This window comes from Eucalyptus grandis, chromosome 3 (assembly GCF_016545825.1).
Source record: "Eucalyptus grandis isolate ANBG69807.140 chromosome 3, ASM1654582v1, whole genome shotgun sequence".
NCBI lineage: Eukaryota > Viridiplantae > Streptophyta > Magnoliopsida > Myrtales > Myrtaceae > Eucalyptus > Eucalyptus grandis.
The window spans coordinates 66,688,611-66,758,760 of NC_052614.1; the positions used below are offsets into that span (position 1 = coordinate 66,688,611).

The 70,150-nt window shown below is 40.9% G+C and overlaps 6 protein-coding genes and 2 pseudogenes across 11 annotated transcripts in view; 2 read left to right on the plus strand and 6 right to left on the minus strand.

The window, feature by feature from the left end:
• Nucleotides 1-7,890: 7,890 nt before the first annotated feature.
• On the plus strand, nucleotides 7,891-9,214 carry LOC104444262 (GTP-binding nuclear protein Ran1A-like). The gene is made up of 6 exons (XM_039309940.1): nucleotides 7,891-7,900; nucleotides 8,004-8,121; nucleotides 8,322-8,411; nucleotides 8,513-8,692; nucleotides 8,780-8,857; nucleotides 9,151-9,214. Exons 1-6 carry the CDS (start codon nucleotides 7,891-7,893, stop codon nucleotides 9,212-9,214), a joined length of 540 nt encoding a protein of 179 aa, XP_039165874.1.
• Nucleotides 9,215-16,875: 7,661 nt separating this feature from the next.
• LOC120292132 lies at nucleotides 16,876-20,821 on the minus strand (annotated as a pseudogene).
• Nucleotides 20,822-27,029: 6,208 nt separating this feature from the next.
• LOC104430782 lies at nucleotides 27,030-29,519 on the plus strand (annotated as a pseudogene).
• A 6,318-nt stretch (nucleotides 29,520-35,837) lies between these two features.
• Nucleotides 35,838-39,956, minus strand: LOC104438500 (signal recognition particle 54 kDa protein 2). The gene is made up of 9 exons (XM_010051660.3): nucleotides 39,691-39,956; nucleotides 38,655-38,754; nucleotides 38,321-38,474; nucleotides 37,902-38,052; nucleotides 37,673-37,821; nucleotides 37,002-37,102; nucleotides 36,731-36,888; nucleotides 36,471-36,585; nucleotides 35,838-36,351 (listed from the first exon to the last, which is right to left on the minus strand). Exons 1-9 carry the CDS (start codon nucleotides 39,919-39,921, stop codon nucleotides 36,071-36,073), a joined length of 1,440 nt encoding a protein of 479 aa, XP_010049962.2. The 5' UTR covers nucleotides 39,922-39,956; the 3' UTR covers nucleotides 35,838-36,070.
• Nucleotides 39,957-45,639: 5,683 nt separating this feature from the next.
• LOC104438501 lies at nucleotides 45,640-49,714 on the minus strand. 6 transcript variants are annotated; one of them, XM_039307926.1, is made up of 5 exons: nucleotides 49,490-49,714; nucleotides 47,976-48,414; nucleotides 46,920-47,516; nucleotides 46,717-46,783; nucleotides 45,640-46,134 (listed from the first exon to the last, which is right to left on the minus strand). In XM_039307926.1, exons 1-5 carry the CDS (start codon nucleotides 49,687-49,689, stop codon nucleotides 46,055-46,057), a joined length of 1,383 nt encoding a protein of 460 aa, XP_039163860.1. In that variant the 5' UTR covers nucleotides 49,690-49,714; the 3' UTR covers nucleotides 45,640-46,054. The 6 variants fall into 6 exon arrangements, with proteins under 6 accessions (XP_039163860.1, XP_010049963.3, XP_010049964.3 ...); XM_010051661.3 differs by having other exon boundaries at nucleotides 46,717-47,516; nucleotides 49,520-49,714; XM_010051662.3 differs by having other exon boundaries at nucleotides 46,717-47,516; nucleotides 47,976-48,429; nucleotides 49,520-49,714.
• A 3,393-nt stretch (nucleotides 49,715-53,107) lies between these two features.
• On the minus strand, nucleotides 53,108-55,932 carry LOC104438502 (deSI-like protein At4g17486). Its single transcript, XM_010051665.3, has 4 exons — nucleotides 55,579-55,932; nucleotides 54,255-54,542; nucleotides 53,904-53,978; nucleotides 53,108-53,548 (listed from the first exon to the last, which is right to left on the minus strand). Exons 1-4 carry the CDS (start codon nucleotides 55,709-55,711, stop codon nucleotides 53,418-53,420), a joined length of 627 nt encoding a protein of 208 aa, XP_010049967.2. The 5' UTR covers nucleotides 55,712-55,932; the 3' UTR covers nucleotides 53,108-53,417.
• Nucleotides 55,933-61,866: 5,934 nt separating this feature from the next.
• LOC104438503 lies at nucleotides 61,867-64,949 on the minus strand. The gene is made up of 3 exons (XM_039310038.1): nucleotides 64,698-64,949; nucleotides 62,275-63,458; nucleotides 61,867-62,163 (listed from the first exon to the last, which is right to left on the minus strand). The coding sequence occupies exon 2, from the start codon at nucleotides 63,377-63,379 to the stop codon at nucleotides 62,327-62,329; it is 1,053 nt and encodes a 350-aa protein (XP_039165972.1). The 5' UTR covers nucleotides 63,380-63,458; nucleotides 64,698-64,949; the 3' UTR covers nucleotides 61,867-62,163; nucleotides 62,275-62,326.
• Nucleotides 64,950-69,271: 4,322 nt separating this feature from the next.
• The window catches only part of LOC104438505, a 973-nt gene continuing 94 nt past the window's right edge, over nucleotides 69,272-70,150 (minus strand). The window contains exons 1-3 of the mRNA XM_039308541.1: nucleotides 70,010-70,150; nucleotides 69,772-69,920; nucleotides 69,272-69,645 (exon numbers count right to left, since the gene is read on the minus strand). The exon at nucleotides 70,010-70,150 is cut by the window's right edge and continues 94 nt beyond it. Coding sequence (XP_039164475.1) covers nucleotides 69,603-69,645; nucleotides 69,772-69,920; nucleotides 70,010-70,135 — 318 coding nt within the window. The 5' untranslated portion in view covers nucleotides 70,136-70,150 and the 3' untranslated portion in view covers nucleotides 69,272-69,602. The remainder of the gene's footprint in view (nucleotides 69,646-69,771; nucleotides 69,921-70,009) is intronic.

Below are 70,150 nucleotides of genomic sequence, written 5' to 3' on the forward strand. Positions count from 1 at the left end.
TTATTTTTTGTGTTTTTCTTTGGATTTTCCTTATATTTGAATATTTTAATATAATAATATTTATTAAATATATTTCAAATTTTTTCTTAATCACATAAGATGAAAGCTATACTTAACAACAAATGGAGGTGGCAAAATGGTTCTAGAATATGGTGCGTTTGTTTAAAAATTGTTTTAGGAAACAGAAATAGAAAAAAGTGTTTCCGTTTCGGGGAACAATTTTTGAACAAAAAACGCATTTGGTAAACTTGTTCCAGAATAAAAAAATGAACAGAAACACGTTTGATAAATTTGTATAATTTTTATTTCTTTTATTTTTAAATATTTTTATTTTATTTTATCTATTTTCTTTCTTATTTTTCTTATTTATTATTTATTATTTATTATTTATTTTTCCTTCTTTTGGCCGGTCGCCGGCCTCGGCCATGGCCGGCGATCGTCGACGAGGGCCGCGGCCCGCCCAGCCACGGCGAGGCTCGCCGCCCGGTGAGGCCGAACTCGCCTAGCGGCGGCGAGGCTCGGTGTCGCCGGCCGCTAGGCGAGCTCGGCCTTGCCGGATCTAGGCGAGATCAAGCTCGCCCAGCCCGCGCGAGGTTAGCCTCGCCAGGCTAGGCGAGCTCGAGCTCGCCCAGATCCGGCGAGGCCGACCTCGCTCAACGGCGGGCGAGGCTCGCGTCGCCGGCTGCCGGGCAAGCTCGGCCTCGCCTTGGTTGGGCGAGCTCGAGCTCGCCCGCATTTGGCGAGGCCGAGCTTCACCGGGGTCGGCGACGCTCGGCTCGCCCGGGGCCGATGACGCTCCTGCGAGGTCGCTGGCCAAAGAAAAAAGAAAGAAAAAAGAAGAAGAAAAAGAAAAGTGTTTCTAAATTTTGTTTAAGAAACAAGAAACAACTTTTCTTTGTTTCTTGTTTCTGTTCCAAATGTGTTTTCGGGAACAAAAACGCACACAAACGCATTTCTAATCCTTTTTTGTTCCCAGGAACAAAAAAACAAAAAAGTTGTTTAAAAACAGAAAAAAGAAACGAAAATAAACGCAGCCATTCTAACCCATATTAGGATGCCTCATGCCCAACCCCTCCCAAAATATTTTGGATATTCGTCAAGTCGTCTCAAACCCTATATGATTTTGTAAAATGGTATTTCGAACCTATCTCACTTGAATTATTGGGTACCCATCGAATGCCACACATTACAAAGGTTATTATTTTCTCTAGACATTGTTTTCTAATAAAAAGAACTATCTAAGACGAAGTAAGTAGTAAACTATCTTGAGTACACATCCACGATCATGGAAACCTAAATAATATGGATCCCTGAATTTGAAATCTCATATAAATGTTTTCCCTTAGTTGAGATTTATTTTCCCTCTTGACTTGACTTATCATGATTGTATTTCTCAGGTTGAAGAACATGACTACAAAGAAAACTCTCTTTTGGCTGTGGCTAGCATTTGTTTCTAGGTTATACTGCAATGAGGGTCCTGTGCATCCATAATACTCCTCTATCAAAGACGTTCTCGATAGGGCTGGATGTTTGCATTTGCTGTGTGGCATGGCCTCTGGAATTATCGAGGCCCCGGTGTTGATAGAGGCCATGTTTCATCAATAAAATTTTTAACTGAAGCTTCAGCTGCATCGTGCATGCGTTTGGATGATAGAAAAATCGATTTTAATGGACATATACTGCAGTTTTTCTTATCAAACTGTTTTTGTTCCACATTAAAATTAAGGCTTCACAAAAAGAAACTTTGCAAAAGAGGAAGCAACCAGGTTCAGCTTCATTCCCTCAAAGCACTTGGGGAATGTGGATGCTTTTTGGACTCTTCCCTCATGTATCCTCAGCCATGTATCCTTAGCACCTTCTATCATCACACCAAACGAAAAGATCTTTGTACCTTCTTTGTCGCGAACTGGTCACTAGCGATTTAGAAGTAGAATTAGATTAGGCTTATGGGAGATGATTAGGTCATTAGCGCATACCGGATTATCGCTTGGAAATTCCACGAAAGAGGAAAAAAAGAAGAAAAATAAATAAGAGTGGCATTTGCCAAGATACAAGAAGTGAACTTTGAAAGGCAAAATCTTTATTTCACAAGAATATTAAACCATGAAAAGACAAAATCTTCTCCATAGACCTCGCGAAGCACTAAAACAAGGTGAAACAAATGAGAAAAGGACTCTTCTGGCGATATGATCCACCCTGACCCCCTATTCTCAACCACGGTTTTATCTTGCTTCAACAATTCTCTGAACTCCGATGACCATTGCTCCTCATCACTGCTTTCATCATCATTACTTTTCATGCCAAGGATCAGCCATACAGCTGCGTAAATGAGGATCGCAGGAAAATTGTGGCTGGTGATAAGATGATGATGAAGAAAACACTCTAGAGGATTCTTCTTCATTTGAAAGTAAATAGACCTTTATCGATTAGTTGAGGAGGCACATCTTCTTTATGGCGGAAAAGATAAAAAATACTAATTTAATATGGGAAGAGCCTTTTACTGAGCAATACAGAATTTACACTTATATTTTTCTTATCTACATAATGCAAATACCCATTCTCGGAAACTCTCTAGAGAAGCTTTGAACTTGTATTTCACTTATGAATGAGATGATATAAAGAGGAGAGGAGACCTCTCTATATATAAGTACATGACAAAATCGTATCCGTAGATCTCTCCTCGATCTAACGGTGGAGATCGTATCTTTCTAACTACCATCTACCCTCATTTATTACATAAGTGTACAATTACCATATCGTCCGCCCCAGGAGTATTCTAGAAGATTCGAGAAAATCCTAGGGCTTCGGAGATACAAGCCAAGGATCGCTTGTTCCACGGATGGGTCACGGCTGTCATATAGAACCTCTTGGATCAGCCTTTAGACCGTGACACATGCACAAAATTTATAATTAAAATTTAATGAAATGAAAACTATACTAAATGAAGATTATAACAGTACTAAAGCAATACATGTTTTCCAAGCTGGACCCCTGAGAAAATAATCTGAGCACCACAAGATCGAGCAAAAAATACCACCACTTCTGCACACACCACAAAATTTTGATCATAAATACAAGAATTACTCCTTGGCATGCAACTTGGGAAAAAGATTGCGTTATCTGTTTTCAACAATAACTCCTTTATTACTCTGACAAATTGTCTCTTAGTCGCAACCTTGATTATCGAATTTGCTTGTAAGAAAATACCTTGTTGATATTCAGAGGAAGACCGTACTGAATCTAATATCGACTGTGACTACCGAGATAGCCGACACCAATCAAGAGAGTGTCGCCTTGGGAAGTAGCTGGAGAAGTGGCCTTTGTTAAAGAGCGAGGGAAAAATTGAGCTTTGGTAGAAAATGCATTTTCCCCTAGCTCCAAGTCCATGCTTGATCTCCACAATTCAAACAATGTGACTGTTCTTTGAGAACCCTCATCATTCGTTCCCTGTATCGTGGTGCTTTTGGATGTAATATCTTTGAACTCCGTATTATACGCGGGATGAACGAGTCCACTGTAAATGAGAATTCATTCGAAATGAGAATTCATTCGACCCTTTTGCACTTTACGTCTTCTCCGTCTCATTTTCACTGAGACTTGAAAGTACCAGATTCACTAACTGAACTTCTGCGGTTGCTGAGTTTGGAATTCGCAAGTTGTCTCACCTTGACGTTCCTATCTGAACAATCAAAATATCCAATTGGTATGAGAACTTTTTATGTTTCTAGAGATGCATTCCCGGGTTGCCAGGTGAGAGTCCCTGAGAGATGGATTTTGAGGTGAAAGAAATCAAAGAAAATGAAGGAAAACAAATGGATCGTGACTGAAGACGAGGAACTTTTGAAGATTTTTGTATTCTGTCTTCAATGCTTTCTATTGCCCAGTCTCCTATAGATATAATACAAGATGTACGTAATGAATGGAAGTAAGAGATTCTATGAATCAGTCTAAATCAAAATCTAATCCTTAATTGATTTGTGCACAATCGTAATTGGATCAAATCCTCTGTCAAATATCACGAGCTATCGCGGCATATCTTCCAACTTGATGTCTAAACTGCAGTTGAAGTTGAAGGAAATGATGGTAGTGTTAATAGCATTGCTCTTCTTCATATCCCTCTCTGCTTTTAATATTTAACAAATTGGATACAACTCGACAGCATGTGGTTTTGCTTCACGGGTTGTTCTGCATAAACGTTGGATTTGCTTTCAAGCAATGGACAGATTACCAAAAGGATGATGGCACCCGACAATAGCGATTGAGCTTTGTCTAGGTTGGAGGGCACAGAGAAATTTCCAGAGAGAAATTTTCACAATCAACATGCCAGCTTCACCCAAAACAAAAATGCGGACATAACAACCCGGGAAATAAAATTGAACCTGACTTGCGGTCGCAGATTTAGGGCTTCTTGAGGGACTGCTTCAAGCAGGGCGGAGCGAGTTGGGGGACGGAGAGAGGCGAAAGGAATCGGCCGTCGGGAGAGAGCACGATTTAGGAAGAAACGCACCGAGAGAATGCAGCCCTAAGATGAGGCTGTCGAGTGGAGAGAGCACGGCCGTCGCCGTCGTTAGAGAGCGACGGTCGTCGTCAAAGGAACCACTAGACCGGAAGGTTCAGTGCGTTGGATAGAGTCCAGAGGAGCGTCGAGCATCGGAGGAGGAGGAAGAGAGAGAAGGTAAAGAGGAGAGAGAATGCCAAGCTTTTTCCGCCCGCGCGTTGGTTTGAATTGGAACGACGTGGGAGAGCAGAGAGAGCAGACGTGGCGGGCCCGGACGATAGGTGTCATTTGCTGCCTAAATTTCCCTTTTTTAATTAATAGGGTTTTTATTTTATTTTATTTTTCCTTTTTTTGGATAAATAGATAATAAAAAGAAAAAACAACAAGAAAAGCGAAAAGAGAAAAGAAGCAAAGAAGCAGCCCCCCGCATGGGCCTTCGGCCCATCATCGTCTCAAGCCCGGCCCCTCTGCGTCGTCTTCTTCCTCGCTCCACTGAAGAGCACGCGCGGGCAGGCGTGACACCGGAGAAGCATGAGCGGACGGCGGTCGCATGCGGAGCAGAGGAGCAGGTGGCGTCGACGGGACATGACCAGAGGAAGCGATGATGGCGGATGGGACGGCGGTCCAACCGGCGGGTCGAAGCCTCGCCGACCGGCCGCTCCCGCGCCTATAAATAGAGGGGGGCCACCGTCGACGAAGGGGCAGGCCGAGAAGGATCGAAAGCTGCAGATCCTCGAAATCTCCCACTGAGAGACTTCAGAAGGGGGGCCGAGGACGAGCACGCCGAGATCCAAGGTCGGCCGGAGAAACGAGCACAGAGACGCACGGAGGAAGGAGAAAGGGAGAGGGATCAAGGTCGCGACCCTTGGACACCCCACTAAGAGACTTCAGGGGGGCCAAGGGCTCGCGGCTTCAGATCTGGACTTCGCCGGAGTAGGGAGAGAGAGAGGCCAGCCGAGGCTTGGGGTCCCCTGAGAGACTTCGGGGAGCTCAAGTTCAGGTTGGCCGTGGTGTGGTGAGCTCGGAGGGGTCCCCGAGAGACTTCGGGGAGCTCGAAAGGCGAGCCCGAGGCAGAGAGAGAGAGCCCCAGCGAGATCCGACCAAGACCAGGCCTTGCCGTCACCGTCGTCGCTCGCCGTTTCTCCCACCATCGCGAACCGCCCTCCCCGCCGTCGCCGTCCCCGTTCGAGAAGGTAAAAAGGGGGCGTCGCCGTTACCGTTGCCGTCGCCGTTGTCGCCTTCGTCGTTGCCGCCGTAGTCACCGTCACCAACAAGCACCTCGGTTTCCCCCCTCGGCGCCGCAGATTCGCAAACCCTAGGGTTTGCGACTTTCCGGGTCACCGAGTCAGATCCAGGTCTTAGAGCCGGGTAGGGTTTCGCGAGATTCAGGGGCGGCGGGAGTCGGGTCGCGATTCGGGTCAGATCCGGGTAGGGTTCGCGGGGAGTCGGGTCGCGGAGCGGGCTGTCGGGCCGGGTTGTCGGGTCGGGCCGGGCGCCCCAAACGCCCGGCCACGACGCCGTTTCAAAATAAAAAATAAAAATAAAAAAAAGCCGAAAAATTCGAGTCGAGCCCGCGTTTGGGTCGCCGACCGGGTCGGACCCAACCCACGGATCCGACCCGGTCGGTTTTATTTCGTTTTATTATTTTAATATAAAATAATATTCTAATAAATAATAAATAAATAATTTATTTTCAAAAAAGTCCAAAATGTTTTAATTCCCAGAAAATCGAAAAAATATTTTTAAAAAATGTTGAAAATTGTTTTATTTTCTAAAAAATCGAGAAAAATGAAGAATAATTTATTTTCCAAAAAAAAAAAAAAAATCAAAAATATCCAAAAAATATTTTATTTTCCAAAAAATCAAAAAAATCAAAAAAATCCCAAAAAGGCCAAAAATGTCAAAAAAGGCCAAAATGATTTATATTTTTAGAAAAAGCCAAAAAGACTTGTATTTTTCCAAAAAAATCCAAAAATCCCTTTTATGTCCAAAAATGAGAAAAAGACTCAAAAATATTTTCCTCCCGAAAATGCATGGAAAATCCCTCGAATATCCAAAAGGCCTTGGGGTTTAAACAAGATTAGGTATCGAAAGGGCATTAGTGATTAACTAGTGTAATCAAGTCTCCGATCCTAATTTCTCTGGTTGCGCAGGAGTGAGTATTTCTCCCGATACTTCGCTTGGGTTTCTAATCAACCCACCCCAAATTGATTAGTGGCGACTCCATTTTAAAAATTAATTTACAGGTTAAAAACTTGAACCATTAAGTTGTGAATTGGTGGACTTGGGAGAGTCCGGGCTTAATAATTTCAGCCGAGCCATTAACCTCCTTAGGTGCTCATACCTGATTGTGGACGCCGCAAGAAAAAAGAGGTCGCGAGAGTGTCGAAGCGTGAATGAATCAGAGCAAAAACGACATGGAGCTTTTAGGGTATATAATATATTCTCCTGCCGCCACCCATCTCCCGCCCTCCCCCGTATCTCGCTCGCCTGCCTTTGTTCTGCTGCTTGCGTCTGTTGGAAAGCGTCTCATGGTGCGCGCGACTTCTCCTCCGCCGTTAGTCCATTTCCGAGGACCGATCACGGTGAATGGGCCACTTCCTTCGCCATTCGTCGCTGTCGATGGACCGATCACGGTGAAAGGGTCACTTACTTCGCCATTCGTCGCTGTCAAGGGACCGATCACGATTAATGGGCATTCGATCACGGTGAGTGGGGTTTATCCTTCGTCGCTTGTCTATTTCGGCCGATCGTCGCCGATGGATCACCGTTCGCGAGCTCTTTGGAGGCGGGGACGATCGATGTCGTTTCGGCCTGGGGCTCCAATGCTCTTTTTTCTTTTTCCTGATTCCTTCTTTGTTCTATTTTTTTGGTAGGCTTTGCCGAATCAACAACCCGACCTTCAGGCTCGTCATCGTCGCCGACGGAGGCACTGGTGAGTTCTTCCTCATTTTCCTAGTTTCAATTTGATGGAACGACTCGATTGCTCACTTGTGTTTTTCTTTGTCTTGGTTTTCTCGAGTGCTTTTCGTGTGATCTGTGTGTGTGGATCGTTGCTTTTGGTAGTGATTTCCTAATTTTTTCGGTGTAGATGCTTATTATCTGGAATTAATGGGCAAGTGTTTCTGCCTTGGGTATGCCTTGATCGAGTATTTACCGCGGAAATGTATATTTTGCCTTTTAAAACTTGGTTGCTGGAATGGAGGTGGAAATCGATCTTTTTATGGGTTAGGGCTCCGAATCTTATGTTCTTGATCTTTGGGAGTGTTGTTTTAAAGTTTAGTTCGCCCCATATTTACTCGCTGTTACCGCCCGAGCTGAATTATTTATGCATTTCGTAGGCAAGACGACTTTCGTGAAGAGGCATCTAACTGGGGAGTTTGAGAAGAAATATGAACGTACGTGTACGTGTCTGGATTGTATTGTGGCTTATTGTTTTGGGCCTGCTCAATTGTGTCCCTCTTGTTGTATGGGAATTGATTGGATTTTGATTGGAATTGAACAGCGATCGTCGGTGTTGACGTGTATCCGTTGGATTTCTTCACAAACTGCGGCAAGATTAGATTTTCCTGCTGGGATACTGCCGGCCACGAGGAGTTTTGTGGTCAAAGAAATGGCTACTGGTAAATAAATGGGGGACTACGCATTTCTTTGTTAGAACTTATTTTCGTATAGTATCGATTGGTTTTGTGTGCCAAATTTTTTGGTATATGCCTTCATTATTATGTTGTTTCAGATTCTTTTGATCACGTTTGTTCTGGATTTGTAAGTTTTAAGTGGCATGTATAATTGCTCATATGGGTTTGGCTGTTTTCTTCTGCAGCAATGGTGGCCAATGCGCCATCATCATGTTTGATGTTACTGCCAGGTTGACCTATGTGAACGTCCCTACATGGCATCGCATGCTCTACAGGTTTACCTACAATGCATTTTCTAACCACCTTAACTTCTCTATTTGATAGCTTGTCCTTTGTATAGAAGCGGCTTTAACTTTTAATGTCCTTTTGATATTAGGGTCCATGAGAACATACTCATTGTTCTGTGTGGAAACAAGGTGGATGTGAAGAACAGGCAAGTTAAGGCGAAGCAGGTTACATTCCACAGGAAGAAGAATCTCCAATACTATGAGATTTCTGCCCAAAGCTACTACAATTTTGAGAAGCCTTTTCTCTATCTCGCCAGAAAATTTGCTGGGTAATGCACATTATTGCTGTACTCCCCAGATCATCTTTTGTCTATGTCGTGGATGATGTAACATGTTGGTTCTTTTTGGAACTTTAGGGACCCTAACCTTCACTTTGTGGAGTGTCCTGCTCTTGCTCCTCCAGAAGTACGCGTTGACTTGGCTGCCCACCAACAGTACGGAACTTATCTCTCTGTTTTCTCCCATTCGTTGGAATTTTATGTGATGATTTAAGATATCATCAAACCTGCTTGCCATGGCATCCTGATTCCTCGAGTGCTCATGACATTAAAGATTTGAATAAAAATATCATTTTCTGACTTTCTTATGCTACATCTGTTATTCGTATATTCACATGTTGGCACACGTTGAAACTTCGAATGCAACTAGAATGTTTATTTGGTGCATTACTGCCCAACTTCCTGTTGGTTAATTATTTGCATCTGACAGCCAGCTACTGTGCTTGCAGGCATGAGGCGGAGCTTGCTCAAGCTGCTAGTCAGCCTCTTCCCGACGATGATGATGCATTATAATGAAGGCTCTGCTGTCATGAGGCTACCTCTTGAAGGTCATGTTGTGCACCCTTTTTTGTGCATTGTCAGTTATTGAAAAATGATGATTTGGTGACATGCGGAATGATGTGATTGAATTGAGTATCTAGGATTTGTAATAGCTTCTTAGCAGCTCCTTTTCCTTAAGAGTTGCTGCACTTGGTGTGCTTTTTTGTTGTTGGAGAGGATTTAATATTTTACATGTTTGAGCTTCAATGCAACTGTTCCAGAGTCGCTTTGAATTGAAGTATATGATGCTGCGTCCCATTTGGATGTTCTATGTTCCACCACCAGTGTGTTGAAGTGATCTTATCTGGTCGACCGGAGCCTGGTGACCTGCTTTACACGGCGACGGGTGACGGACTGGAGCTGTGACTCATCACCCAACAACTGTCAGGCCTCGACAATTATTCCAGCTGGTCGGTGAAGTTTCGGCGAGCGTTGGTCACAAAGGACAAAGAGGTTTTTATCGACGGCACGTCGGCGTCGCGTTTCGCTGGAAGAGAGGCATGACTTCGCGGAGGGAGGAGAGAGAGAGAGAGAGCAAAGCGGATGTCGCGAGAGGGAGGAGGAGGAGCGTCAGCGGCATCGGCGTCAAGGTGGGGGGCGATGGAAGCAACTAGTGGAGGCGGAGGGGAGAGAGACAGAGAGGAGAGAGAGGAGAACGGGGAGAGAGAAGGAACGGAGAACGGGGTTGAGACCCGACTGTAACTGGTGAGGCTCCGACATGCTAGAGGCAGATGACTGGTGAGGCTTTTGGGGAGCGGAGCCGGAGCCGAAGGCGAAAGCGGAAGCAGAGAAGGAAACGCAGGTCTCGATCGTTCTCTGTTTCTTCTCCTTTGAGAAGAGAGAAAGTAAGAGAGAGAAAAAAAAATTGCAAAAAATTCAATTGAGGAGAGAGAAATCTTTTGGGCTGGAGCGTGACCTATCTTTTCTTCTGCCAACGAGGCAAGCCAAGCCGAGCCCGCCCCTCCGTTGTCCAGCGGGTCCCACATGACACGTGTCGATACCTGAGTGGTATGTGCGCACCATGTCAGCGGATGACGTGGCGCGTACATACCACTGAATATTTTCTCATATTTATATATTTCTTTGGACTTTATCATTTTAAACTCATTTATAACAAATTTATTGAATACAAGTAACCCATTTAATAACTCAACCTATTAAATATGGGTTATATAAGTTAAGAAATGGGTCTTCGACCCATTTTGACAAGTCTAGCGGTGAGTTGACATTTTTGTTTCACACAAGTAAGGCCTTCTCATGTCTTATTTGACTCATAATCGACTTAGAAAAGTTAGTGACAACTCTCTTGTCATAATAATTAAACCAAAAGAATGCAAGAAATCAAATTGTGATCGATAAAGTCCGTGCAACGCGTAAGTGCTTCCTTCCTTATTTGCGCTCACGAATACAAGATCTTCTAAATTTTTAAATATATATTATTTATATATTTTTAAAATTTAATTTAGTATGTTATTTTTTGTGTTTTTTCTTTGATTTTCCTTATTTCTGAATTTTTTTAATATAATAATATTTAAATATATTTCAAAAAATTTTCTTAAACACATTAGATGAAAGCTATACTTAACAGCAAATGGAGGTGGCAAAATGGTTCTAGAACCCATATTCTAACCCATATTTGGATGCCTCATGCTGAACCCCTCCAATAACTTTTGGATATTCGTCAAATTGTCCCGAACCCTATATGATTTTGTAAAATGGTATTTCGAACCTATCTCACTTGAATTATTGGGTACCCATCGGATACCACACATTACAAAGGTTATTATTTTCCCTAGACATAGTTTTCTAATAAAAAGAACTATCTAAGATGAAGTAAGTAGTAAACTATCTCGAATAATATGGATCCCTGAATTTGAAATCTCATATAAATTTTTTCCCTTAGTTGAGATTTCTTTTCCCTCTTGACTTGACTTATCATGATTGTATTTCTCAGGTTGAAGAACATGACTGCAAAGAAAACTCTCTTTTGGCTGTGGCTACCATTTGTGTCCAAGTTATACTGCAATGAGGGTCTTGTGCATCCATAATATTCCTCTTATCAAAGACGTTCTCGATATGGCTGGATGTTTGCATTTGCTGTGTGGCATGGCCTCTGCAATTATCGAGGCCCTGTGTTGACAGAGGCCGTGTTTCATCAATAAAAATTTTAACTGAAGCTTCAGCTGCATCGTGCACTTGGATGATAGAAAAATCGATCTAAATGGACATATATTGCAGTTTTTCTCATCAAACTGTTTTGTTCCACATTAAAATTAAGGCTTCACAAAAAGAAACTTTGCAAAAGAGGAATTCAGTTTCATCTCCCCAAAGCACTTGGGGAATGTGGATGTTTTTTGGACTCTTCCCTCATGTATCCTCAACACCTTCTATCATCACGCTAGACGAAAAGATTTTTGTACCTTCTTTGCCGCGAATTGGCCACTAGCGATTTAGAAGTAGAATTAGATTAGGCAGATGATTAGGTCATTAGCGCATACTGGATTATTGCTTGGAAATTCCACGAAAGAGGAAAAAAAGAAAAAGAAATAAGAGGGGCATTTGCCAATATACAATCTACCTCGCGAAGCACTAAAACAAGTTGAAACAAATGAGAAAAGTGAAAAGCATCCTCCTCCTAATTGGTTGCCTCCTCCTCTTCCTCCTCCTGCTCCGGTGGGTCAAACACAACTGAGGACTCTCCTGGATATATGATCCGCCCTGACCCCCTATTCTCAACCAAGGATCAGTCATATAGCTGAGTAAATGAGGATCGCAGGAAACTCCTCGGGATGGTGAAAAATATACATTAATATGAACGTCCGCAATATGTCCTCTGGGCCAAGAATCTCTCCATTACGTCTCCATATCAATTCTTGATATTATGTAATAATTTCATTTATCAATGATTCGCAAAATAGATAATGAAAAGAAAAAGAAAAAACAGATGCACTCTTTATTTTTATTTTTAAAAATTAAAAATTAGAGGGCACTAAGCAACGGCCAGCTTCATTTAGGACACTCCAAGAATGACCGACGGTTAGGTAACACTCAACTCACTGAGATCTTTTAGAGAGAGAAATTATAGAGAGAGAAGCTCTGAACTAATATTTCACTTCTAAATGAGAGGGGGAGGAGACCCCTATATATACAAGTACAGGACAAACCGTATCTGTAGATCTCTCTTCGATTTAATGGTGGAGATCGTATCTCCCCAACTACCATCTACCCGTATTCATTACATAAGTGTACAATTACCGTATCGCCCGCCCCTATGAGTCTTCTAGAACACTCGAGAAAACCCTAGCACTTGTATCCGAGGGTCGCTTGTTCCATAGATGAGTTATGGCCATCGTTTAGAACCCTCTTGGATTTGGCTTTCATTCGGGCTGTGACATATGCACAAAATTTGTAATTAAAATTTAATGAAATGAAAACTATACTAAATGAAGATTATAACAGTACTAAAGCAATACATGTTTTCCAAGCTGGACCCCTGAGAAAATAATCTGAGCACCACAAGATTAAGCAAAAAATACCACCACTTCTGCACACACCACAAAATTTTGATCATAAATACAAGAAAGAAGCTACTCCTTGGCATGCAGATTGGGAAAAAGATTGCCTCTTGACTTGATTTATCATGATTGTATTTCTTAGGTTGAAGAACATGACTACAAAAGAAAACTCTCTTTTGGCTGTGGCAACCATTTGTTTCTAAGTTATACTGCGAGATGAGGGTCTTGTGCGTCCATAATACTCCTCTTATCAAGGACGTTCCCAATATGGCTGGATGTTTGCATTTGCTGTGTGGCATGGCCTATGGAATTATCGAGGCCCTGGTGTTGACAGAGGCCAAGTTTCATAATAACATTTTTAACTGAAGCTTCAGCTGCAGCTGCATTGTGCACGCGTTTGGATGATAGAAAAATCGATCTAAATGGACATATATTGCAGTTTTTCTCATCAAACTGTTTCTGTTCCACATTAAAATTAAGGCTTCACAAAAAGAAACTTTGCAAAAGAGGAAGCAGCCATTCATTCCCCCAAAGCACTTGGGGGATGTGGATGCTTTTTGGACTCTTCCCTCATGTATCCTCAGCACCTTCTATCATCACGTCAGACGAAAAAAACTTTGTACTTCTTTACCGCGAACTGGTCACTAGCGATTTAGAAGTAAAATTAGATTAGGCCTATGGGAATGATTAGGTCATTAGCGCATACCGGATTATCGCTTGGAAATTCCATGAAAAAGGAAAAAAAGAAGGAAAAGAAATAAGAGAGGTATTTGCCAAGATACAATCTAGAGGTGAACCTTGAAAGAAAAAATCTTTATTTCACAAGAATATTGAACCATGAAAAGACAAAATCTTCTCCACAGACGTATACATCGGTATGAACGTCCGCAATATGTCCTCTGGGCAAAATCTTTCTTCATATCCCTCTCTGCTTTTAATATTTAACAAATTGAATACAACTCGACAGCATATGGTTTTGCTTCACGGGTTGTTCTGCATAAACGTTGGATTTGCTTTCAAGCAATGGACAGATTACCAAAAGGATGGCACCCAACAATAGCGATTGAGAAAGTTATTGGACCTCCGTGGTCACTTCCAACAATATTTTAAATGGATCATTGGCAATGGGCAGTCGGTTTCATTCTGGTTTGATCTTTGGCATCATGTTGGAAATTGGTGATCCATTTTCAACAAAAATCTAGAAACTACTAGCTTAATGGAGAAGGAATGAGTCGTGCATGCAAGAAAGATGAAGATTCCAAGTTGAACTTGAAGACTCTGTGAAGAAGCATAAAAGAAAAACCTAGAACAAGCTGGGAAAATCTACGTGCATGGGAAACACGTGAAGAAGCCACAAGAAGATCAAGAGAAGGGGCACATAATAAAATAATATTATAGTAGTTGCTGGAGTCTTCAAGAGAGCACGAAGGAACGTGAAACTTGCTAAACTTGGACGTGAAGGAAAAGAAGACAGCCCACAATTATTGACTCCTTAGCCAAGAAGACATGTTGAAGTCAATGGCGGTGGAATTCAGGCGGTGAAGTCCCGGCGGTGGGAGATGTCTATAAATAGGCTTGAATGTTGATCATTTGTGTGTGTGAGGGGAAACCCTCCACCGTGTGTGAGGTCCACCTTGTGTGGGAAAATCCTCCACTGAGAGGTCTTAGACCTCCACTGTATCACTATCAAACTACTTTGTTCTACTAATGAAAATATTTTTCCTAAATATATCATGTCATTTATCCTTCAAATTATCCTACCTTGTCCCTTGTTCATCCTCTACAAAATATACCATACACTTGCACACATCACTAATAAAAAACTATAATTAATACCAAAACTATGCTTCCGCACGAACACATCCAAAATTTTTAACACATCAAAAGGGACCGTTGTACAAGATCTTTTCGTACCAGCAAATTTACCGGACCGGTATCTCTCGCCTAGCCTCGGTGGCGGATGGCTTCACCACCCCTATGGGTTGGTACGTTATAAATATCATGGCCAATTGGGATGATCCCCTCCCGGTGATAAATCAAGAAGATGATCGGATTCAATGGCTTGGCCACCCGACAGGACAGTTCTCTATAGCCTCAGCTTGGGAGTTGATTCGCCCAAAGAGTAACTCGGTCCCTTGGTACTCCTTTATTTGGAGTCCTTCTCTTCCTCCACGGTATTAGACACTTCTGTGGCTCATTACTCGCAACCGGCTGCCTACTCAGGTCTTACTTATCTCCTACGCTAGAATTGCAAATGCTAATTGCCCCTTCTGTTTATGTAGACCAGATTCTGTGGACCACTTATTTTTTTGCCTGTCGAGTTTCAAGTAATCTCGTTTCCTTTTGGGCGGCCAAATTCAACCTATCTTGGCGAAACAAGCCTTGGATGGATAATCTTGCATGGGCAACTAGGATGTTTGTAGATGATAGCTTCTTCCAATCTATGGCTCGCTTCAGCTTTGGCACTCTTTGTTACATTATTTGGAAAGAGCGCAATAATATGTTATTTCGCAATTAGGCCCTCTTTATCCTGGCGATGAAGATACACCTTCAAAAGGCTATTAAAGATAAGGCGTTGACCTTTAAGCGTGTTCCGGACAACCACAATAATAGAAGGCTACTACGGAGCTGGATCTACATCCTTCTAGGTTCTTTCTAGTGTTTGTTTGTTAGTCTTTTCTTTCTTGTCTTGTTCTTTTAGTAGTTCTTTCTTTCCTTGGGATCCCATGGCACCCTTACACTCTCTTTGATGACTGTCTTCCTGAGTGTTTGTCTCATGTTTGGTGCCGGTTATCCTTCCTTGTATTCTTTTGGCAAAATCAATATGATTCGTACTTTTACCCCAAAAAAAAAAAAAAAAAAAAAAACAATAGTGATTGAACTTTGTCTAGGTTGGAGGGCAGACGAGCAATGCGACGATCATAGACCAGAAGGTCCTGAACGAGTCCCTCAACGAGATCAACCGGGCCCTCCTCAACGCCGACACTCCAGCTCGTCCACAACATACAGAACAACATCAAGCGCATTGTCAACTTCAACGACCTCGCCACCGGGCACAACGAGCGCAGGATCATCCAGCAGGTACGCATTTTTATTTTATTTTATTTTATTTTTTTGGATTGAGTTATCTATAAGCTATCTGCTCGGGTCAAGCTCAGAAGAGGCTCGGGGAAGAAAAGGGATGCTTCCTTCCTTCCTTCCTTCCCCACGGTCCTGCATGTTCTTTTTCTCGTTTCTATCTATTTTGCGAGAAAAAGAGAAATAATATATACACCAATTATCATAAAATTTGTCTTATAAGTGCCATTGATAGTACTCCCACTTGATAGTACCCCAAAATCTCTAATTATGAATGCATTTCATTAGCGAAAAATAACTGATTTAAAAAATATTTTTCAAAAAAAAAAATCACTAATGTTGTTTAAAAGAAAAGAAGAATGAACAAAGAAAATTTCCATTATTCACGAAATTATTTAAACACAAATTATTGTCAATCATATAACATTTTTTTATGATTATAATTTCAAGTGATACAATTGGTTACTTTTAACTCATTTATTTTTTGTGAAACAAACGAACTTAACATAAGAGCTTCGCTTTGAAGTGGATATAGAACTTTTCGTCCCCAATATTGACAACCTTGGTACCGATTATAAGTGTATCCACTTTGATTTCAAATTTTAGGAAGATTGGATGTTGTTACTAATTCATGATTTGAAACGTACAGAGTCAAAATCTCATTTTGGATTCCGCAAGAATTTTTATGAAAGCCTTTCATTTGCTTCTTTTCGCTGGAAGATTTATTTTCCTAGAATGTATCCTTATTTTTTGCCTAATTCTTCTTCGGATGATCAATTCGACCTTTGATAAAAAAAAGGTATACCTTGGTTATATTTCATATCTTTAACAAGTTTAGTAATAAACATATTGGTTTTATTGTTCCAATGGAGAGAAGAACTTATGATTAACTTTTCAGGAAATTTCCAAATGAAGAATTTCAACAAAATTTTTCAATTTCTTATTCTACTATGCTCAACTCGAGTTTCTTCTATTCGTATCAACAGCTTCTATCAAAACCTAATTGGTTACAATTGAACAATGCACTTAACAAATCAGCCATTATGAATCGCCACCTCCGAACATGCCCATCATATCCTACGCAGTACCCATTTACTTCATCAAGTTCCGCAAACCGCCTCTGCCACCGATCTGCTTTAGCATCTGAGGTGGGAGAACTCCGCTCACGTGTTGTGCATTCAGGTTTCGAGACCGTGTATTCATATCGCACCTCCTCATCGGGATCTTAAGTCCCTTCATTTTGCTCCAAATCTTTGCAAGCCGCTTATACTCTTCCAACATTTCCATGACTTCACTGATGTCGCAACCAGAACCCCTTGCTACCCGCATACTTCTCGATTCATTCATGATCTTTGCATTCGGACTGTCTAGCTCTGGAACAAATCGAACTTGTATAATCAGGCTCAGAGGCAAGGATTTGAACTTAAGACCTTCGCTGCAACCATAAGACACGATAATAAACAGCTAAACTACATATGACAGCATGACTTGCCTTCGTTTGTCATTGAGTCCATCATGGTCATGTATCTTTTGATCTTCGCCTGGCTTTCTACCTCTTGATCCTTCGGCATCAATTCAGAACTTAATCCCGGTAGCATGGAAAAGACCTTGATTCAAGAGAAGCAAACCATTGGCCTAGGTCATTATCGACTGATCTCGACACATGTTTTGTGCATTCTCATGCATGCATGGGCATAAACGCATGGGGTGACAAGATAAAGCGTCATATCCACTGGTGGAAGAAATACAAACCTGGCCTATTGGACCCATTTTTTGAATGTTCTGAAGATATTCATACATGATTCTCAAGGTAATGTTCCCTTCAGAAAGCTTCCGTAAAAGCTCAGGCTGCTGATCTTCAGGCACCACTTCGTGGATTTTGTCCATAAACCCAGACCAGTCGCCCATACCTACGTTGAAAAATAGTTTCCCCCAAAATATCAAATCACTAAAAAAAGGCATCTCACACTCATACATATCAAAAAGACGCATCGAAAGGCAGTACCCAAATGAAACTACCTACCTAATAGCCGGCTAACAAAAGGCTTAACATCAAACACCTCAGACTCATCCATATGCTCTCCAGTACCTATAAAGATCACGGGACTTTTCGTTGCCGCAACACTGCACCCGTAAACAAATAAACTCAGACCAAAGCAACATACGCAAGCATTTTTATATTCCAAAGTATCGTAAGTTAAGTAACCTTCGACGGGTAAAACTTATCCATGCTGGATTCCCAGCTATTTTTTTTCTATAGAGAATATTTCTCCTTCTGTCACCCGGAAATAATAATCACTTTCGATTACAACAAGTATAAATGTTTATTTATGTTATCTTTCACCTAAACTGACGTATATTAACAATCCTGTAAAGTATGAAGATCTAACAATTAGAATCCAACGAAGAATATAACTAGTGATATTCATTCAGGAGCTATAATTCAGAATAGGGTCATAGCTGCCACCATTTAAAGAAAAACACACACACACACACGACATATATATGGGAATGCAAGATAGCAGCAGTCTACTCCAAAGACTCGTATTGCAACCGTATGCAAACATTTTGTCCGTGAATCCACTCTATTACCCCATTCAAATACTCAAATACTAGAAAACCACTTCAAAGGTGGGGACTGTGAAGAGGGAAATATGGAAAATGAAATGGCATGTCTCTGACTTAACCAAAATAACACTTACGCACTAAGAGCACCACCACCCTTCGCATGACCATCCATCTTAGTCACAATAACAGCCCCAACAGGAACACTTTGCTTGAATGCCAGTGCTTGATCAAATGCAGCTTGACCAATGCTACTGTCCATAACAAATACGATGAGATCTGGTTTCTGCAGCATATCATGCAACATGTTAAAATCTTAAAGAAGCAGAGATCCAATGGAAAATGCCCAAAAGGATCATATGCTACCGTTGCCTCAGAAACTTGACGCATTTCTTCAAAAAGAGCAGCCTCCTGTTTGTGACGCCCACTTGTGTCAACAATTATGAGTTCACGATTTTCCTTTTTAAATGTTTCCACACCTTCAAAGCAATTTTCGCAGGATCCAATTCCGTGTAACTGTCACACAACTTGTATCATTTGATGGCCAAGAAATTGCATCGAAACATGACAGTCCTAAATGTTCAGCTCTGTGATCCTGCTCGTGAGTAAATGAAAAATAAACCAATCGACATGAGAAAGAATTTATGCATGATGAAAACACGTGCACATGGAGACATCAAGTTTACTTTTACAAAATCTGACCGTCCTACTCATTTTGTTTGAGGAACTAGGTGTCTGCAAACAGGAGCAGAACAAAAATAAAATGCAATGCATGAAAGAAAGTACCTGCCATAAAATGGAATTTTAGCTTTGGTGGCGTTCTGCTTCAACTGATCAAAGGCGCCAGCTCTAAAAGTATCAGCACAGACAAGAGCTGGCTTCCAACCTTTCCTTTGATGATAATATGCATACTTGGTACACGTCGTGGTCTTACCAGATCCTGCCACAATAATGCGTACTTGAAAACTCTATTCACACATCAAAGCATAAACAGTACATAAAGCCTCCAAGCAAACTGTAACCACTAGAAGAGAATGCACGGATGTAACAATGGATAATCCATATCCCAAGTAGCTAGATTCACAAACATCAACTCAAGTCAAAGGAGATCTATAAGCACCTTGTAAACCAACAAACATAACGACACTTGTCTTTCCTTTCTAAGGAGTAAAGGAAGGCGTCCCCGGATCCAACATGTTGCATAGCTCATTAAATATGGCCTGAAACAAAAGTACCCACAAGCGAACCGCATGAGTACTTCTTGATCACATTCAGACGGGGATGAGACACAAAAGTATGACAAACGGTGCCAGTGACAGATATGTCCTTAAAATATGACCAAAAAGATCAAATAACACAATACACACATCTCCGGGATATTCCACCCATTCCCGAAACACGAGAAGGTACATGGAATAGAGCTATGCTGAAAGCGAAGATCATATCAATACCAAACATAAGAACTAGCATTTACAGTCACATTAATGTCTTGAGGAGCTGAAATTCTTCCAAACGAGACGCCCCTTGGAATAACACATTATTTTTATCCCCATATAGCAAATCAAAATTAACCACATATCTAGAAAGTAAAGTAGGACATTTCCTAATCAAAGCTTCATATCAAGGCACTTTTTTTTCAGCACGAGACCCTATCGAATTGGAGTCCAAAATCTAAAACATCCTCAAAATTGACAATTTCCTGAAGGAACAAAATTAATATTTTCCCTACTTCGATGAAAGAAAAATTTCATTACGATTGCTAATTTTCACAGTGAGATATGTTGAATTTTCTAATAACACTGAGCTCATAACAATATGTCAACATAGGCATACCAATAACTCATATCATGAAGCACCTTCCTACGCATTGCGGTTGAAATATTTTAGGAACCCAATCCAAAATATAGAATTCATCAAATTATATGCAAATTATTCAGCAAAAGTTCATCAAAAGCCCGGGCGAATTCACGTACGGCTTATAACCTTCTTTTTCTTTATGATGACATGCAGACTCGGTACACGTCGTGGTCTTACCCTATCCCGTCATAATAATGCATGCTTGAAACTCTATTCACACATCAAAAGAAAGGTTGGACTCCAGATCAATCCAAAAGAACAAGGAAAAAAGAAACAAAAGAAAGAACACGTACCTGCTGGATGATCCTGCGCTTGTTATGGCCGGCAGCGAGGTCGTCGAAGTTGACGATGCGCTTGACGTTGTTATGCATGTCGCGGACGAGCTGGAACCGGACGTCGGCATTGAGGAGGGCCCGGTTGATCTCGTTGAGGCACTCGTTCAGGACCTTCTGGTCTACCAACGTCGCGTTGCTCATCTGCCGTATCGCGCGGGTTATGGTCCCGCCTAACTGGGCCAACACCATCTTCGCCCGCTCGCGCAGCTGGAGGGAAACGAGGACGAAGGAAGACGGACACGAAGAAGCCGACCGCGATGAAAGAATCCCAAGACTCTCAGGACGGGGATTAGAGAGAGAGAGAGAGGAATGGGGATTCGAGAGGTTCTTATCTCTCAAGAATCAAGATATATTCTCTTTCTAGGGCTAGAGGAGGAGGAAGCCTTGATTTGTTTTCTATAGAGATGATTTGTTTTTTGAAGTGTTTTCAATTAATCATAAGAACACGATAAGTCGCCCCTTGTTTGGGGAATTTTCCCTCGGGAGTGGGTTCAGTTGATGGGCCTCAAATGGGCTGCGTTTTGGGCTCGAGTCGGAATGAATCCATGGGTTAATATGTAATTTGGGCCTGTCGTACTTGTGCGAGCACAAAAAAAGCAAAATTGAGACGAAATTTCAAATAAGGGTTCTAAAATAATTTTTATTTCTCAAATAAGGATTCGAAGTTCGTCTTTTCAAATAAGAACATAAAATGGATCTTGTTTCAAATAAAGCCTGAAGTTGATTTTGTTTCAAACAAAGACATGTAGTGGCTATGTCGGTCTCGTAAAAAAAAAAAAAAAAAAAAAAAAAACTAACCTCACTAGCTAATCAAGAGTATTTTCTTCATTTACTTTCTTCCTTTTTTTTTTCTTCTTTTTCCTTTTTATATTTTTTTTTCCATAAAAAGACAAACTAAAAGAAATAAAAATAAAAATACAAGAGGAATGGTTAGCAACCAGCCCTCCCTCAACTTTGGTCGTCGCCCCATTGTCGAGTGCGACCTTGGGTGAGGGCCAACAAAACTCCCCCAATTTAGGGAGAGGGTCGCAGCCCTCACTGAAGCACCACCATTGGCCATGCCGACGGCCTACCGGTGAGGGGTCAAGTCCTCCTTTAAGATTAACATAGCCTTCATTTGAAATAAGGTCTATTTCAAGACATTTTTTGAGAAAATAAAGTCACTTTAGGCCACTATTTTATACAATGTTCATTTCAAATCCTTATTTAAGAAATTGAGGATATATCGGGTTCTTATTTAGAAGTTTCCTCAAAACCGATAATGTATTCAACGTGTTATATCCATTGAATTCAGTATGAATGAATTCTTCATTTGCGTGAGAAATTTACCATTAGCCGATGTCAAATGCAACATAATTGAAACTTAATGTTGGCTCAAACCCTCGAATTGCAAATCGAAAACCGAGGACTAGCGCTTTCCAACTTATGAACTTCGAGCAATGGAACGGAATACAGAGATGATGTAAAGAATTCTGGCATGTATACACCCTCCGGGGTGACATATAGACAAACCATCAATCAATGTATCGCTTGCATTGGATTAGGTTCCTCCCATACATCGAGCCTAAGGTGAAGAAGGCACCTGTCCAAATCAAAGACGAAACAATATATCAAGATTCACAATAATCACATCTACGAAATCGATTCTAGACTTAATGGGTAATTGACGGTTTTCCATTTAAACTTGAGGCTCGCTTGTGGCAAGCAATCGGCCTTGGCAAGAGGAGAGAGGGAGAGAGAGAGGGAGAGAGAGAGAGAGAGAGAGGTATCCAATACCCAATAACTCATACAAGGTTCATGATGACTTGACAAATATCCAAAAGTTAATAAAAGTTATTGGGAGGGGTTTTGGTTCTAAAACATTTTGTAGCATCCGAATGTGTTTTTAAAACTTAAGTCAACCCATTTATTATCCACACCATTAGACATGGGTTCCAAACTCATTTTTCCATTTCCGATGATGACTTTCTGGCCACATCAGTATTTTAAGGCATTTTTACTATAGAAAGTTTATTCCAACGATATAAATATATATTTATATATTTCTTTGGACTTTATCATTTTAAACTCATTTATAATAAATTTATTGAATACAAGTAACCCATTTAATGACTCAACCTATCAAATATGGGTTATATAAGTTAAGAAATGGGTCTTCGACCCATTTTGACAAGTTTAGCGGTGAGTTGAAATTTTGTTTCACAAAAGTAAGGCCTTCTCATGTCTTATTTGATTCATAATCGACTTAGAAAATTTAGTGGCAACTCTCTTGTCATGATAATTAAACCAAAAATACAAGAAGTCAAATTGTGATCGATAGAGTCCGTACAACACATAAGTGCTTCCTTCCTTATTTGCGCTCATGAATACAAGATCTTCTAAATTTTTTAATATATATTATTTATATCTTTTTTAAATTTCATTTAGTATTTTTTTGTGTGTCTTTTCTTTGGATTTTCCTTATTTCTGAATTTTTTAATATAATAATATTTATTAAATATATTTCAAAATTTTTTTTTCTTAAGCACATTAGATGAAAGCTATACTTAACAGCAAATGGAGGTGGCAAAACGGTTTTAGAACCCATATTCTAACTCATATTTGGTTGTCTCATGTCGAACTCCTCCCAATAACTTTTGGATATTTGTCAAGTCATCCCGAACCCTATATGATTTTATAAAATGGTATATTGAATTTATCTCACTTGAATTATGGGGTACCCATCGGATACCACATAAGGTTATTATTTTCCCTAGACATAGTTTTCTAATAAAAAGAACTAACTAAGACAAAGTAGGTAGTAAACTATCTCAAGTATACATCCACAATCATGGAAACCTAAATAATATGGATTCCTGAATTTGAAATCTCATATAAATTTTTTCCCTCAGTTGAGATTTCTTTTCCCTCTTGACTTTACTTATCATGATTGTATTTCTCAGGTTGAAGAACATGATTACAAAGAGAACTCTCTTTTGGCTGTGGCTACCATTTGTTTCTAAGTTATACTGCGATGAGGGTCTTGTGCATCCGTAATACTCCTCTTATCAAAGACGTTCTCGATATGGCTGGATGTTTGCATTTGCTGTGTGGCATGGCCTCTGGATTATCGAGGCCTTGGTGTTGATAGAGGCCATGTTTCATCAATAAAATTTTTAACTGAAGCTTCAGCTACATCGTGCAGAAAAATCAATCTAAATGGACATATATTGCAGTTTTTCTCATCAAACTGTTTTTGTTCCACATTAAAATTAAGGCTTCACAAAAAGAAACTTTGCAAAAGAGGAAGCAGCCAGGTTCAGCTTCATTCCCCAAAGCACCTGGGAATGTGGATGCTTTTTGGATTCTTCCCTCATGTATCCTCAGCACCTTCTATCATCACGCCAGACAAAAAGATCTTTGTACCTTCTTTGCTGCGAACTGGTCACTAGCGATTTAGAAGTAGAATTAGATTAGGCTTATGGGATGATTAGGTCATTAGTGCATACCAGATTATCGCTTGGAAATTCCACGAAAGAGGAAAAAAAAAAAAAAAAAGAAATAAGAGAGGCATTTGCCATATACAACTTGAAAGGCAAAATCTTTATTTCACAAGAATATTGAACCATGAAAAGACAAAATCTTTTCCATGGACCTCGCGAAGCACTAAAACAAGATGAAACAAATGAGAAAAGTGAAAAGCATTCTCCTCCTAATTGGTTGCCTCCTCCTCCTCCTCTTCCTCCTCTTCTTCCCTCCTCTTCTTCCTCTTCCTCCTGCTGCTATTATAGCGGGTCAAATGAGGACTCTCCTGGCCATATGTTCCGCCCGTGACCTCTATTCTCAACCACGGTATTGGTATTATCTCGCTCCAACAATTCTCTGAACTCCAGTGACCATTCCTCCTCATCACCACTTTCATCGTCATTACTTTCCATGCCAAGGATCAGCCATACAGCTGCGTAAATGAGGATCGCAGGAAACTCCTCATGGTGAAAAATATACATCAGTATGAACGTCCACAATATCTCTCAGGGCCAAGAATCTCTCCATTATATCTCCCTATCAATTCTTGATAGGGTCTCACTGTCACATCATCATCATCAAGACCACGAGTGTGTTGTTCCTCTGCCTCGATATCTACCCTTGTCGTTTGCTCAACGCCCGGTACACTCGGAAGTTCTTGAGGCGTTTGCGACTCGCCCGTGACTACTACATAGTCACTTTGCCATTGGCGCGACCGCCAGCTATTCTTGAAAATCAGTTGAATGAAGTTTTGCTTTTCATTAACAGCTTGTTCTCAGACGTTGAAGTCGGTAATCAGTTATAAACAATAAGAGAAAAAGACATCATATTATATTTTTACACATTTTCGAAAGGATGATCCGAAACAGGCGAAGAGAGACTGCTTGTGTCTTCCTCGACTATTTCTATATCGAAAACTAGGCACGCGCCACAAGTTTCGTTTAGGACACCCGATGAATTTTGTATCGGATTTGTTTATATCTATTTTACATTCAGTAAATTCCATTAGTATGTAATAATGTCATTTGTCAATGATTCACAAAATAGATAAAGAAAAGAAAACGAGATGCACTCTTTATTTTTTTTAAAAAAAAATTGAAAATGAGAGCACTGAACAGCTTCATTTAGGACACACCAAGGAACAACTGACGGTTAGGTCGACTCTGTTGCCACAAAACTAAATGACATGAAAATTATCTTAGTTAATATCCATGTGTCATTGGCCGTCGATCTAGCGTAACGATATTTTAGAGAAAAAAGTTCTGAACTTGTATTTCAGTTTTGAATGAGATGATACAAAGTGGGGGAGGAGACCCTATATATACAAGTATAGGACAAATCGTATCCGTAGATTTCTTCTCAATCTAATAGTGGAGATCGTATCTCCCCAACTACCATATACCCACATTTATTACATGTGTGTACAATTACTGTATCGCCCATCCTAGGGTATTCTAGAAGACTCAAGAAAACCCTAGGACTTTGGGAATACAAGCCAAGGGTCATTTGTTCCACGGATGGGTCATGGCCGTTGTTTAGAACCCACTAGGCTTTCCTTCGGGCCGTGACACATGCACAAAATTCGTAATTAAAATTTAATGAAATGAAAACTATACCAAATGAAGATTATAATGGTACTAAAGCAATACATGTTTTCCAAGCTGGACCCCTGAGAAAATAATCAGAGCGCCACAAGATCGAGCAAAAAATACCACCACTTCTGCACACACCACAAAATTTTGATCATAAATACAAGAAAGAAGCTACTCCTTGGCATGCAGCTTGGGAAAAAGATTGTGTTTATCTGTTTTCAACAATAACTCCTTTATTACTGCGACAAATTGTCTCTTAGTCGCAACCTTTGATTATCGAATTTTCTTGTAAGAAAATACCTTGTTAATATTCAGAGGAAGACGGTACTGAATCTAATATCGACTGTGACTACCGAGATAGCCAACACCAATCAAGAGAGAAGCACTTGTTGTCGCCTTGGGAAGCAACTGGAGAAGTGGCCTTTGTTAAAGAGCGAGAGAAAAATTGAGCTTTGGTAGAAAATGCATTTTCCCTAGCTCCAAGTCCATGCTTGATCACCACAATTCAAACAATGTGACTGTTCCTTTGTGAACCCTCATCATTCGTTCCCTGTATCGTGGTGCTTTTGGATGTAATATCTTTGTACTCCGTATTATACGCGGGATGAGCGAGTCCACTGTAAATGAGAATTCATTTGACCCGTTTGCACTTTACGTCTTCTCCGTCTCATTTTCACTGAGACTTGAAAGTACCAGATTCACTAACTGAACTTCTGCGGTTGCTGGGTTTGGAATTCGCAAGTTGTCTCGCCTTGACATTCCTATTTGAACAATCAAAATATCCAATTGGTATGAGAACTTTTTATGTTTCGAGAGATGCATTCCTGGGTTGCCGAGTGAGAGTCCCTGAGAGATGGATTTTGAGGTCTAAACTGCAGTTGAAGTTGAAGGAAATGATGGTTGTGTTAATAGCATTGCACTTCTTCATATTGGTCGTTAGGAGAGAGCGCAATTTAGGAAGAAGTGTGCTGAGAGAATGCAGCCCTAAGATGAGGCCGTTGAGTGGAGAGAGCATGGCCGTCGCCGTCGTCGGAGAGCGACGGTCGTCGTCGAAGGAACCACTAGACCAGAAGGTTCAGCGCGTTGGGTAGAGTCCAGAGGAGTGTCAAGCGTCAGAAGAGGAGGAAGAAGAGAGAAGGTAAAGAGGCGAGAGAGTGCCGAGTTTTTCCGCCCGCGCTTTGGTTTGAATTAAAACGACGTGGGAGAGCAGAGAGAAGACGTGGCGGGCCCGGACGACAGGTGTCGAAGCGTGAATGGATCAGAGAAAAATGACGTGGAGCTTTTAGGGTATAATATAATTATAATATTCTCTCGACCGACCCACCCGGGGTCTGCCGCCACCATCTCCCATCTTCCCGCCCTCCCTCTATCTCGCTCGCCTGCCCTTTGTTCTGCTGCTTGCGTCTCTTGGAAAGCGTCTCATGGTGCGCACGACTTCTCCTCCGCCGTTCATCCATTTCCGAGGACCGATCACGGTGAATGGGCCACTTACTTCGCCATTCGTCGCTGTCGATGGACCGATCACGATTAATGAGCGTTCGATCACGGTGAGTGGGTTTATCCTTCGTCGCTTGTCTATTTCGGCCGATCGTCGCCGATGGATCGCCGTTCGCAAGCTCTTGGAGGCGGGGACGATCGATGTCGTTTCGGCCTGGGGCTCCAATGCAGTTTTTCCTATTCCTTCTTTGTTCTATTTTTTGGTAGGCTTTGCCAAATCAACAAACCGTCGATTACCCGACCTTCAGGCTCGTCATCGTCGGTGACGGAGGCGTTCTTCCTCATTTTCCTAGTTTCGATTTGATTGAACGACTCGACTGCTCGCTTGTGTTTTTTCTTTGTATTGGTTTTTCTCGAGTGCTTTTCATGTGATTGTGTGTGTTGGGGGATGGGATCGTTGCTTTTGGTAGTGATTTCCTAATTTTTTCGGTGTAGATGCTTATTATCTGGAATTAATGGGGAAGTGTTCTTGCGTATGCCTTGATCGAGGATTTACCGCGGAAATGTATATTTTGCCTTTTAAAACTTGGTTGCTGGAATGGAGGTGAAAATCGATTTTTTATGGGTTAGGGCTCCCCTAAGAATCTTGGGCATTGATGTTCTTGATCTTTGTGGGGAGTGTTGTTTTAGTTTGCCTCATAACTATTTATGCATTTCGCAGGCAAGACGACTTTCGTGAAGAGGCATATGACTGGAGAGTTTGAGAAAGAAATATGAGCGTACGTGTCTGGATTGTATTGTTCTTATTGTTTTGGGGCCCGCTCAATTTGTGATGGGAGTTGATTGGATTTTGATTGGGGATGAACAGCGACCGTCAGTGTTAACGTGTATCCGTTGGATTTCTTCACAAACTACGGCAAGATTAGATTTTCCTGCTGGGATACTGCCAGCCACGAGGAGTTTTGTGGTCAAAGAGATGGCTACTGGTAAATAAATGGGAGACTACGCATTTCTTTGTTAGAACTTATTTTCGTATAGTGTGCCAAATTTTTTGGTATATGCCTTCATTACTATGTTGTTTCAGATTCTTTTGATCACGTTTGTTCTGGATTTGTAAGTTTCAAGTGGCATGTATAATTGCTCATATGGGTTTGGTTGTTTTCTTCTGCAGCAATGGTGCCCAATGCGCCATCATCATGTTTGATGTTACTGCCACGTTGACCTATGCGAACGTCCCTACATGGCATCGCGTGCTCTGCAGGTTTTCCTACAATGCATTTTCTAATCAAAAAAAAAAAAAAAAAACTTTTCTGTTTGATAGCTTGTCCTTTGTATAGAAGTGGCTTTTAACTTTTTAAGTCCTTTTGATATTAGGGTCCGTGAGAACATACCCATTGTTCTGTGTGGAAACAAGGTGGATGCAAAGAACAGGCAAGTTAAGGCAAAGCAGGTTACATTCCACAGGGAGAAGAATCTCCAATACTATGAGATTTCTGCCAAAAGCTACTACAATTTTGAGAAGCCTTTCCTCTATCTCGCCAGAAAACTTGTTGGGTAATTCAAATTATTACTGTACTCCTCAGATCATCTTTTGTCTATGTCGTGGATGATGTAACATGTTGTTTCTTTTTGGAACTTTAGGGACCCTAACCTTCACTTTGTGGAGTCTCCTGCTCTTGCTCCTCCGGAAGTACACGTTGACTTGGCTGCCCAGTAACAGTACGGAACCCATCTCTCTTTTCCCCATTCGGTGGAATTCCATTTGCTGATTTAGGAAATTATTTGCCTGCTTGCCATGGCGTCCCGATTCCTCGAGTGCTTATGACATTTTAGATTTGAGTTAAAATTTCATTTGTTGACTTTCTTATGCTATATCCGTTATTTATATATTCACACATTGGCACACATGCTCAAACTTGCAATGCAGCCAGAATGTCTATTTGGTGCATTACTTGCATTTGACAGCCAGCTACTGTGCTTGCAGGCATGAGGCGGAGCTTGCTCAAGCTGCTAGTCAGCCTCTTCCCGACGATGATGATGATGCACTATAATGAAGGCTCTGCTGTCATGAGGCTGCCTCTTGAAGCTCATGTTGTGCACCCTTTTTTTTGTGCATTGTCATTTATTGAAAAATAATGATTTGGTGACATGCAGAATGATGTGATTGAACTAAGTACCCAGGATTCGTAATAGCTTCTTAGCAGCTCCTTTTCCTTAAGAGTTGCTGCAGTTGGTGTGCTTTTTTCTTGTTGGAGAGGACTTAATATTTTATAAGTTTGAGCTTCAATGCGACTGTTCCGGAGTCACTTTGAATTGAAGTATAAGATGCTGCGTCCCATCTGGATATTCTATGTTCAACCGCCAGTGTGTTGAAGTGATCTTATCTTGCCCCTTTCTTTGCGCATGCCATGGTATAGCTACCAAGGGATTGTGAAATGCAGCAAATTTTTGCGTGGTATGATGTTGTACCTTGAAAACGCTTTCGTAAATATATTTCATGAGGAAAATTTCTGGGTCCCGAAAGCATGAATGAGGGAGTCGTCATTGGACAGTATGGAGTGGAACTTGGTAGTCTTCAGGGGCTTAGGTAATCGAGGGAAAGTCTTATGTTGATCCATAAAAAAGCGTAATCCGTGAAAGTGCATGTCGGGTGCCAAACTTTGGACGGTTTAGGGTGTGAATATGAACTCTTGTTCGGCTTGTATTTAATATTAATACTATTTACTCAACTGCTTTTTTAATTTATTACTTTATCTACTTGCTTCCTTGTTTGGATGTTTATTTTCAGTCGTCGTTTGATTTGATTGCATTATTACCCTTGATTGCATGGAAACAGAGGCCTGCGTGTTAGGCCATAAAACCAACCGAGATTGCATGGAAAGCTTTCCTTAAAAGAAAATAGGTACTGATCACGGAGTTAGTTTAATCTCTGTGGGTGAGTAGGGCTATGAAATGGTCAGGTTAGGTTGGGTTAGGATTGGATCGAAATTGGTCCAACTTAAAATCATCCATTTAGCTTGAATTGTGCTATTTATATGCAACACAAATTTAATAACATGTATTTGACATCTATCCACATAGTTAACATATTTTAAAGCTCTTTAGGGGTATATATTATTTGGACGGAATTGGCTATTTCGATTATAAGATGGTGAAAGAAATTGCATAGAATTTTCATTTTTTTGTATTGATTTATAATGAGGAATAAGAAAAAGTTAGTATTTTGTGGTGAATTTTTGAAATCGCAGAGATGAATGACATGGGGGAATTGAAATTTTAATTAAATGAAATGTAAGATATCGTAAAAGATTATTTATGCTGATCACTAATTGTAATCATAGAATTAATGTTAGAATATTAAGTAAAAGTAATAATGTTAAATGTGACCATAGAAAGGTTTACTGTGTTACTTGACAAACAAAACTTACAAGATTGATAAAAAAAAAATTAATGAGAAAAAAAAAACCGTTTCGATATTTTTGATAAGTGTGAATTCATGCGTATTTTACAAGCCCATTAAGACTTCTTTAAACTAAGAACAATTTGGGGAGTTCATTGTTTTTCGGGGTTGGGTTGGATAAACTATTAACCCATTTAACATCATATTTCTTTGGACGTAGTCATTTTAAGTCCATTGAAATCAATTTATTGAATATAATTAATCATAAAATAACTCAACCCATCAAATATGAGTTATATAGGTTAAGAAATGAATTTTTGACTCACTTTGACAAGTCCAATTTTCTCTCATAGTTTTCTTTTAAAAAGAACTATCTAACACAAAGTAAGTAGTAAACTATCTTGAGTATACATCAACAATCATGGTAACCTAAATAATCCAGATCCCCTCAAGTTAGTTGAGATTTATTTTCCCTCTTGACCAGTTTATGCCGAGGTGCGTTTCCGTTTCTCATATAGCATAATAAGTTCACAATTTTCAATCTCTATTTGTGTTTTTCGGAGGATTTGTACAATGCAGAATACGAAGGAATTGATCCATCCCATATGGATTGTCTCCTGTTTAACTGCAAAGTAGATTCATTCTGGCATTTTGCTTGTATAAAAACAATGGGATTGGGTTTGCATGCTGTAGGCACCCGCATCTGGAACTGTTGACATTTCTCCACGCTATTGGGTTCATAATACTCTTGTTTTGTACCACTCCACTGGAACGATTTGTTTAATGGCTCGTAACCAATATGTTTCTGTTTGAAAATTTAACTTATCATTACTTTAAGTAAGTACAACGCCTACCATTAATGAAGAGTGGTGGACTTGTGGATAGTAGAGGTGTTTGCCTAGACTGAATTCCTCGGCAACCATCCGACCTGAAACTCCACTGGCGCTAAGAGAAGCCTGCAAAGACAAGGATAGGTCTCACAAATCCTTCATGCTTATATCTCTTTGGTCTTTCTAAGATCCTCAGTCATGTTGGGTTTGCTGGATTTACTCGACTGATTACGGTGTGGTTCATGGACGTTTTCCAGCATTCCCTGTCTGAAACAGGGTAATGCTTGCCATTGAACTCTAATATAGGAACTTGCAACGTATATCATATTCACATAATACCTAACGTGCAAGCAATCATCTTGTGTGAGTTTTATGACAACCTACATTTGCATGTGCTGCAGTGGTGACTGCCTGCAAAGTCCTTGCTGGATGGATGGCGTTCTAGAATCCTTACTGCAGAGATATTTTCCTGGTAGGCTAATTTGGTAGAATATTCACTATTCACCTGATATACTTTGGAGTTTAACTGTGGTATAACTGATACAATGGATGACTCTGCGCCATCGGATTCATCTTTAACTATTTTTTAGGGACAGAATCAGCATCAGTTTGGCTTCAACCAGTGGCTGAAATCTTGGATGCAGTCATGTCATCCTTCCAGTCAACTGCAGTTGCAGCAGCAATTGATGCCCCAAGCATTTAGAGAGCAGCAAAATTAAGGGTGCTTCTCCAAAAGCAGAGTCCAGCTTTTGGAATAGATCAGATGTGGGTGGTGTGTTTGCCAATGTTCGGCCTACAGCACAGATCGGTTATCCCGTACTTCCCTGTGGTGATGTGGATGTTCTATTGAAGGTGCTATTATCTCTCTCTACTAGCAATTAGCTCATCAAAGAAATCGGTTCTAAAACATTTTGTAGCATCCGAATGTGTTTTTAAAACTTAAGTCAACCCATTTATTATCCACACCATTAGACATGGGTTCCAGACTTGTTTTTCCACTTCCGATGATAACTTTCTAGCTACATCGGTATTTTAAAGCGTTTTTATTATAGAAAGTCAATTCCAACAAAATAAATATATATTTATATATTTCTTTGGACTTTATCATTTTAAACTCATTTATAACAAATTTATTGAATACAAGTTACCCATTTAATGACTCAACCTATCAAATATGGGTTATATAAGTTAAGAAATGGGTCTTCAACCCATTTTGACAAGTCTAGCGGTGAGTTGAAATTTTTGTTTCACAAAAGTAAGGCCTTCTCATGTCTCTTTTTGACTCATAATCGACTTAGAAAAGTTAGTGGCAACTCTCTTGTCATAATAATTAAACCAAAAGAATACAAGAAATCAAATTGCGATTGATAGAGTCCGTACAACGCATAAGTGCTTCCTTCCTTATTTGCGCTCGCGAATACAAGATCTTCTAAATTTTTTAATATATATTATTTATATATTTTTTTAAATTTTATTTAGTATTTTATTTTTTTGTTTTTTCTTTGGATTTTCCTTATTTCTGAATTTTTTAATATAATAATATTTAAATATATTTCAAAAAAATTTCTTAAACACATTAGATGAAAGCTATACTTAACAGCAAATGGAGGTGGCAAAATGGTCCTAGAACCCATATTCTAACCCATATTTGGATGCCTCATGCCGAACCCCTTCCAATAACTTTTGGATATTCATCAAGTCGTCCCAAACCCTATATGATTTTGTAAAATGGTATTTCGAACCTATCTCACTTGAATTATTGGGTACCCATCGCATACCACACATTATAAAGGTTATTATTTTCCCTAGACATAGTTTTCTAATTAAAAGAACTATCTAAGACTAAGTAGTAAACTATCTTGAGTACACATCCACGATCATGGAAACCTAAATAATATGGATCCCTGAATTTGAAATCTCATATAAATTTTTTCCCTTAGTTGAGATTTCTTTTCCCTCTTGACTTGACTTACCATGGTGGTATTTCTCAGGTTGAAGAACATGACTACAAAGAAAACTCTCTTTTGGCTGTGGCTACCATTTGTTTCTAAGTTATACTGCGATGAGGGTCTTGTGCATGCATAATATTCCTCTTATCAAAGACGTTCTCGATATGGCTGAATATTTGCATTTGCTGTGTGGCATGGCCTCTGGAATTATCGAGGCACTGGTGTTGACAGAGGTCATGTTTCATCAAAAAAAAAAATTAACTGAAACTTCAGATGCATCGTACATGGATGATAGAAAAATCAATCTAAATGGACATATATTACAGTTTTTCTCATCAAACTGTTTTTGTTCCACATTAAAATTAAGGCTTCACAAAAAGAAACTTTGCAAAAAAGGAAGCAGCCAGGCTAAGCTTCATTCCCCCAAAGCACTTGGGGAATGTGGATGCTTTTTGGACTCTTCCCTCATGTATCCTCAGCACCTTCTATCATCACGCCAGACGAAAAGATCTTTGTACCTTCTTTGCTGCGAACTGGCCACTAGCGATTTAGAAGTAGAATTAGATTAGGCTTATGAGAGATAATTAGGTCATTAGCGCATAGCGGATTATCGCTTGGAAATTCCATGAAAGAGGAAAAAAATAAGAGGGGCATTTGCCAATATACAATCTAGAAGTGAACCTTGAAAGGAAAAATCTTAAAGCACTAAAACAAGGTGAAACAAATGAGAAAAGTGAAAAGCATCCTCCTCCTAATTGGTTGCCTCCTCCTCTTTCTCCTCCTGCTACGGCGGGTCAAACACAAGGATCCACCATATAGCTGTGTAAATGAGGATCGCAGGAAACTCTTGGGCTGGTGAAAAATATGTCCTCTGGGCCAAGAATCTCTCCATTACATCTCCATATCAATTCTTGATAATATGTAATAATGTCATGTCTCCATATCAATTCTTGATAATATGTAATAATGTCATTTATCAATGATTCACAAAATAGATAATGAAAAAAAAAAAAGAGAGATGAATTCTTTTCTTTTTTTTAAATTGAAAATGAAAGGGCACTGAGCAACTTGCAACTTCATTTGAAGATACTCCAAGGAACGACTGACGGTCAGGTTCATTCGGTCGCCATGAAACAAAATGATATGGTAAATATGCAATCTATCTTAGTTGATAAGCATGTGTAACAGGCCGGGGCCAATCGATCTAGCGTTTCCCGATCATCTAACTTTTAGAAGCAACTTTTAGAGAGAGAAATTCTAGAGAGAGAAGTTTTGAACTTGTATTTCAACTCTAAATGAGAGGGAGAGGAGACCCCTATATATACAAGTACATGATAAACCGTATCCGTAGATCTTTCATCGATTTAACGGTGAAGATCGTACCTTCCCAACTACCATCTACCCATATTTATTACATAAATGTACAATTACCATATTGTTCACCCCTAGGAGTATTCTAGACGACTCGAGAAAACTCTAGCACTTAGTATCCGAGGGTCGCTTGTTCCACAGTTGAGTCACGGCCATCGTTTATAATCCTCTTGGATTGGGCTTTCCTTCGGGCCATGACACATGCACAAAATTCGTAATTAAAATTTAATGAAATGAAAACTATACTAAATGAAGATTATAACAGTACTAAAGCAATACATGTTTTTTTTTTTTTATTGAGTTATCTATAAGCTATTTGCTCAGGTCAAGCTCAGAAGAGGCTCAGGAAAGAAAAGGGACGCCTTCCTTCCTTCCTTCCCCGCAGTCCTGAAGTTTCTTTTTCTCATTTCTATCTATTTTGCGAGAAAAAAGAGAAATAATATATACACCAATTATCATAAAATTTGTCTTATAAGTGCCATTGATAGTACTCCCACTTGATAGTACCCCAAAATCTCTAATTATGAATGCATTTCATTAGCGAAAAATAACTGATTTAAAAAAATATTTTTCAAAAAAAAAAATCACTAATGTTGTTTAAAAGAAAAGAAGAATGAACAAAGAAAATTTCCATTATTCACGAAATTATTTAAACACAAATTATTGTCAATCATATAACATTTTTTTATGATTATAATTTCAAGTGATACAATTGGTTACTTTTAACTCATTTATTTTTTGTGAAACAAACTAATTAACATAAGAGCTTCGCTTTGAAGTGGATATAGAACTTTTCCTCCCCAATATTGACAACCTTGGTACCGATGATAAGTGTATCCACTTTGATTTCAAATTTTTGAAGATTGGATGTTGTTACTAATTCATGATTTGAAACATACAGAGTCAAAATATCATTCTAGATTATGCAATAATTTTTTATGAAAGCCTTTCATTTGCTTCTTTTCAATGGAAGATTTATTTTCCTAGAATGTATCCTGATTTTTTGCCTGATTCTTCTTCTAATGATTGATTCAACTTTTGATCAAAAAGATATACCTTTGTTATATTTCATATCTTTAACAAGTTTAGTAATAAACATATCGGCCTTATTGTTCCAATGGAGAGAAGAACCTATGATTAACTTTTCAAGAAATTTCCAAATGAACAATTTCAACAAAAATTTTCAATTCCTTATTCTGCTATGTTCAACTCTATGTTTTTCTCTATCCGTAGAGTACATTGAATGTATAGAATTGGCTATCCTAGAGTTTCTCCTATTCGTATTAACAGCTTCTATCAAAATCTAATTGGTTACAATTGAACAATGCACTTAACAAATCAGCCATTATGAATCGCCACCTCCGAATATGCCCATCATATCCTACGCAGTACCCATTTACTTCATCAAGTTCCGCAAACCGCCCCTGCCACCGATCTGCTTTAGCATCTGAGGTGGGAGAACTCCGCTCACGTGTTGTGCATTCAGGTTTCGAGACCGTGTATTCATATCGCACCTCCTCATCGGGATCTTAAGTCCCTTCATTTTGCTCCAAATCTTTGCAAGCCGCTTATACTCTTCCAACATTTCCATGACTTCACTGATGTCGCAACCAGAACCCCTTGCTATCCGCATACTTCTCGATTCATTCATGATCTTTGCATTCGGACTGTCTAGCTCTGGAACAAATCGAACTTGTATAATCAGGCTCAGAGGCAAGGATTTGAACTTAAGACCTTCGCTGCAACCATAAGACACGATAATAAACAGCTAAACTACATATCACAGCATGACTTGCCTTCGTTTGTCATTGAGTCCATCATGGTCATGTATCTTTTGATCTTCGCCTGGCTTTCTACCTCTTGATCCTTCGGCATCAATTCAGAACTTAATCCCGGTAGCATGGAAAAGACCTTGATTCAAGAGAAGCAAACCATTGGCCTAGGTCATTATCGACTGATCTCGACACATGTTTTGTGCATTCTCATGCATGCATGGGCATAAACGCATGGGGTGACAAGATAAAGCGTCATATCCACTGGTGGAAGAAATACAAACCTGGCCTATTGGACCCATTTTTTGAGTGTTCTGAAGATATTCATACATGATTCTCAAGGTAATGTTCCCTTCAGAAAGCTTTCGTAAAAGCTCAGGCTGCTGATCTTCAGGCACCACTTCGTGAATTTTGTCCATAAACCCAGACCAGTCGCCCATACCTACGTTGAAAAATAGTTTCCCCCAAAATATCAAATCACTAAAAAAAGGCATCTCACACTCATACATATCAAAAAGACGCATCGAAAGGCAGTACCCAAATGAAACTACCTACCTAATAGCCGGCTAACAAAAGGCTTAACATCAAACACGTCAAACTCATCCATATGCTCTCCAGTACCTATAAAGATCACGGGACTTTTCGTTGCCGCAACACTGCACCCGTAAACAAATAAACTCAGACCAAAGCAACATACGCAAGCATTTTTATATTCCAAAGTATCGTAAGTTAAGTAACCTTCGACGGGTAAAACTTATCCATGCTGGATTCCCAGCTATTTTTTTTTTCTATAGAGAATATTTCTCCTTCTGTCACCCGGAAATAATAATCACTTTCGATTACAACAAGTATAAATGTTTATTTATGTGATCTTTCACCTAAACTGACGTATAGTAACAATCCTGTAAAGTATGAAGATCTAACAATTAGAATCCAACGAAGAATATAACTAGTGATATTCATTCAGGAGCTATAATTCAGAATAGGGTCATAGCTGCCACCATTTAAAGAAAAACACACACACACACGACATATATATGGGAATGCAAGATAGCAGCAATCTACTCCAAAGACTCGTATTGCAACAGTATGCAAACATTTTGTCCGTGAATCCACTCTATTACCCCATTCAAATACTAGAAAACCACTTCAATGGTGGGGACTGTGAAGAGGGAAATATGGAAAATGAAATGGCATGTCTCTGACTTAACCAAATTAACACTTACGCACTAAGAGCACCACCACCCTTCGCATGACCATCCATCTTAGTCACAATAACAGCCCCAACAGGAACACTTTGCTTGAATGCCAGTGCTTGATCAAATGCAGCTTGACCAATGCTACTGTCCATAACAAATACGATGAGATCTGGTTTCTGCAGCATATCATGCAACATGTTAAAATCTTAAAGAAGCAGAGATCCAATGGAAAATGCCCAAAAGGATCATATGCTACCGTTGCTTCAGAAACTTGACGCATTTCTTCAAAAAGAGCAGCCTCCTGCTTGTGACGCCCACTCGTGTCAACAATTATGAGATCACAATTTTCCTTTTTAAATGTTTCCACACCTTCAACAGCAATTTTCACAGGATCCGATTCCGCGTAACTGTCACAGAACTTGTATCATTTGATGGCCAAGAAATTGAATCGAAACATGACAGTCCTTAATGTTCAGTTCTGTGAGCCCGCTCAGGTGTAAATGAAGGATAAACCAATCGACATGAGAAAGAATTTATGCATGATGAAAACAAGTGCACTTGGAGACCTCAAGTTTCCTTACAAAATCTGACCGTGCTACTCATTTTGTTTGAGGAACTAGGTGTCTGCAAACAGGAGCAGAACAGAAATAAAATGCAATGCATGAAAGAAAGTACCTTCCATAAAATGGAATTTTAGCTTTGATGGCGTTCTGCTTCAACTGATCAAAGGCGCCAGCTCTAAAAGTATCAGCACAGACAAGAGCTGGCTTCCAACCTTTCCTTTGATGATAATATGCATACTTGGTACACGTCGTGGTCTTACCCGATCCTGCCACAGTAATGCGTACTTGAAAACTCTATTCACGCATCAAAGCATAAACAGTACATAAAGCCTCCAAGCAAACTGTAACCACTAGAAGAGAATGCACGGATGTAACAATGGATGATCCATATCCCAAGCAGCTAGATTCACAAACATCAACTCAAGTTAAAGGAGATCTTTAAGCACCTTGTAAACCAACAAACATAATGACACTTGTCTTTCCTTTCTGAGGAGTAAAGGAAGGCTTCCCCGGATCCAACATGTTGCATAGCTCATTAAATATGGCCTGAAACAAAAGTAGCCACAAGTGAACCGCATGAGTACTTCCTGATCACATTTAGACGGGGATGAGAGACAAAAGTCTGACAAACGGTGCCATGACGGATGCGTCCTTATAATATGATCAAACGGATCAAATAACACAATACACACATCTACGGGATATTCCACCCATCCCCAAAACACAAAAAAGTACATGGAATAGAGCTATGCTGAAAGCAAAGATCATATCAATACTAAACATAAGAACTAGCATTTACAGTCACATTAATGTCTTGAGGAGCTAAAGTTCTTCCAAACGAGATGCCACCGGAGTAACACATTATTTTTATCCCCATATAGCAAATCAAAATTAACCACATATCTAGAAAGTAAAGTACGACGTTTCCTAATCAAAGGCAATTTTTTTCAGGAAGAGATCCTATCAAATTGGAGTCCAAAAATCTAAATACATACTCAAAATTGACAATTTCCTGAAGGAACAAAATTAATGATTTCCTACTTTAATTAAAAAAAAAACCTTAATCGCGATGGTTGATTCACGCAGCGAGATGTGTCGCATTTTCTAATAACACTGAGCTCACAGCCACGTGTCAACGTAGGCACACCAATAAATCCTATCATGAATCACCTTCCTACGTATCGCAATTGAAATATTTTAGGAACCCCATCCAATATATGGACTTCATCAAATTATATGCAAATTATTCAGCAAAACTTCATCAAAAGCCCGGGCGAATTCACGTACGGCTTAAATAATATATATATATATATATGATAACATGCATACTCTGTACACGTCGTGGTCTTACCCTATCCCGTCATAATAATGCTTGCTTGAAAACTCTATTCCCACGTCAAAAGAAAGGTTGGAAGCCAGCTCAATCCAAAAAAAGAAGGAAAACAGGAAAAAAAAGAAGAAAATAAAACAAAGAACCCGTACCTGCTGGATGATCGTGCGCTTGTTGTGCCCAGCGGCGAGGTCGTCGAAGTTGACGATGCGCTTGACGTTGTTGTGCATGTCGCGGACGAGCTGGAACCGGACATCGGCGTTGAGGAGGGCCCGGTTGATCTCATTGAGGCACTCGTTCAGGACCTTCTGGTCTACGATCGTCGCGTTGTTCATCTGCCGTATGGCGCGGGTTATGGTCCCGCCTAACTGTGCCAGCACCATCTTCTTCCGCTCGCGCAGCTGGAGGAAAAACTGTTGGAACACAACACCTAATATAATAATAAATCGCCAAAGAAACGTGTGCTACAGCACCACGTCTCTCTAAGCCGCCTGAGAAGAAAAATAATGAAGAAAGTACAAGTCTTGGGCACACAATAAAATATTATAGTTGCTGCTGAAGACTTCAAGGAGCAAGAAGCAAAGTTCAACTTTGCTAGTACTTGCACGTGAAGGAAACGCAGCCCACAATTGTTGACTCCTTAGCCAAGACAATTGTTGACTCCTTAGCCAAGAAGAAAAGTTCAGGCGGTAGAGTCCAGGCGGCGGAAGATGATTATAAATATGGTTGTACGTGAAGCATTTGAAATTAGGCCAAAGTGCCTCAAAGGAGAAGGCCAGAAGGCCTCAAGGAGCAGGAGCAGGCCGGAAGGCCTCGAAGAGAGGCATCGCAGCCTCAGGTCAACAGGCCAGGGAGAGGATCTCACGCCACATGCAGGCGGAGAACCTCAGGCCATCAAGGAAGCCACACGTATGTGAGCTTCAGGGAAGCCTCCAGCAGTGAGAGCTTTGGAACAGGAAGAAATAGGGAGAGAGACAGTGAGAGAGTGAGATTTTAGAGAGAGTTAGAAGCTTAGCAAAGTTTGTGTGTACTCCATTAAGCCTTTACAAAGGCATATTGTGTAATATAATCTCTCTGTGTTTTTACACTCTCTCCCTCCAAGTCCTTTTGGTTCCAACAAAAACGAGGACGAAGGAGGATGAACACGAATCGCGATGACAGAATCCTCAGACTCTAAGGCCGGGGATTCGAGAGTTTCTGATCTCTCAAGATACGTTTCCTTTCTAGGGCTAGAGGAGGAGGCAGGAGATAGCAAGATAATTGTGATACTACTGTCAACTACTACTTACTATCCTAAAAACTTAAATTTTTATATGCATAGGTGATTCAAATTTTAATTATTTTAACGATCATGATTATTTTTATGATAAATAAAGATAATCATTATCCGTAAGAAAATACGAAAGTAGGATAGAGGGGGGAGTCTTGGTTTGTTTTCTGTAGAGATAATTTGGTTTTTTTTAAGTGTGTTTTAAATAATCGTGAGAAGACCATGCGTCGCGCCCCGTTTGGGATTCTCAACCAATCGGCGGGGGGGGGGGGGCGGTTTGGGTTTGTCAGTTAATGGGCCTCAAATGGGCTGCGTTTTGGGCTCAAGGCAGAATGTTTGTAATTTGGGCCTGTCCTATTCGTGGACCGAAGCAAACTTACGTGAGGACAAGGCAAAAATCGAGGGAAAAATTCCACATAAAGACCTGAGGTGCTCTCAATTTCTCAAATAAAAATCTAAAATGTTCTCATTTTTTTCAAATAAAGGCATGAAATAAATCTTATTTTTTAATAAAGGTCTGAAGTGACGATGTCAATCTCAAAAAAGAATTTGACTTCACCAACTAGTCAATGGCATTTTCATCCTTTACTTTTCTTCCTTTTTTTTTCTTCTTTTATTTTCTTTTTACATTTTTTCCATAAAAAGGAAAAAAAAAAAATAAAGACAAAAAAAAAAATGCAAGTGGGATGGTTAATGCGTGTTTGGTAACGATTGTTTCTAGAACGCAGTTCGATCATAAATGATTCTTTTTTATTTGGTTAACCAAATTAATTTCTTTTAATTTTTAAATAATTTTTAAATTTTTTTTTTTTTCTTTTTTTTTTTCTTTTTGTCATTTCTCTCTCATGTTCTTCTTCTTCAAGTGGCCGGTCGTCATCCGGCCACCGACCGGACAAGGGTCGGCGATCTCACCGGAGTGTAGCTAGCCCTCATCAACCAAGTCTTACCGGTAGCTGGGATGGGTGAGGCTCGCCTGGCCACCGGCGAGGCTGGGCAAGGCTCGACGGGGCTGGGGGAGGCTCGCTTGGCCACCAGCGAGGCTCACCCAGCCCCGCTGAGCCTCGCTGGTGGCCAGGCCGGCCTCGCCAAGGCCGGACGAGGCTTAATTGGCCACCGGCGGGCGGGCGAGGCCCACCTAGCCACCGGCAATGCTTACCTAGCCTCGGCGAGGCTCGGCCTCCGACAAGCTCACCGATGGCTGGGCTTGCCTTTGGCGAGTTCACTAGACTAGTTGCCAGCAACCAGCGACGATGGCGACGAACAACGGCAGATAGCAACCACGGGATGGCAGTTGATAAAGAAGAAGAAAAGAGAAAAAGAAGAAGAGAAAAGGGAAGAAGAAGAGTTGGTTTTGATTCTTAAATTTGTTTCTGGAACAATAATCAATTTTTTTTATTATTCTTGATTCTATTCCAAATCTACTTCCGAGAACAAAAAAATAGAAATTTGTTCACGGGAACAAAAATTTTACCAAACACGATTCTGTTTTCAAACTGATCCCGAGAACAAAAAATCAGAATCGGATATTGTTTGGATGGTTACCAAACAATGCCTTAGTAACCAGCCCTCCCTTGTATTTAGTCTCTGCCATATCATTGAGTGCTACCTTAGGTGAGAATGAAGTCACTTTAGACCCTATTTGAAATAATGTCCACTTTATATCATTATTTGAAAAATTATGGGCATTTCAAGCCCTTATTTGAAATTTTTCCTAGAATCAAAAATGGATTCAAATTGTTATATCGATCAGATTCGGTTCAAATGAATTCTTCCTTTGCATAAGAAATTTATCATTAGCTGATGTCAAATACAACGCAATCGAAACTCAACGTTGGCTCAAACCCTAAAATTGCAAATCGAAAACTGAGGACTAGCGCTTTCCAACTTATGAACTTCGAGCAATAGAACGGAATACAAAGATGATGTAAAGAATTCTTGCGCGTATAAATCCTCCGGAGTGGCTCATAGGCAAACCATCAATTAATGTATCGTACGCATTGGATTAGGTCCCTCCCATACATCGAGCCTAAGGTGAAGAATACACCTGTCCAAAACAAAGTCGAAACAATATATCAAGACTCATAATAATGACATCTATGAAATCGATTCTACGAATGGGTAATTGATGGCTTTGCATTAAACTCGAGAATTCGGAAAATCTTTTCCAAAAAGGTAATTGATTGTATCACTTCAAAAAAGTAATCATTAAAAAATGTTTTCTTTGTCAACATTAATTTATACTTAATTATTTTCGTAGATAATGTAAAAGTTTTCATTCAATCATCTTTTATTTATTCTTTTTAGCTATATAACCTAATGGAAAGTATGGGTGTGTTTGGCTGCACCCTGTTTCATTCAGAATAGAAATTTCTGTTCCCAGAACAGAAATTTCTGTTTTTTTGTTCCGGGAACAAAAAAGGAAGCAACGCGTTTGGGTGCGTTTCTGTTCCTTTTTGTTCTTTTGTTCCAGGAACAAAAAAAAACAGAAACAAGAAACACAAATTTTGTGTTTCTTGTTTCAAACACAAATGAGAAATACTTTTTTTTTCTTTTTATCTTATTTTTTGTTCTTTTTCTTTTGGCCGGTCGCCGGCCTCGGCCATGGCCGGCGACCGGCCAACGAGGGGCCGGCGGCCTCGCCCAGCCACGGCGAGGCTCGCCGGCCCCGGCGAGGCCGAAGCTCGCCGTCCCCGGCTAGGCCGAGGCTCGCCGTAGGCCGGGCGAGGGTCGGCCTCGCCCGGCCGGCGAGCCTCGGCCTCGCCCGGGCGGTGGCCCGACGAGGCCGCGCCGCCCGCCGGCCGGGCGAGCTCGGCCTCGCCAAATCAAGGCGAGGCCGACCCTCGCCGGCCAAAAGAAGAAAAAAATGAAAAAGAAAAAAAAAAGGAAAAATAAGAAAAAAATAGAATAAATAAAATAAATAAAAAAATTATCCAAATTTACCAAACATGTTTTTGTTTATTTTTATTCCGGAACAAGTTTACCAAACGCGTTGTTTTGTTCAAAAATTGTTCCCCGGAACAGAAACACTTTTTTCTATTTCTGTTCCCTGGAACAATTTTTAAACAGAAACACAACCAAACGCGCCCTATATGTCCAATTCATATTCCTCAATAAACTAATGACGCGAAAATGTCGGCACAATTGTGACGACATGACATAGTGACGTGGCAAAAAATGGCGTGGCAATATGTCATGGCATGTGTATGGCATGACAAGCATGACATGGCATATAATGGGTGACATGGCATAACGACATGGCAACCCTAAACGGCATGGCAACTTAAATGGCATGCCACGTGAATGACATGGCAAATATGCAATCTATGCTATGTGAATTAAGGCTCCATCCAATTTACATAAAATATAGTGTTTTTGGAAAATGTTTTTAAGAAACTAATTTTCAAGAAAATGATAAAATTTTCTGATATTTGGCTAAAACTTGAAAAGCTAGAAAATATTTCCCGTGGTACAGTGTGAAAGATTCGAGTTGATTTTCCTATCCTTTTAATAATCTTTTTTAAAATAGATTTTTTAATTTTTATTATTATTATTTTTTAACGTTTCTTTCTACTTTTTCCTTTTATTTTTCTTTTTAATCTTCTTTTTCTTCCTTCAACCATTCATTCAACCACCTGTCACGATGATGGCTGCGTCCAGCCAAAGGCAAGCTCGAGTTCACTTGAGGCCAGCAAGCTTGAGGCTCACTAGATTCCATCTAGCCACTCGCCAGAGGTTAGCGCTCACCAATCAAGCAAGCCTCACCAATCTAGCGTGTAGCCACCTCAATCTTGCCAGTATGGTGAGCGGCAAGCTCAAGTCTCGCCCGTGGCCGACAATTAGCCTTGACAGGAGGACAAAAAAAAAGGAGAGAGGTATCCGATGGGTACCCAATAACTCAAGTGAGATCAGTTCGAAATACCATTTACAAAATCATACAAGATTCAAGACGATTTGACAGATGTCCAAGAGTTATTGGGAGCGGTTTGGCATAAGGCCTAGATCCAAATATGGGTTCTAGAACCATTTTGCAACATCCAAATGTGTTTTTTAAACTTAAGCCAATCCATTTATTATCCACAACATTCCAACTAAGACTTATTGGCCACATCAATATTTTTAAGCACTTTTACGACAGAAGAGTCCATTCAAATGGATATATAAAGAGAGAGAGCTTAGGAACTTAAATGGAGAACAAATCGAGATCATATTAAATAAATTAAAAAGTTCATGAACTGCCTTTATATCATTATAAATGTTTATGGGGCTCTTCTACGATCTCTCGTGTCCCCATTGCATCTAATCGGGCTTCAAGTGAGTTTTTAACATATAACTACTATACAAAGGATCGCAATATTTTGACACCTTGAAATTTCCGGTTAATAGTAATTTGCATGGTATGACATTTTTTTTTTTTTTTTTTTTTTTTGTGACCCAGGGAACCTCCGCTCTGCCGCTTCGCGGCGGAGAGTAAACCCTGGAGCTCGGGGGCCCCCACCGCCGGCCCCGTACGCAGGTAAGTCGCGAGTTGAGCATTGAAGCACTACGTCCACGAAGTCTCGAACTCTTCCCCTTGGCGTGGAGGGTACCAAGCCTTAACCGCGTGGCCACCGCGGGCGGTGGTATGGTATGACATTTTTCATAATGAATAACGCACAAAATAAATTTGAGTACTGCAAAAACAAGGTATGACAAGGGGTAAGCAGCATAATCTCAGAGCTCAGGCAAGTAACATTTCAGAAGGTTATGTCTCAAGAAGTTCCATTGCTCCTTGGAAGCTGCATATTCCGGCTTCTTGAAGAACATGATGTCTTTCTGACGATTCGCACATCACTTCGTCTCAATTCATGTTAAGTTGTAGAGAATGTACATGTTTTGCACTCTGCATCAGCTGCAGCATTGCGGGTTTGAACCGCATTTGTTTATCTTGTCATAAACGAACCACAATATAGCTGATAATGCATATGAGAGAGCTTTCTACTGAAATAATATGAGGAAGCTGGACAGGAACACAGTCCATCAAGCATAAAAGTTTTGGAAAAGGAGCATCACGACACACGTCGTAGCACATAAAATCAACAGAATCTGCACGTGTACCAGCTAAAGTGAAAAGAGTCGAGCTAAACCTTAAAGCTTCCGACAGGGCATCTAATACATGTCAATATTCCTGGAGAGGCGGGCTTAAAAATTGAAGAATGCCACCATCTTCTGCAATGATAGCCATCTGATAACCTTTGCATTCCATTGCTTCAAGAAGAGAGAGGTGGCCGATGGAGACACCACCTTTGGCAATTTAGTAGTGACATACTCTGTTCTCTGCTCTTTTGCCCTGGAAAAGGCACAGGAGGCATCAATACAGTCCCCAGATTGTCGACTTCCGTTTAGAGGAAATCGAGTATTATTGAACGAACATGTCCTCATGGAATCACTGCAGCATGATCTGTTTGCTACCACACGAGGAATTTCAAAATGAAAATCTAACACAAGATAACAAGGGGCAGACAAAATATCTTTATAATACCAAACTGGAGATTCAGTTAACCATCAATCATATGCCCTCAAAGATTCAGTAACAAATTTCAACCGCTAGAATGGCAGAACTAACAACAAAATAACGCTCAAGTATAACACCTAATCTACGTAAAATTCTTAACTGATAGAACAGTTCAAGAAGAAAAATGGGACTATGGAGAACTGATGTGGCAAAGCAAAAGATCATCATGCTGATGACAATCAGTACAAGCCAGGATTTTAACATCAAGGTCTGCTAGAAATATCTCATCCGGACCATGTATCTGACCATTATAAAGGAGACATGTAGAAAACTAGATCTCGATAGAACTTGGAGAAATGGATCATACAATTCTCTTGCTACAAAGTTAAAGATTTTTGCTACTATAAAGTGAATTACTGTCCACCCAGCGGAATGATGGAATCCGAAAAGACCAAGTTTCTGAGCTCCAACAAGTGTTCATCATCTGATATATGAAGCGAAAGACGAAGATTAGAAATCAATGCTTCTTGCTCCCAACTTAGAGGTCCCGATGCATACAATGCCTCTAATGTGCAACGATATGCATGTAACTCTAATCTGTGGATTTCGGCCTTCAATACCTGTTCTTTATTCTGCCATCTAGTCAATTCCATCTCATTGGCATAACTATTAACATCGTCAAAAGGGTCTGCAGAAAAGTTACTGGATGATTCACTAGCAACAGTACAACTTCCAACGGAGCATGTCACACGGTCAGCATCATCAGACCTTGATTGCAATGGATAAGGACAACCAACATCCCCACTTGGTTTCATTCTACACTCGTCTACTTTGGATAATACGGCTGCTTCTTTCTTTGAATGGGCACATACAGTGTTTTCACCACAAGTTTCTCGCTGAAATGCTGCAGAATCAACCCTTTCTACTGGTGTACATCGAGTTGCACTGACTGGGTAACATCTTCCTTCTTTGTCAATTGCTCTACGTTTCTTTGAAGCTCCAGCAGGCGATTCAACCCTAGAACAGTCATATGGCGATTCTGTTTTCAAAGTATCATGGGACTCCTCAAATACTCGTCTCTTTTTTATGGGAATGCAGCCATCTCTAATAGATGCTTTCGTCTGTACATTTGCAATTTGAATACTGTGGCTGGGACTTTGATCGCGCATCGAGTTTTGACATAGGTCACCTCTCCGGTCATCAGCAATGGCAGGAATCTACGATCAAGAAAAATGTAAGTTAAAAACCAATATCCTAAAGATAGTATTATGCCTTATCAAAACGAATCTATTCAAACGACTGCCTCAAGTGACGAGAGATGGTAGAAGAACAATGAGCATAAAGAAGTATACAACTCTCACAGATGATAGACCTGCCAAGTGCCTACTTCAAAAGTTGCCAGCATGGTGGATTTGAACCCTGCCCTATTCGTTTGCATATTAGACTCAAGCAACAGCCCGTGACTTAAGATCAACTCGATCTATAGTATTCGATAGTCAGCTTGATATGATGACTATGGTCAACCAGCAAATCAAGAAGTAAGAAGATAACAATGACCAAAGAAGATTAAGCGCCAGTACAGATTTACAATTAACCAAATTTCACCATACATAAAGGGAAGATAAACCCTGCAGCACTTACAAGATGAAAGTGCAAGCAAAGTTTCGTGGCCTCACCTGTCTGATCACAATCCACCTGCCGTCCTTCCACAACTGCCTCGACCTTATGTGAGCGTTGCCAACACCAAACTCCCTAGGTGATCCAAGTAGTCTCACCAGAAAGTTACTTCGCCCAAGGACCTTCAACACTATTGCCATTTTCCAGGAGAAATTCTCGAAAACCTCCACAATATCACCTGGACCCCACATGTGCAACGTCTGCAGTGCAGGTGGGCAAGGTCTGATTGCCTTTCCAGATACCCTCTCCATTGTAGCCTCACCGGATGCGCTGCCATAGCTGCAGTATTGAACTGTATAAGTGTGGCCGTCACCACAAGTTACTTCAGCACATTGCCAGGAACCCACGGGCATCTCCTTTGTGCTCCATACTTCCACTTTACTTCCTTTCTTGAATCTCATGGTCACGTTTGTCCCCTCAAATTCCAGCAGATGGAACCTATCGTCCAGCAAACTTGAGAATATGAGATATCAAACACACTGGCTGAACGAGTAGATCAATCATGAAATCAGTGTAACATTTGGAACTGTCTCATGGAGAGAGAGTATTAACAGAACATCTTAGTTGTTCCAGAAAAAAAAAAAAAAAAAAAAAAAAAAAAAAAACACTGCAAGGTACAAGAACAGTATAATGCTTTAACTCCAAAAGAAAAAACAAAAATTAGCAGATTCATAGGAAAGAATGTAAAGTGCGAATAAATGAAAGTATAAACAGCAAAATGAAACACTACAGGGCAAAGATGAACACGCAGAGAATTTTCGCTAAGCATCATCAGTGAGCCAAATGAAAAAAGAGCACTGTCAAGGATTCTTCAAAACCTGATCATCATCAAATCACATCACCATCATATTCATTGTTTCTGAGAATTCTAAACATAGGACAGTAAAAAATAAATACAAAAAAGAAGAAGAAAGTGTTCAGCAATGATGACTTGTATTCCTAAAATAAAAAGAAAGACCTGGTCAAAAGCATCTCAGATTTCCAGCTTCATATATCAAATAAAATAAAATCAGCCTCCTAATTTTTTCTTCTTCTTCTTCTTTTAATCTAGCTGATCAAACAAAGCAACAATCTCCAGCCTGATCGCAAGTCAGTCGAAGCTAAGAAAAACCATCACCAACCTCAAGATCATCCAACTTCCGCCTCAAAAGATTTTAAATTTCACGAAAAAAATTCCTTTTTGTTGGCACCCCTCGATTTTAAATTCGACAAAGAACACCCAAAAAAAGAAAAAGAAAAGAAAACAGAACAAAATAATTGCTCTGTTTGCTTTTCTCTCTCTCTCTCTCTGGGGGACATCAAAGATAGAGAGTCAAAACACGTTCTACTCAAACACAGCCGATTGCAACAGCTTCCCAATGAAATCGCCATTGCCACGGAATATTCCAAACCCAAAATTAGACAACCAAATGACGAACAAGATCACGGGGAACAGATTCAAACGGAAGAGGACCCAGAAACCAAACCAGCACAAAGGAGAAAACGGAAGAATTCGTGAAAGAGAACGACGAACCAAGAATGCAGGCGGGCGAGGACGACGTACCCGCTTCCTCTTCTTCTTGATTTTCTCGATATTCTAAAAGGCAACGAACGGAATTCGACGGCTCTGTTTCTTGGTTTCTGGATTCTTGATGTGTTGTTGGAACATTTGAATCCCAAAGTCACACACACCCCAGAAAAAATAAAAATAAAATAGAAGGGCAGCATAATCATTCTTTCATTTCGGTCGTTCTGTATTTAATTTATGTTTTTATCTTTTTGGTTTATTTGATTAAAGAGATTAAATTATTGATTAATGGTGATTATGGTAGGCTTCCTGTGCCAACTTGCCAGCTTCCCCAAGAAGAGATTAGTTGATGTGGAATTTAGCCTCTTTTTTAAAATAAAAATAAAGAGACGCAATAAATCTGCCACCTAATTCATTTTCAAAAATGTAAGCCAAATTATTCGTATTCCCATCTTAAAAATATTTTCCTAAAAATAATTTCTTATATCACTTACAAAAATGATTAAAAAACATTTTTATCGTTCATTAAAATATTTAGACGATAATGCAAAAAAAAATTGACTAATTATTTCAAATAATAAAATCAATCATTTAAAAAATATTTTTCAAATCATTTATTTTTTTATTAAATAAATGGAACCCTAGTTTCGATTCTAGATTAACATGCTATAACTATGTGTTTATATATTTATGTTGATCGTATGTCATTAATCGAGTCTCTATAAAATCTAATCAAATCGATCAAATTCCCTAACTCGATCCGATCGAAGATTGGGTGAAACGACAAAAGAAATGGGAAAAGGAGCGTCCCCCAACTATATTGACGAATTTGGTGTTTCTACAATTAATTCAGCAATAAAAAATATTTTACTTTCCATCAGGCGTAGTAGACCAAATAAGCCTTTTTGAAACAACAATTATCAATTTGGACCCAAAAAAAAAAGAATACAAATATTGTCAAGAAAATTTGGCCAAACAAAAGAAGAAAAAGAGAGAAAGAACAGGTCAACTCTCTGTCCGGGGGTTAAACGGTTCTCGAGCTTGTCTACACAGAAATCCAAAAGCTTGGCAACTTCCCAATTTCAATTTTTTTGACCTTTGACTTCAAAACTAATTAGATTTCTATTATATTCATGGAAATAAAAATTATTAGTCATCTCGAATGTGCTTTTTCTAAAGTGGGTCAAAGTCAATATATGTTTTTCTGATATACCAAACATAAATATGTCTTTCATTTCTCTTGAAATTCATATAAAGAGGTTGATCCCGACGTAAATCCATCTTCATTTTATTTCGTTAAATAAGGAGAAAATGATTTCGCTACTTGATTAGTTAGGCCTTTCATATACTACTTATAAAGTCAAGTCTAGCACGGATACCAAAATAATTACGCAGTTTTAATCCTTCACAACCCATGTAATACAATCATTTTATTAAACCAGTAACAACCTTGTGAAAAATTAGTGATTGCAATTCACTCAATCTATGATGGAACCGGTCTAGGCAAGAACTTGTCTAACAACGATAGGGTAGGCGCACATTTGGGCTTCATTTGTTGCGTGAAAAAATGAATCTTTCAAAACATAATTTTCTAAAAATGATCATCTATAGCGCTTGAAAATTAGACAATAAGAAATGTTGTTATTATTAAAAACAATTTATGTCTATATATTTTTGCAAATGATGAAAATATGTTTTGTTTATTTATTTTTGTAAGCAATTAGTGCCATCATTTTTTAGAAAAGCTTTTTACAAATAATTTCATTTTTCACAAAATAAATAGAACCTTAGGATATTTTCTTTTCCGATACCGTATTGGATAAGTTGTGCCAACATGGAATATGCCAAGTAAATAGAAAAGTAGGAAAACAGTCAAAAACAGAAACATAAAAGTCCTATTGTGAGAAGACTGGAAAAGTAATGGCGCGTTTGGTTGTGTTTGTTTAAAAATTGTTCAGGAACGAGAAATAGAAAAAAGTGTTTGTTCCGGGGGAACAATTTTGAATAAAACAACGCGTTTGGTAAACTTGTTAGGAATAAAAAATAAACGAAACATGTTTGGTAAATTTGGATAATTTTTTTATTTCTTTTATTTTTTCTATTTTTTTCTTATTTTTCCTTTTTTTCTTTTTCATTTTTTTTTCTTCTTTTGGCCGGTCGCCGGCCAAGGCCTTGGCCGGTCGCCGGCCAAGGCCTTGGCCGGCGACTCCGGCCGGCGAGGGTCGGCCTCGCCTTGATCGGGCGAGGCCGAGCTCGCCCGGCGGCGGGCGAGGCGCGGCCTCGCCGGCCACCGCGGGCGAGGCCGAGGCTCGCCGGCCGGGCGAGCTCGGCCTCGCCGGATCTCGGGCGAGATCGAGCTCGCCCGGGCCGGCGCGAGGTCGACGTCGCCATGGCCGGGCGAGCTCGAGCTCGCCCAGATCCGGCGAGGCCGAGCTCGCCTAGCGGCCGGCGAGCCTCGGCCTCGCCGATTCACCGCCGGGTTGGCGTCGCTGGCGGTGGCTCGGCGAGGCCGAGGCTCGCCGCCGGCCGGGCGAGCTCGGCCTCGCCCGATCCGGGCGAGATTGAGCTCGCCCGGGCCGGCGCGAGCTCGGCCTCGCCATGGTCGGGCGAGCTCGAGCTCACCCAGATCCGGGCGAGGCCGACCCTCGCCCGGCTACGGCGAGCCTCGGCCTCGCCCAGGGGGCGAGCTTCGGCCTCGCCGGGGCGGCGAGCCTCGCCGTGGCCGGGCGAGGCCGCCGGCCATGGCCGAGGCCGGCGACCGGCCAAAAGGAAAAAGAACAAGAAAATAAGAGAAAAAGAAAAAGAAAAAAAGTATTTCTCATTTGTGTTTGAAACAAGAAACACAAAATTTGTGTTTCTTGTTTACGTTCCTTTTTGTTCCGGGGAACAAAAAAACAGAAATTTCTGTTCAGGAACCATCGGTCAGCCAAACAGGCCCTAAGTTGCCAAAGAATATCACTTGCGTCTTTAGATGGAAGAAGGATTTGATTTCTAAACTTGCTAGCCAAAGCTTTTGATCACGTGTTAAACGTGTTTATTCCACATTATTTGTCAAGAAGGGCAATTTTTTTTTTTTTTTTTTTTTTTTTTTTTGAGGGGGGGTGGGTTCTAATTAGATTGAATTTATAAAAATAATGGATGAGATTTCTTGCGGCAAACTTCAAATATTTTTCCCAACGACTACTTTTGTCTCTTTGCACAAATTTATTCTCTATAAAAAGCCCCTAATTGATTTTAATTTTTTTTTTCTTCTTCATTTTTATTGTCGTTATTTGGACTTTTTTTGCTATTTTATGTGATGCCCCCCATCCTACACAAAGCTCAAACATCGCTATTGTTGGCGTCCTTCCTTCTGGTAATCTGTCCATTGCTTGAAAGCAAAACCAAACGTTATAGACAGAACAACCCGTGAAGCAAAATCGCATGCTGTTGAGTCGTATTCAATTTGTCAAATATAAAATGCAGAGAAGGATATGAAGAAGAAAAAATGCTACGAACACGACCATCATTTCAATCAACTTCAACTGCAGTTTAAACCTCAAAATCCATCTCAGGGACTCCCACTTGGCAACCGTTCAGATAGGATTTCCAACCTGCAAATTCCGAACCCAGCAATCACAGAAGTTCTAATAGTGACTCAGGTACTTTCAAGTCTCAGTGAGAACAAGACGGAGAAGATGTAAAGTGCAAACGGTCAAATGAACACTCATTTACAGCAGACTCGCTCATCCCATGTATAATATGGAGTACAAAGATATTACATCGAAAAGCACCACAATACAGGAAAAGAATGATGAGGATTCACAAAGGAACAGTTACATCGTTTGAACTGCGGTGATCATGCATGGACTTGGAGATAGGGGAAAATGCAATGATGGGCAAACGACACTTCCTGTTGCAGCAAGTTGTGCAGCAACTTGTTTTCTACCTAAGTTCAATTTTTCTCTGGCTCTTTAATAAAAGCCACTTCTCCAGCTGATTCCTGAGGCGACAACAAGTGCTTCTCTTGCTCGGCGTCATCTATCTCGGTAGTCACAGTCGACACAGATTCAGCACCATCTTCCTCTGAGTATCAACACAGTATTTTCTTACAAGTGAATTTGATGATCAAGGTTGCACATAAGAGATAATTTGACACAGTAATAAAGGAGTAGTTGTTTAAAACAGATATGCAATCTTTTTCCCAAGCTAGATGCCAAGGAGTAGCTCTTTCCTTGTTTTCATGATCAAAATTTTGTGGAGTGTGCAGAAATGGTGGCACTTTTTGCACAATCTTGCAGTGCTTAGAGGCTAAAGAATGAATAATTATTTTCTCAGGAGTCTAATTTGGGAAAAGTACCAACATGCACTCGATTTTGGTCAAAAACTAGTACTAAAGAGTATGACAAACGCCAAAAACATGAGAAAGTAGAAAACTTACCGGAGAAGTCATGATACTCTGGCTTAACAGTAGTTACTTGAAGGCTTTCTGGAAGAATGCAACTACACAGAGAACCTACAATACAAAATGGGAGATTGCTTCAAACATATTGATTCTTCACCATCGGTGAAAACATAAGCAGCACTACAGCTCTTATTCATAGATAATAGCCACAATCAAGCATGTAAATTTCAGTCACTTCCTTCGACTATGCAACTAGTAGGAAAAGGCAAAAATGATTTCTGTCGTAGAGTTCTTATTCAGTCACTGTGAACAATCAATTTACATAAAATTCTACAGACTAAACAAATGGGACAAAGCAAAATGTTTCTAAATTAAAAAAATGTTTACCTAGCCGAGCCAACCTGTTCACCCACCCTGGGATTGTTTTCCCTGTCAATCTATAAGCAACATCACTAGTAAAGTGGTTGCAATTCTTGGATATGAGATGATATGTATCCCCATGATATTCAGAAGCCATATGCTCGATGAAGAGCCGGAAGTCCGAGGGAGGCATATTTATGTGGCCCAGTGAAATAGAGCACCGGAATATAAATCCCGGGCAGCTCTGCGGTTCCACTTCGAATACTCCACTAGCTGGAAAGTCGTGCGCTCCAAAGCCATATTCCTTACCATGCACTGCATACACATAATTGCTAGGTCATTTTTAGAAATATACTCTTCAGATTAAATTGGCAGACCAAGGTCAAGCATCAAAGTCAACTCTTCCATCTGGGTTCCCCCTTGTGATAATTAATATAGCACATGGCAGGACACAACTCCTAAAGCGAAGCCCAGGAGCAATTCTAATGTCTGGCTATCGCGCCCAGACACGTAAAAGCTTTAGCAATCAAATAACAAAATCATGAAAAGCAAAAGCTACTTTTGCAGCTTCATCTTTTCACGTAAGATTGAAAATAGCAAGATCTTGGGGTGTGATTCTCCTAAGGTCCATATCGTGGATGTCATAGGGCATCTATCATTTCTCATACTGGGGCGCATGGTCGATTTGTATAGGACTTGCAGGGATCTCCGACGTCAATAGCTAGGTTTTTGAGGCATGGTGCACTGCTAGACCTTCCCCTTTTCCTATTCCTTTCACTCTTTAGATGCACTGGTTCTCAACCATTCTTCAACCGAACAAATGCAGAAGGTCCTACGCCACAGAAATTTGCAAATGCAGTACCTTTCACAATGATGGGGAGTGTTCGAAGAAACACGCACGCGCATCACATCTTCCCGCTAATTGTTTAAGCTTTTGGAGTAATCTGATTGCACAATCAGTCAATTGGAAACGCCAAATTCTCACCTTTCTAACGAAATCCCCGCCCACATCTACTGGCATTTTAAGTTCTTTCGACACCGTGACGCAGCCGAATTTTCGGGTCAGAGCAAGCACAATGGAACGAATTAATTCAGTAGTCGAACAATATCGAAGAGGAAGCACCGATCCTCAAACCAATATTCCGACAACAATGAAAACACTCAAGAACCCTTTCCAAATTTCAACAAGAGCGACACTTCCGCAGCGTCACGGGCACACAAACAGCCGCGATGAGCCAAAACCCAGATGGGAAAAATCCGAAAAAGAGCCGCTAAAACCAACTCCAACGAAATTCAAGAAAAGGAAAAGAGAGGAAGGCAGAGCAAGCCCAAGATTCCTGGAAGGGCTAACCTTGAATGCCGGAATGGAAGATGCCCAGGCCGCACCAGGCGGTGTAGCTGTTCGCGGGGGTGAGATCGTACACGTTCAGGATCACATGGGTCTCCCATTCCGGGTTCGTCCTGGAGTTGTGCTGCGCCCCCATTCCTCCCCCAATCCCCAGCCCCCAAGAAAGGAGACGATCGTTCCTCCTTGTTTTTCAAGAATTCATCCCCTCCGAACCGACCATCGGAGCAGATGGAGAGAGATCAAAAAGGGGTTTCTTTTCCTGAATTGCAGGGTTTGGAAGAACGGGGATTGGACTTTTCGGGCTTCGCTTCTTGGAAAAGGAGATGGGAAATGTGAGGAAAAAGGCGTTTCGGGGGGAAGGGACAAGATGGCATGCATTGATTGTGCATGATGTTTTCACTGGGAAGTGCTGACGTCATTCCAATACTTTTCACCTTTTTTTTTTTTTTTTTTTTTTTTCCTGGGTTCTGACTTCTGGGGCTGAGTGGGAATTTGAAATTTGAAGTGGGGAAGGGGGCAATTCCATGTCTCACCATCGTCGCTCGAAATTAAACTTGCAACTTTATTGGCGTTTTAATGATTTGATCCTTTGAATATTTCTTCCAGATGCGATACAGCGCTTTTAAATTCTTCCTTGATTTTATGAAGTTGAACGCTTACGTCCGTCGTCCGATTGATAAAGAGAGATGGAAAGTGGGACTAGAGAGGAAATTGTTTTCCCAATCGATTATTGACGAGGGCCCACCCCTGCTGCTAATCATCGAAACGGGTGGGGATCGCCCATTATGGCTCCGTTTGGGAACAGCTTTCCCAAGGATCCTTGAGGGTCTAAAGGCCTTTGGGCCAAATATTGGGCGTTTGGCAAATTTTTTTCACTTGCCTTTGCCAAAGGCAAAGCTTGCCAAGGCGAAAGCCAAGGCGAGGTTGGGGCTGCCTTGGGCATTCTCGCATGCTGGCTTTGATAATAATAGGTTTTTCTTCCGAAATTATCCTTGTTAATTTTCGTTTTCCGGCTTTACCCCGACATGTTCATCGTCTTCATCCTTCCCTTCTCTCTACCGAGAGAACACGGCCGACATCGGCGGCGCCGGCGTGTGCGGTGGTCGGCGAAGGGCGGCGGTGCGGCGAAGGCGGGTGGTCCGGCTAGGGTCCCACGACCGTCCGACGAGGGTCACCGCGCGGAGGACGCCAGAAGCAACCAGATCGTGCGCAGATCTCGGTCGCGCAGATCCGGGTCGCGGAGACCAAATCGCGAGCGTCGGCGACCTCCGCGGCGCGGTGGGTTGCACTGACGGCTCGGCGAGGTCGCGGCGACCGAGATCTCGCGAGCTGGGTCGCCGCGGTAGATCGAGCGGCACGGCGACCTCCGCACGGAGGTCGCGGCGCGGCGGGTCGAGGCGACCGTCCGACGAGGGTCGCAACGACCCATCGTGAGATCGGGTCGCGGCGACCCTCGTCGGAAGGTTGCGCGACCCGCCGCGCCGCGACCTCCGTGCGGAGGTCGCCGGTGCCGCTCGATCGATCGCGGCGACCGGCTCGCGAGATCTCGGCCGCCGCGACCCGCCGAGCCGTGTCCTCCACACGATGATGCTAGTCGGACGCCGCCCTTCGCCGCGCCGCCTCCCCTCGCCGGACTGACCTACCCTTCACTGCGCGCCTCCCCTCGCCAGGACCGCCTACCCTTCGCCGGCGGTAACCGGCGAAGCCCTTGCCGGCCAACTCTCATTTTTTCCATTTTTTTTAATAACAAAAGCATTTTGCAAATTAACTTATCCAAACACTATTTTGTTCAAATATACTTCACAATGAACTTTCACAAGCACCATTTACCAAACACAATTTGCATTTTCAAAAATTCCTTTGACTCAAGTATCTTTACATTTTCTCAAGGACTTTCCCCAAAAGTCTTCCCAAACACACCCTATGTAATGCAATCCTTCATGTTAACGACATGGAGAGTGGACTACCAGGAAATGGGGACTGCCTTCCCTTTTGACCTTGGGCAAGGGTGAAATTCTCTCTCTAGTTGTAAAAGTATAATTGAATTTTAAAATTTATAAAAAATATATATATATATATAATCAAGTTAGGAAATTAATTAAATTAATACAATTAAGTCTTTTTATTGATTCCGTTTGTTTATACTAATGAAAAATGCTACAATGGCTTTTTTTTTGTATGTTTTCTTTTTTTACATGATGATGACATGATTAAAATATTGAATACAAGACTAAAATGATGTTATTTTGGATTAAATTTTAATTTTTAACCAAAATCTTAATTTAATAAAATAAAATCCTTTTTAAGAAAACACATAAAAAAGGAGCGAAGGCAAGCTTGCCGGCTACTCCCGTTGCTAGAAAGAGCAGACGGGGCCTCAACAAGGGTCGCTGCGTGTCAATGATGGGCATGACAGGGTAGACCATTAAAGAGGAAGACGTCATGCCAGTTGGATCGACACAGTCTAGAGAGAGAAAGAGGAGACGAGTATGGGCTAGTTTTTCTTTTTTCGTGTTTTTATTATTATTATTGTTGTCGTCGCCGCCGTTGTCATTGCATTACTAAACGATATAGAAAATAGAGGAAAATATAATTAAAAAAAAGGAAAATTTCACAATAACATGGATCAAGTTAGAGGGTCTCGGAGAATAAACCCATCATCATCGAGATGTGTGCTTTCATTGATAACTCGATTACGTTTGATAATGTTTTTGTTCCTAGAGACAGTTTTATTTTTTTTAAATACTTTTTTTTTTTTTCTGTTCCTAAGAACCATTTATGAATATTTTAAGGTATTTGATAACTATATAAGTTTCTATTCTTGGAAGAGAAATAAAGATCTTAAATATTTTTGTGGCTTAAAATTTCTTTTAATTTATTAATAATGTTATTACATTTTTCTTTTTTTTTCTTTTTCTTCTCCTCCCTCTAGCAGATCGATGTCTTGGCCATGGCCGGCTAACAATTAGCCAAACAGGGGTCGACAAGGTCGTTGCCCTTAGGGGAGCCTCGTTAGCTATCAATGAGGCTCAGCCATCGTGAGGCTAGGCGATGCCATCGTGGGCGACGCCGACCGCACAACGGCTGAGTAAGGCTCGGCCTTGCCACATTTGGGCAAGGTCGAGCCTTGCCCAACCACGATGAGGCTCGGGGGGCTCGCTAGTGGCTAGAGAGCTTGGGGTGACCTCACCAAGCCTCGTCTGGCTGATTGCCAGGCATCGATAATGGCCGACAACCAACTAAAAGAAGAAAGGAAGAGAAAAAGAGAGAAAAGAAAGGGAAAAAGGAAAGAAAAAAAAAAAAACCTTGTTTTTGGAGCTATTCCCAAAAATAAGAAACAATTTTATTTTTATTTTTTGTTTCTATTTCAAATCTATTCCCATAAACAATTTGTTCTAGGGAACAAAAAAATTACCAAAAGCATTTTTGTTCAAGGGAATAAAAGGACAGAAACACTTATGCTCCCTCAAGTGCTCGAGTGGGAAGTGTATGTAGAATTCATAGTCCTCAAAGACACCAATGCTTGGAGCTTGATCCGCTAGGGGGAAAAGTGGAAAAGATTTAATGAAGATAGCCATTTAGTATTCACAAAAATGTTGAGACCTCCCACCCGCCGCGATGGCTCTACTGGATAAGGCTATGCTGATCATTTCCTCAAATGTGAAGGGTTTGAAACTCAGTGGAGGCGCTTAGCGCCTTAATCGCTGTCACGGGTCCCACCGCGCTGTCGGTTTACGGGGTTTCCCTGGGCCACCAAAAAAAAAATGTTGAGACCTATATTATCATCAATAATGAATATATTCAATTGACTGGTCACACAATCGATTATTTTTGGGAAAATATTTTTCAAATCATTTAGGCGCTATTTGTTAATGTTCTTTATTTATGTTTATGAACAAAATTTCTGTTTTTTTGTTCCGGGGAACAAAAAAAGAATAAAAACGCTTTTATTTGTGTTTTTGTTCCAAATATCTATTTTTTGTTTTTAGGAACACATTTTGAACATAAACAGAAACAAGAAAAACATGTTTATTGTTTCTGGAACAATTTTTAAGAACAAATTTTCTCTCTCCTCTCTTTCTTTTCTTCTTTTCTTTTTCTTTTTTCTTTGGCTGGTCGCTGACCTCGGCCATGGCCGGCGAGCGGCTGTTGAGGGCCGGCGACCTCACCGGAGCGTTGCCAACCCCTCGGCCTCACCTTGGCTGGGCGAGCTCGGGCTTGCGCATATCCGGCGAGCTCGAGCCTCGCCGATGCGGGAAAGGCCGGGCGAGCTTAGGCTCGTCGGATTTGGGCAAGCCCGAGCTCGCCGACCAAGGCAAGGCCGAGCCTTGCCCAACCATGGCGAGGCTCAGCCTCGCCGGGGGCCGGTGAGCCTCACCATGGCTGGGCGAGGCCACCGACCCTCGTCGGCTATGGCCGAGGCTAGCCGGACCAGAGCCAAAAAGAAGAAAAAAATAAAAAATAAAATAAAAAAATTAAAAAAATTAAAAGAAACAAAAGAAAAAAACACAAATTTACCAAACATGTTTCTATTTATTTTTTATTCCTAGAACAAGTTTACTAAACGCCTTCTTTTGTTCAAAAATTATTCCCCGGAGCAAAAATAGTTTTTTCTATTTTTGTTTCTTAGAACAATTTTTGAACAAAAACGTTACCAAACGTGCCCTTATTTGCGAAACAAATAAAACTTAAATAATTTCATTTTTATAATTCACTCAGTGATGGAGGGTCATTTGGCCTATGGTTGAAAATCTACAAGTGGATATTGATGATAACTTCCTAGGAGCACCATTGTTCCCGAGCTGTGGCTATACTCTAGATATTGATAGGATGAATTCCTAATTTTTGGTTGGCACTATCTGTATCAATAGTTCAAATAGATCGAGCATCGCCCCAGGGTTTACCCCGGGACCTGTCGCGCTGTCCGTGTTGGTACGGTGCGCGAAGTTCCTTGAGTCATAAAAAAAAAAAAAATAGTTCGAATAAATAATATCGACAATTTTCATCAAAAACTACAAATTTTTAAGAGTACATTTCCTCAGAGAAAAGAACTACCGTGAGTTCAACACTAAAGGTGACCAGAACAGATCATTAGAATAGAACCGAAAACCACTTGAGTTGAACTATAACGTATTGATTGATTTTGAGTTGAACTATACCGTATCGATCGATTTTGGATGATACTCGAGAGTACTGATCCAATTCCCAATTCTATGGCAATGGAACCCATGATTTTCGATCTACGATTTTCGACCTACGATGGGAACCAGAGCGACTATATATTTTAATTTTTTAAAATTTCTTTAAGAAATCAGATAAACCTTTATCAACCTTCAATCTTTCCCTCTCTCGCAATGCTTCGCTCTTCACTCCAAACTTTCCCTCACGCCTCACTCGACTCTTTGGTCTCTCAACTCTCGCTCATTAACAACCTAGTCTCCGCTCTTCGGTCTCAGACCGCCGCCCCCTTTAACGAAGAGTCCTTCATTAAGAAACGCCTGATTTTTCTACCTGTTTCGAGCTTCCTGATTTACTCCACTTTTCGATCTCTCGGCTCTCACTCTTCCAACAGCCTATTTCGCTCTCATGGTCTCACTCCACTCTTCAGCAACACTCTGAATGACCCCTTGCCGAATGATGCCAACAATTTAGCAATTTAGCTTTAAGAGCAAAGGCGACCATATGCTTTTTTGTAAATATGAAGGGCATGTACTAGATCCTTGATTCACACGTCCCTTCAATAGTAGAGCCTCTCATTGCAGGCATTCCTTGTTCTTTTTGCACCCTTGAGGAAGAGGAGCACCAATGCCCATCTCATTGCTTGGTCAATCGGTTCCACCAAACCCAGGACCAGTCGGTCCAGTCCTTAATCCCAAAAATTGAAAATTGGCCAATTGGTTCCACCAAACCCAGGACCAATCAGTCCAGTCCTTAATCCCAAAAATTGAAAACCAGTCCTTCCGATCCGATCCCTGATTACTCATTGGGACTAGATTAGATCGAGAATCAATCACCTCTATTCAAAACACAAGAAATGACTACAATTTTCATACTACACTTCCTTTTCTATTTCTCCCTCACTTTTAGATGAGACCACAATAACCATGCACCTCAAAACATAAACATGGATTGGAGATGACCTCGACATATGCAATGTCCTTACGAGAACAAGCAAGGGACATCACTCTGAATTGAAGGGCCTCGAAAATTCCAGAGGCCATGCCCCACAGCAAATGCAAACATCCCCCCATATCTATAACTATAACGTGTTTGACAGAGGAGTATCATGGATGCACAAGACCTCGCCCACCGCGGTAAACTCAGAAGCCATAAGATGAAGTTCCAAGAGCACCAAAAGCTTGGTAGCAGGATTATTTTGCACCCCCGTTCCAAAAAACAAGTAAATAACTGCAGCACCAATTGTTCAAAGAGCAAACAGAGAATGCATTTATATTACAAGGACATCAAAGATGCCTCAGAATTTGTCCGTCCACCCCTTGCAATGAAGTCCAAACTTACTATTCCATTGCCAACGAACCATATGGTAGACACTGTCAAAAGAGTTCCTTTGTAGTCCTCTTCTTCAACCTGAAGAATACAATAATGATAAGTTAGTCAAGAGGGAAAAGAAATCTCAACTATCAAAAGCAAGCATATCTCTGACCAAAAAACACAAAAGCGAAATCAATCAACACCTACAATCGCCAGATTTAAAGGCAAACTTCAAAACATGCGATTCGAAACTTGAGCATCAAGGCTGGTTATTAGGTGTTGACCGCCGCCGCAAGCGCTCCCGCCTCCTCCGAGTAATTGACCCACCATCTGATGAATCATTATCCTCATCCATTGATGAAGATAGAGACATGTCCGCATCATAGTTCTCACCCCACAATCTGGTCGATCTTCGTCTGAAAGTCAGGCGAGCCCTGGTCCCCGAGGTAGTGGACCAGCTGCTGCTCCTAGACCTTGAACTGGGTTGGAACACCCTTATAAGGAAAAACACAGTCAGCCACCCCCTGTCCTCCATGGGCAGGATGGCATCTTCATCACTCCTATCTTCACTAAAAGAGGATTGGAGAGTGCTGATCAAGTCGCCAATATCCCTCTGGCGCTCCATCCTTCTCCAATTACGTTGCCTTTCTGGATCAGCCTCAGATGGTCGCACAAGTGGATGCTCAAGCCGAGCATGCTTCCTGAGATCTCTGTAAGAGCCCATAAAATCACAAGTCTCACACGCACAGCTTCTAGATTTTGCATTCATAAAGCGACGGGCCGGCTGCTCAATGATCCAGTCTTTAATCTGCCCACGACAGAGCGGACACACCAGTTTTGGTGGCGCTGATTTCTCGGAAGACGTCCCAGGTCCATCTGATTGGACCTGGGTCTCCAAGGAAACAGTTGCGGGCCTCTCTATAATTTCTTCAGCTTCGACAATAGTGGCGTCTGATGTTGCAGCGGGGGATAAGTTTGCATCTACAGACAGATTCATCTCTTGCTGAGGTACTGCTGATGAAGTAGCTGTAAATGACTTGCGGAACTGGTCGAGACAGTTTGAATGTCTATAACTTGTGTCACACATGTATGGACGACAACCCTTATCATGAGATGTACAAATGAGAAGAACTGCATTATGAGGGTGTTCCATGCAGACAGGACACCTCGCGTCTTCCCATTCTTTAATGTTTTCCTCAGATTCAGAAGGGATTTTTGGGAAGGACCGCTTTGGTCGACTGGAGCTACACCTAAGTGGAGATGCTCTGAACCTATCAGAAGATACAGACCTATCTCTTCTATCCTTCGTCATGTTAGATCTTGCTCGAAGGTTGTCCCAAAAAAGTCTAAAAGTTGTTGCCTCCCCCGAAGCCCAAAGCAGAATCTGATGGCTGAGGCATGAAACATGACAAGTTATATGAACAGAATAAGAAAAAAAGGGAGACAGAGACAAATAATTGACATTTAAATCATATAACTCATGCAATTTGAAAGATCGAGTAAAGCAAAACAATAGATGCACCACTGTCAAAACTCGAGTTCTCAAACCAGTAGTTTTACTTGCAGTCATTCAGAGAGGTCTTCACAATATATCTTGGCTTAAGGTCAATGGTCACAAGATAGGTCTACAGCAAAGTCCATCCTGTGTTGCTATTAGCAGTTGGTACAATACAAATGCCCATTTGACACTACTTCAAACTATTACTCGCTTAACATATTGCAGCATCCAAAGCTTCTCAACCCAGCTGCGAGCAACTTATCCCATCAGAAGCTTATTTAGTCGATTTGACACTTATTTCAGCCTGCAAAGCCAAGATTATGCTGGCGGCAAGCCTCCCTATGCGGTTGAGTCTAGTATAATAGCGATACTGTCTATTACCATAACATCAGTTGTTACGAAACAATTTCCAAGTCTTGTAATCCACAAGCAACCACAGGAAAGATCTTCTCCAAGTTCTCCACCACAAGCATTAAGGCGATTAAAAAAATTACAAATACATGTAACATCATTTCCCTCATGAGATGTACAGACCGTGAACAGAACGAAAAACCGCACAAAATCTTCCCAAGAAGAAAATGACTCCCAGTCTCCCATAGCGCTGCACGTAAACTATTTCACCACATTTCCGCCTCCTGAGGTCCTCCTCTTATTCTCTACCTGGTCTCTAGTACCTTAAATCAAGGTTCGTACCGTACGCCTGCACGAAAACGAGGTCCGGCAACTATCCGCGAAAGTCCCCACATCCGAATCGAAAACAAATCTACTATAAGCACGACAAGAACAAAATCCAGCAAACCCCGTCCCATAGAATTCCAACACCAATTTCCATCCCTGTGCAGTACAGCAATCGTTCGCCCCGACTACACAGCACGAAACACAGCTCAATCAATTATCTACTCAGCTCAATACCAAATCCGAACCAGAGCCTAAACGGATCCTCTAAAATCCATCAATCAACAATAACGACGACAACGGCAGCGCCACCACCCCCCCAAATCCCGAGCCGAAACCCTCGAAACCCCCGACCGCGACACCGGACGCGCCCGGCCGCCGCGAAACGGACCAGATCCGGCCGCCGCAGGGCTCGCGCCATCAATCGCATCTCAACAAATTCGAATCGGACTATTACCGGAACAAGGAAACGATCGGAAGCCGCCGCCACCGCCGCTGCCGCTGCCGCCGATCGGCTTCGGAGCTCGATCCTCGGAGCCGAGCCGAGCCGATGCCTCCGAACTCGGCGCGAATCCGAGCCCCCGCACTTCGAGCTCCTCGACCGGCAGCTGCTCCGCCTTCTAGGGCTCGAGGGGCTGCGGAGGAGGTAGAGATAGAGAGAGAAAGAGAGAAGAAATGAAGCCGAGTGCAGAGCGAGAGATAAATAGGGGTGGGGGGGGGGGGGGTGAAATTCTGGTCGCTCCTTCGCGACGAGCGGGGCGGCCAGCTGACGTGGAATTTTTCTGCAGCGATTTTCTCATTTTTTTTTCGAAATTTGAAATGGTTTTTCCAAGTCGGCGCCGTTTTTGTCATGCCTGCGGGTTCGCAGGGGTGGCGCCCTCGCCGCGCACGCTCTTCGATTTGTGGTTTTAGTTGGCACGAGGTGGGGCCCAATCACGAGTAGGTGTTTTCCACGAGAAATTGTGGCACCTCAAATTTGAAAGTTTAGATCGACACAGGTATTACGCGAACAATATGATTGACTCGCCGCTCACCGTCGATCTTGTGATTTTCATGTGAATCAGGATGGCACGGTGATCGATTTTGGACACCTGGCCTTATGTTGAACCCCCGTTCACTAACTTTTTCGAATTTATTATGATCTTACAAATGATATTCTGAACTAATTTTAGATAATTACTTCTCATATATAATTTTTTATTGAAAAAAGATATTTGATGCAAAGTATATAGAAAATCATCTTGAATTTACTCCGACGATCATAGAAACTTAAATAATACGATCCCTATCAACTTTAAATCTTATATAGGTTCTCAGAATCATAAGAAATGTAGTAGAAACTACAAACATTATAAAGAATTGTCAATGACCATTAGTGATTTCTATCATGAGTGTATATAATTACACATATGGTCTTATGCTCTTTAGAAGAGTAAAATTACTATTGGAGAAATTCTGAATCTGTCCCAAACTCTATCGAATTTGTACATGGAATCTCAAACCCATCCCACCGCCAATTTAATCCCTATCAGAGTTCGGGGCGAGTTGGGTACCTATTAAACTCGACAAATAATCATCTTTATATAAAATAATTGATCCATCACATGGACAGCCTTTAAAGAGAACTTCAAAGAGCTGTCTTCATTTTGCATGAAGAATCCAAAATTATGTTTTGCACTCCATATTTTAAAAATTCTCGTGACTTTTATAATTTGACACCAAATCACACCTAGCATCAGAGCTACGTTCCGTGCCTTTCTCATCTCCCTTGCTTCCCCTCCTCCTCCTTCGCCGAAACTTCCTGGTTGACTCCGAGACCTTCTGTCTCCCTTATTTAACCCCGGAGTTCACAGATGGGGACAGACAACGACGAATGAAGAGGTGAAACCTGGGAGCAACTTATCAGCAACTGCCGAACGACCTGCGGATGGATCGAGTCCTCTGCTTGTTTCGAGCTCCAATGGTCTAAATCTAAAACACCATCCCACAGAGAGGAGCCGTTTCAAAAGTCGATGGAGGTCTTCATGCCGAGTCAACACCACCGTCGACCATTCGCAAGCTAAAGTCAACTCACATGAAGTTTACACGAAAAAACTCAGCATCCTCTCTAACCAAACTTCGCATGTCATATGTCGAACATCACATCAGACTGTACTAGATACTCGGCACAATGTTTGGAAAATAAAATATTGGGCAGAAAAACAAAACCCAAGATCGCAAATGCAACTTAGGGTGCGTTTCGTAACGATTCTGTTTAAAAATTGTTTTTGGGAACAGAAATAGAAAAAAATATTTTTGTTCCAGGGAACAATTTTTGAACAAAAAAATGTGTTTGGTAAATCTGTTCCAGAAATATAAAAAGAATAGAAACACGTTTGGTAAATTTGTATAATTTTTATTTCTTTTAATTTTTTAATATTTTTATTTTATTTTTCTATTTTCTTTCTTATTTTTCTTATTTATTTTTCTTTTTTTCTTCTTTGGCCGGTCGCCGGCCTCGGCCATGGCGGCCACCGGCCAAAGAAAAAGGAAAGAAAAAGAAGAAGAAAATAAAAAAATAAAAAGAGAAGTGTTTCTAGATTTTGTTCTAGAAACAAGAAACAACTTTTTGTGTTTCTTGTTTGTTTCTTTCTTTTGTTCTTGGGAACAAAAGAAGAAAAAAAAACGCACCCAAACGCAAACGCGTTTTGTTCCTTTTTTGTTTAGGAACAAAAAAGAAATTTCTATTCCTAGGAGCAGAAATAGGGTGCAAGCCAAACCCACCCTTACTTTCCCCTTCTATTGCTATCCTCGTGATTAGGATGTAGTGAACCTTAAGACGCGTTTAGTAACGATTCTGTTTGAAAAATAATTTTTTTATTAGAAATAACCTTTTGTTCTCGAGAATAATTTCCAAGCAAAAGAACGTGTTTGGTAACTCCATAAAATTTCTATTCCCAAGATAAAAATGCATTCGATAGAATTCTTCATTTTTTTTTAATACTTTTATTATATTTTCTTCTTTTTTTCTCTTTTTTTCTTTTTCTTTCTCTCTTATCCTTCCTTCTTCTTTAAAGCCAGTCGCCGACCACCGCCGTGATTGGCGCAAGCTCACCTGGCCACGGCAAGCCTTAGCCTCGCCTTGGCCCGGCAAGGCCTAACCTCACGCCGACTAGGGAGGCCGAGTTTCGCCATGGCTTGGTGTCACCGAGGGCTAACGACACTCCAATGAGGTCGCTAGCTCTCGTTTGGCTAGTTGCCGACCACAGTCAATGTGGCGACCAACCAAAAGGAAGAAAAAAAAAAGGAAAGGAAAGAGAAGAAGAGAGAAGAGAAGGAAAAAAATTAAATTTTAGGAATTATTTTCGAGAATAAGGCCCTGTTTGGTAACCATCCAAACATGGTCAAATTCTTTAAAGCCGGTCGGCCACTCCGTGGTTGGGCGAGGCTCGGCCGAGCCACCACCCGAGCCCGCGAGACTCGTCGGTGGTTGGGCGAGGCCGAGCCTCGCGAGGGGCCAACGACGCTCCGACGAGGTCGTCGGCCCTCGACGGCCATGGCCAAGCCGACGACCAGCCAAAGAAAAAGAAAAGAAAAGAAGAAAAAAAAAGAAGAAAAAAGAGAGAGAGAAAATTTGTTTTTAAAAATTGTTCCAGAATTTTTTTTTTTTTCTTGTTTCTTCGTTCCAAATGTATTCCTAGGAACAAAAAAATAGATTTAGAACAAAAACGCAAATAAACGCGTTTCGTTCTTTTTTTTTTATTTCCTGAAATAAAAAAAATATAAATTTTGTTCATAAACAGAAAAAAAAGAATGTTAACAAACATGGCCTTATCAAACGGCTTTAAATGCTTAGAATCGTTCTCAGGAACAGAATAAAAAAGAATTATTTCTAATCAGAATCTACTCTCGGGAACAGAATCGTTATCAAATGTGCCCTAAGAAGTCACTTTTTTCTATTTTTTGATTCTGTTCCAAGTCCATTCTCGGAAACAAAAAAATTCTATAGAATTTTGTTCTTTGAACAAAAAAATTTACCAAACGGATTTCTGTTTTTTTTTTTTGTTCCCACAAACAAAGTAACAAAATCAATTATTCTAAGGAGTGAAAACAAACAAGCCCTTAGTGGCTTTGGACTAATTAACATCTTCTTTTTGTAACAAGACTTCAGTTCAAACCAAAGTGTATCCTCAGACCTGATAACAGAACAAACCCAAGCATGCTTGCACGTGACAGTATTCTTTGGGTCCGTCATGTTATTAGATGGATATAAAATGTTTTTTTTTTTTTGGTAAAAGATGGATATAAAATGTTCCATCTCACACACAGGACAAAAACTCAATTCAGTATAAGCCAGACATGCACTTTCAAAGACCTGCTACATGGATGATAACGGGTGTGGGATTCACATCCTCATCGACCAAACTGGAAATCAAAAGATTTATGTGCTGAAACAGTCATATAAACTTACGTGAAGACATCGGAGGAGATTTTCCAAGTGTGGGGTGTTCTAAGAGTAAGATCTTATCGAGAACCTTTTGTGAGTGAAGTCATCGAAGTTCAGTGTGCGAGTTTTGCATTCTCACTCAAAGGCCGGGGGCAAGACAGATTTAAAATTGTGGACCTGTGGGTGAAAGATTCATCCAAGCCCTTCCATTAGAACAATTGAGAGTTGCAGTTGGACCTATTCATCTTGAGAAAACCAGCATTTTACACACGCTCATAAGGTGATATATGCAAGACAATAACCCAGAAACAAGCTATTACATCAAGAATCAGATAATCACGTGATGCAGAACGCAGAAACTCAACAATGAGAAATATGAACAGCAAGAAGCAAGCAATGGGATATCACATTTACATAGGAATAAAAGTATATAACAGCTTGGTAATATGTGATTCTTGGTACAGCAAATCACAATACAAACAGTCGTAAAAATATATACCATGCTGCTAATCCAGCTACCGAACTTGGATGAGACCACTCACAACATTAATTAGGGCCAAGTTCATTGATCCTCTGATTACCTATCTCAGATGCAGTCACTACTATGTAGAAGCCATGACAAGGGACTTTTAGAAATAGCAAGCACTATTAATCCAACATAATCCGAAAAACTTGCTCACGACAATCTCAAGTGGTGGGTGCATCCAAAGATACTTAGATCAGGAAATCATTTAATATTTTGCCTAAATTTACATGGGAATCTTAAAGTCTCTGAAACTAAAAATGGTACTTCCTGGACTGAGCTGCCACACATCTCCCTGACGCTGCCGCTCCCTTATCTTTGCTTCCAGTTGCACAGCTGCTTTGCTCTTCTACCATCGGGAACAGCTTTGAAATGTCATGAATTCTTCTTCGATGTATCAACATCAACGCCGCTCAACTATTACCCTTCCCCAAGCAGTTCAGACAACGCTGTATCCTGTGAAAAGAAAAAGGAGTAATACCCCAGTTCCAGATATTTTGGGTCATTTCAGATGTGTAATTCAACGAAATCGGTAAAAAGAAAATGAATCAGATAAGAAGAGTAGGGATACACTTGACAAACCTGTTTCCGTCGCAAGTGGGGCAAACGCAGGGGTTTATGGCGATGGGGTCGTGCAAGGGCGACCACTGGATGGTAGCATTCCCTTTGCAGAGCTTGCATATGTAAAACCCTTTCCCTTTACACACCATACAAGGCAACGCAAACTTCTTCTGTAGAATTCAATGGACTTCGAGCTATTTTTCAGTATCAAGAAGGAACAAAACCTTTCCAGGGACTAAGAAAGGACGCGACTTCTTACCCGTTTCGTCTCCGCGACGGACCGAAGCATGCCGATGGTGATAGTGGAGACGACGTTGAGAGATACGATGCCGCCAAGGATTACGGCAGCACCGGCACCGAGGGAGCGCAGCGGCTTCGGAATCATGTTCTTGGAGGAAGA

Excerpts from the sequence above, each read along its gene's own strand:
- LOC104444262 (XM_039309940.1), top strand. Across the intron at positions 8,122-8,321 it reads GGTCAAAGAAATGGCTACTG|CAATGGTGGCCAATGCGCCA; the intron begins GTAAATAAATGG and ends TTTCTTCTGCAG. Across the intron at positions 8,693-8,779 it reads CTCGCCAGAAAATTTGCTGG|GGACCCTAACCTTCACTTTG; the intron begins GTAATGCACATT and ends TTGGAACTTTAG.
- LOC104438500 (XM_010051660.3), bottom strand. The coding sequence starts at position 39,921 with ATGGTGCTGGCACAGTTAGGCGGGACCATAACCCGCGCCATACGGCAG. Across the intron at positions 38,053-38,320 it reads AAAATTCCATTTTATGGAAG|TTACGCGGAATCGGATCCTG; the intron begins GTACTTTCTTTC and ends GTTCTGTGACAG. Across the intron at positions 37,822-37,901 it reads GTCAAGTTTCTGAAGCAACG|AAACCAGATCTCATCGTATT; the intron begins GTAGCATATGAT and ends GATATGCTGCAG.
- LOC104438501 (XM_039307924.1), bottom strand. The coding sequence starts at position 49,689 with ATGATTATGCTGCCCTTCTATTTTATTTTTATTTTTTCTGGGGTGTGT. Across the intron at positions 48,415-49,489 it reads CTCGCCCGCCTGCATTCTTG|GTTCCATCTGCTGGAATTTG; the intron begins GTTCGTCGTTCT and ends GCTGGACGATAG. Across the intron at positions 46,135-46,716 it reads ATCATTCCGCTGGGTGGACA|GGCAAAAGAGCAGAGAACAG; the intron begins GTAATTCACTTT and ends TGCCTTTTCCAG.
- LOC104438502 (XM_010051665.3), bottom strand. The coding sequence starts at position 55,711 with ATGGGGGCGCAGCACAACTCCAGGACGAACCCGGAATGGGAGACCCAT. Across the intron at positions 53,979-54,254 it reads GAACAGGTTGGCTCGGCTAG|GTTCTCTGTGTAGTTGCATT; the intron begins GTAAACATTTTT and ends TTTGTATTGTAG. Across the intron at positions 53,549-53,903 it reads AGAGTATCATGACTTCTCCG|AGGAAGATGGTGCTGAATCT; the intron begins GTAAGTTTTCTA and ends GTTGATACTCAG.
- LOC104438503 (XM_039310038.1), bottom strand. The coding sequence starts at position 63,379 with ATGACGAAGGATAGAAGAGATAGGTCTGTATCTTCTGATAGGTTCAGA.